The 72,089-nt window shown below is 37.3% G+C and overlaps 1 protein-coding gene across 1 annotated transcript; it reads right to left on the reverse strand.

The window, feature by feature from the left end:
- Window positions 1-31,146: 31,146 nt before the first annotated feature.
- On the reverse strand, window positions 31,147-32,380 carry LOC133758462 (neuropilin and tolloid-like protein 2). The gene is given in 2 exon segments (XM_062189614.1): window positions 31,147-31,772; window positions 31,775-32,380. Coding segments are annotated over 2 exon segments (1,188 nt in total). The 3' UTR covers window positions 31,147-31,190.
- Window positions 32,381-72,089: the final 39,709 nt, after the last annotated feature.

Raw genomic sequence — 72,089 nt, forward strand, 5'->3', positions numbered from 1 at the left:
TGTAGAGCTGGTGTCTCCATGTGGAAACAATTAGTGTTTCCAAGCGCAAAATTAAATGTTCCCTGATAAAAAACATTCAAAACAATAAAGTCCTTCGATAATATTCGGAAAACACAAACACAGAGGCTGTAGAAATATCTGGAATTGAGTTAGACAAAAAACAACCCGATATTTCTGATTTCATCCAGTCATATCCGGACAAAGCTTTTTGGAATTCGTTTGCTTTAGACTGAGAAAATCACAGTAAAAATGGTATTGGAGAAAAGGAAAATCTTTTCGTTAGGCAAGAGCATAAAATGTCACATATACAAACAAAAATATGTTTCTGTGCCGCAGTTCCTCTAGCTTTCTCCCTAGAAAATATGAATGTGTAGACCTGGTGTCTCCATGTGGAACCAATTAGTGTTTCCAAGCACAAAATTAAAGGTTCCCTGAAAAAAAAACATTCAAAAAACAAAGTCTGTCGATAATATCCGGGAAACACAAACACAGAGGATGTGGCAATATCTGGCATTGAGTTAGCCAAAACACAAGCGGATATTTCTGGTTTCCTCCAGTCATATCTGGACAAAGTTTTGTGGAATTCGTATGAAATGGAACGAGAAAATCACAGTAAAAATGGTTTTGGAGAAAAGCAAAGTCTTTACATTAGGCATGCATAAAATGTCACATATACAAACAGAAATATCATCTTTCTTTGCCGCAGTTCCTCTAGCTTTCTCCCTAGAAAATAAGAATGTGTAGAGCTGGTGTCTCCATGTGGAACCAATTCATGTTTCCAAGCACAAAATTGAATGTTCCCTGAAAAAAAACATTCAAAATAATAAAGTTCATCGATAATATCCAAAAAAAAAAAAAAAAACAAAACAAAACACAGAGGCTGTAGCAATATCTGTGATTGAGTTAGCCAAAACACAACCGGATATTTCTGGTTTCATCCAGTCATATCTGGACAAAGTTATTTGGAATTCGTAAGCAATAGACTGAGAAAATCACAGTAAAAATGGTTTTAGAGTAAAGCAACGTCTTTTCGTTAGGCAATGCATAAAATGTCACATATACAAACAGAAATATCATGTTTGTTTGCCGCAGTTCCTATAGCTTTCTCCCTAGAAAATACTAATGTGTAGAGCGGGTGTCTCCATGTGGAACCAATCAGTGTTTCCAAGCACAAAATTAAATGTTCCCTGAAAAAAAAATTCAAAACAATCAAGTACATCGATAATATCTGGAAAACACAAACACAGAGGCTGTAACAATATCCAGGATTGAGTGAGCAAAAACACAACCGGATATTTCTGGTTTCCTTCAGTCATATCCGGAAAAAGTATTGTGGAATTCATATGCAATGGACCGAGAAAATCACAGTAACAATGTTTTTGCTAAAAGGAAAGTCTTTACGATAGGCAAGTGCATAAAATGTCATCTATCCAAACAGAAATATCATGTTTGTTTGATGCAGTTCCTCCAGCTTTCTACCTAGAAAATACGAATGTGTAGAGCTGGTGTCTCCATGTGGAAGCAATTATTGTTTCCAAGCACAAAATTAAATGTTCCCTGATAAAAAACATTCAAACAATAAAGTCCGTCGATAATATTCGGAAAACACAAACACAGAGGCTGTAGCAATATCTCAATTCAGTTAGCCAAAACACAACCTGATATTTCTGGTTTCATGCAGTTTCATCCGGAAAAAGTTGTGTGGAATTCGTATGCAATGGACTGAGTAAGTCACAGTAAAAATGGTTTTGGAGAAAAGCAACGTCTTTTCGTTAGGCAATGCATAAAATGTCACATATACAAATAGAAATATCATGTTTGTTTGCCACAGTTCCTCTAGCTTTCTCCCTAGAAAATAAGAATGTGTAGAGCTGGTGTCTCCATGGGGAAACAATTAGTGTTTCCAAGCACAAAATTGAATGTTCCCTGAAAAAAACATTCAAAACAATAAAGTCCATCGATAATATCCAGAAAACAAACACAGAGGCTGTAGCAATATCTGTGATTGAGTTTGCCAGAACACAACGCGATATTTCTGGTTTCATCCAGTCATATCCGGACAAAGCTTTTTGGAATTCGTATGCTTTAGACTGAGAAAATCACAGTAAAAATGGTTTTGCTAAAAGGAAAGTCTTTACGTTAGGCAAGTGCATAAAATGTCATCTATCCAAACAGAAATATCATGTTTGTTTGACGCAGTTCCTCCAGCTTTCTCCCTAGAAAATACGAATGTGTAGAGCTGGTGTCTCCATGTGGAAGCAATTATTGTTTCCAAGCACAAAATTAAATGTTTCCTGATAAAAAGCATTCAAACAATAAAGTCTGTCGATAATATTCGGAAAACACAAACACAGAGGCTGTAGCAATATCTCAATTCAGTTAGCCAAAACACAACCTGATATTTCTGGTTTCATGCAGTTTCATCCGGAAAAAGTTGTGTGGAATTCGTATACAATGGACTGAGTAAGTCACAGTAAAAATGGTTTTGGAGAAAAGCAACGTCTTTTCGTTAGGCAATGCATAAAATGTCACATATACAAACAGAAATATCATGTTTGTTTGCCACAGTTCCTCTAGCTTTCTCCCTAGAAAATAAGAATGTGTAGAGCTGGTGTCTCCATGGGGAAACAATTAGTGTTTCCAAGCACAAAATTGAATGTTCCCTGAAAAAAACATTCAAAACAATAAAGTCCATCGATAATATCCAGAAAACAAACACAGAGGCTGTAGCAATATCTGTGATTGAGTTTGCCAAAACACAACGCGATATTTCTGGTTTCATCCAGTCATATCCGGACAAAGCTTTTTGGAATTCGTATGCTTTAGACTGAGAAAATCACAGTAAAAATGGTTTTGCTAAAAGGAAAGTCTTTACGTTAGGCAAGTGCATAAAATGTCATCTATCCAAACAGAAATATCATGTTTGTTTGACGCAGTTCCTCCAGCTTTCTCCCTAGAAAATACGAATGTGTAGAGCTGGTGTCTCCATGTGGAAGCAATTATTGTTTCCAAGCACAAAATTAAATGTTTCCTGATAAAAAGCATTCAAACAATAAAGTCTGTCGATAATATTCGGAAAACACAAACACAGAGGCTGTAGCAATATCTCAATTCAGTTAGCCAAAACACAACCTGATATTTCTGGTTTCATGCAGTTTCATCTGGAAAAAGTTGTGTGGAATTCGTATACAATGGACTGAGTAAGTCACAGTAAAAATGGTTTTGGAGAAAAGCAACGTCTTTTCGTTAGGCAATGCATAAAATGTCACATATACAAACAGAAATATCATGTTTGTTTGCCACAGTTCCTCTAGCTTTCTCCCTAGAAAATAAGAATGTGTAGAGCTGGTGTCTCCATGGGGAAACAATTAGTGTTTCCAAGCACAAAATTGAATGTTCCCTGAAAAAAACATTCAAAACAATAAAGTCCATCGATAATATCCAGAAAACAAACACAGAGGCTGTAGCAATATCTGTGATTGAGTTTGCCAAAACACAACGCGATATTTCTGGTTTCATCCAGTCATATCCGGACAAAGCTTTTTGGAATTCGTATGCTTTAGACTGAGAAAATCACAGTAAAAATGGTTTTGCTAAAAGGAAAGTCTTTACGTTAGGCAAGTGCATAAAATGTCATCTATCCAAACAGAAATATCATGTTTGTTTGACGCAGTTCCTCCAGCTTTCTCCCTAGAAAATACGAATGTGTAGAGCTGGTGTCTCCATGTGGAAGCAATTATTGTTTCCAAGCACAAAATTAAATGTTTCCTGATAAAAAGCATTCAAACAATAAAGTCTGTCGATAATATTCGGAAAACACAAACACAGAGGCTGTAGCAATATCTCAATTCAGTTAGCCAAAACACAACCTGATATTTCTGGTTTCATGCAGTTTCATCCGGAAAAAGTTGTGTGGAATTCGTATACAATGGACTGAGTAAGTCACAGTAAAAATGGTTTTGGAGAAAAGCAACGTCTTTTCGTTAGGCAATGCATAAAATGTCACATATACAAACAGAAATATCATGTTTGTTTGCCACAGTTCCTCTAGCTTTCTCCCTAGAAAATAAGAATGTGTAGAGCTGGTGTCTCCATGGGGAAACAATTAGTGTTTCCAAGCACAAAATTGAATGTTCCCTGAAAAAAACATTCAAAACAATAAAGTCCATCGATAATATCCAGAAAACAAACACAGAGGCTGTAGCAATATCTGTGATTGAGTTTGCCAGAACACAACGCGATATTTCTGGTTTCATCCAGTCATATCCGGACAAAGCTTTTTGGAATTCGTATGCTTTAGACTGAGAAAATCACAGTAAAAATGGTTTTGCTAAAAGGAAAGTCTTTACGTTAGGCAAGTGCATAAAATGTCATCTATCCAAACAGAAATATCATGTTTGTTTGACGCAGTTCCTCCAGCTTTCTCCCTAGAAAATACGAATGTGTAGAGCTGGTGTCTCCATGTGGAAGCAATTATTGTTTCCAAGCACAAAATTAAATGTTTCCTGATAAAAAGCATTCAAACAATAAAGTCTGTCGATAATATTCGGAAAACACAAACACAGAGGCTGTAGCAATATCTCAATTCAGTTAGCCAAAACACAACCTGATATTTCTGGTTTCATGCAGTTTCATCTGGAAAAAGTTGTGTGGAATTCGTATACAATGGACTGAGTAAGTCACAGTAAAAATGGTTTTGGAGAAAAGCAACGTCTTTTCGTTAGGCAATGCATAAAATGTCACATATACAAACAGAAATATCATGTTTGTTTGCCACAGTTCCTCTAGCTTTCTCCCTAGAAAATAAGAATGTGTAGAGCTGGTGTCTCCATGGGGAAACAATTAGTGTTTCCAAGCACAAAATTGAATGTTCCCTGAAAAAAACATTCAAAACAATAAAGTCCATCGATAATATCCAGAAAACAAACACAGAGGCTGTAGCAATATCTGTGATTGAGTTTGCCAAAACACAACGCGATATTTCTGGTTTCATCCAGTCATATCCGGACAAAGCTTTTTGGAATTCGTATGCTTTAGACTGAGAAAATCACAGTAAAAATGGTATTGGAGAAAAGGAAAATCTTTTCGTTAGGCAAGAACATAAAATGTCATGTATACAAACAGAAATATGTTTCTTTGCCGCAGTTCCTCTAGCTTTCTCCCTAGAAAATACGATTGTGTAGACCTGGTGTCTCCATGTGGAACCAATTAGTGTTTCCAAGCAGAAAATTAAATGTTCCCTGATAAAAAACATTCAAAAAACAAAGTCTGTCGATAATATCCGGGAAACACAAACACAGAGGCTGCAGCAATATCTGGGATTGAGTTAGCCAAAACACAAGCAGATATTTCTGGTTTCCTCCAGTCATATCTGGAAAAAGTTATGTGGAATTCGTATGAAATGGAACGAGAAAATCACAGTAAAAATGGTTTTGGACATAAGCAAAGTCCTTTCGTTAGGCAAGTGCATAAATGTCATCTATACAAACAGAGAAATCCTGTTTGTTTGCCTCAGTTCCTCTAGCATTCTCCCTAGAAAATAGGAATGTGTAGAACTTGTGTCTCCATGTGGAAGCAATTAGGGATCCCAAGCACAAAATTAAATGTTCCTTGATTAAAAACATTCAAAATAATAAAATCAGTCAATAATATCCGGAAAACACAAACACTGAAGCTGTAGCAATATCTGGGAATTAGTTAGCCAAAACACAACCGGATATTTCTGGTTTCATCCAGCCATATCTGGACAAAGTTGGGTGGAATTCGTATGCAACGCACAAAGAAAATCACAATAAAAATTGTTTTGGTGAAAAGAAACGTCTTTTCTTTAGGCAATGCATAAATGTCATATATACAAACAGAAATATCATGTTTGTTTGGGGCAGTTCCTCTAGCAATCTACTTAGAAAATATGAATGTGTAGAGCTGGTGTCTCCATGTGGAACCAATTAGTGTTTCCAAGCACAAAATTAATGTTTTCTGAAAAAAACATTCAAAACAATAAAGTCCATTGATAATATCCAGAAAAAATACACAGAAGCTGTAGCAATATATGGGATTGAGTTAGGAAAAACACAAGCGGATATTTCTGCTTTCCTCCAGTAATATCCAGGCAAAGTTTTGTGGAATTTGTATGAAATAGAACGAGAAAATCAGAGGAAAAATGGTTCTGGAGAAAAGCAAAGTCCTTTCGTTAGGCAATGCATAAAATGTCACATATACAAACAGAAATATCATGTGTGTTTGCCGCAGTTACTCTAGCTTTCTCCCTAGAAAATATGAATGTGTAGAGTTGGTGTCTCCATCTGGAACCAATTAGAATTTCGAAGAAGAAAATTAAATGTTCCCTGATAAAAAACATTCAAAACAATAAAGTCCGTTGATAATATCCAGAAAACAGAAACACAGAGGCTGTTGCAAAATCTGGGAATCAGTTAGCCAAACACATCCAGATATCTCCGGTTTCATCCAGTCATATCCGGACAAAGTTTTGTGGCATTCGTATACAATGGACCAAGAAAATCACAGCAAAAATGGTTATGGAGAAAAGCAAAATCTTTTTGTTAGGCAAGTGCATAAAATGTCATCTATAGAAACAGATATATCATGTTTGTTTGCCGCACTACCTCTAGCTTTCTCCCTAGAAAATACGAATGTGTAGAGCTGGTGTCTACATATGGAACCAACTCGTGTTTCCAAGCACAAAATTAAATGTTCCTTGAAAAGACACATTCAAAACAATAAAGTCCATCGATAATATCCGGAAAACACAAACACAGAGGCTGCGGCAATATCTGGGGTTGAGTTAGCCAAAACACAACTGGATATTTATGATTCTATCTAGTCATATCTGGACAAAGATTTGTGGAATTCGTAATCAATGGACTGAGAACATCACAGCAAAAATTCTTTTGGAGAAAAGAAAGTCTTTTCATTAGGCAAGTGCATAAAATGTCATCTATACAAACAGAAATGTCATGTTTGTTTGCCGCAGTTCCTCTAGCTTTCTTCCTAGAAAACACGAATGTGTAGAGCTGTGTCTCCATGTGGAACCAATTAGCCTTTCCAAGCACAACACTAAATATTCCCTGATAAAAAAAATCATTCAAAACAATAAAGTCCGTCAATAATATCCAGAAAACACAAACACAGAGCTATAGCTATATCTGCGATTGAGTTAGCCAAAACACAACTGCATATTTCTGGCTTTCTACAATCATATCTGGACAAAGTTGTGTGGAATTCGTATGCAATGGACCGAGAAAATCACAGTAAAAATTCTTTTGAAAAAGCAAAATCTTTCGTTAGGCTAGTGCATAAAATGTCATGTAAACAAACAGAAATATCATGTTTGTTTGCCACAGTTCTTCTAGCTTTTTCCCTGGAAAATATGATGTGTAAAGATGGTGTCTGCATGTGGTACCAGTTAGTGTTTCCAAGCACAAAATTAAAAGTTCCCTGATAAAAAACATTCAAAACAATAAAGTCCATCGATAATATCCAGAAAATACAAACACAGAGGCTATAGCAATATCTGGGATTGAGTTAGCCAAAACACAACCGGATATTTCTGGTTCCATCCAGTCATATCCGGACAAAGTGATTTGGAAATAGTATGCAACGAACCGAGAAAATCACATTAAAAATTCTTTTGGAGAAAAGCAAAGTCTTTTCGTTAGGCAAGTGCATAAAATGTCATCTAAACAAACAGAAATATCATGTTTGTTTGCCGCAGTTCCTCTAGCTTTTTCGTAGAATACAGGAATGTGTGGAGCTGGTGCCTCCATGTGGAACCAATTAGCATTTCCAAGCACAAAATGAAATGTTCCCTGATAAAACATTCAAAACAATAAAGTCCGTCAACAATATCCGGAAAACACAAACATAGAGGCTGTAGCAATATCTGGGATTGAGTTATCCAAAACACAACCGGAGATTTCTGCTTTCATCCAGTCATATCCGGACAAAATGGTGTTGCATTTGTACGCAATGGACCGAGATAATCACAGTAAAATTTCTTTTGGAGAAAAGCAAAATCTTTTCGTTACGCAAGCGCATAAAATGTCATGTATACAAACAGAAATATCATGTTTGTTTGCTGCAATTCCTCTAGCTTTCTCCCTTTAAAATATGAATGTGTAGAGCTGGTGTCCCCATGTGCAACCAATTAGTGTTCCCAAGCACAAAATTAAATGTTCCCTGATAAAAAACATTCAAAACAATAAAGTCCATCGATATTATCCAGAAAACACAATCACAGAGGTTGCAGCAATATCTGGGATTGAGTTAGGCAAAACACAACCGGATATTTCTGGTTTCAGCCAGTCATATCCGGAAAAAGTGGTGTGAAATTCGTATGCAATGTACCGAGAAAATCACAGTAAAAAATCTTTTGGAGAAAAGCAAAGTCTTTTCGTTAGGCAAGTGCATAAAATATCATGTATACAGAGAGAAATATCATGTTTGTTTGCCACGGTTCCTCTAGCTTTCTCCCAAGAAAATATGAATGTGCAGAGCTCGTGTCTCCATGTGGAACCTATTAGTATTTCCTAACACAAAATTAAATGTAAATTGATAAAAAACATTCAAAACAATAAAGTCCACGATAATATCCAAAAAACACAAACACAGTTGCTGTCGTAATATTTGGGATTGAGTTAGCCTAAACACACCCGGATATTTCTGGTGTCATGCACTCATATCTGGAAAGTGGTGTGGCATTTGTATGCAATGGACGGAGAAAATCACAGTAAAAATGATTTTGGAGAAAAGCAAAGTCTTTTCGTTAGGCAAGTGCATAAAATGTCATCTATGAAAGAGAAATATCATGTTTGTTTGCCGCACTTCCTCTAGCTTTCTCCCTAGAAAAAAAGAATGTGTAGGGCTGCTGTCTCCATGTGGAACCAATTAGTGTTTCCTAACACACAATAAATGTTGCCTGATAAAAAACATTCAAAACAATAGAGTCCGTCTATAATATCCGGAAAACACAAACACAGAGGCTGTTGCAATATCTGGAAATGAGTTAGCCAAACACATCCAGATATCTCCGGTTTCATCCAGTCATATCCGGACAAAGTTTTGTGGCATTTGTATACAATGGACCAAGGAAATCACAGCAAAAATGGTTATGGAGAAAAGCAAAATCTTTTTGTTAGGCAAGTGCATAAAATGTCATCTATAGAAACAGATATATCATGTTTCTTTGCCGCACTACCTCTAGCTTTCTCCCTAGAAAATACGAATGTGTAGAGCTGGTGTCTACATGTGGAACCAACTCGTGTTTCCAAGCACAAAATTAAATGTTCCTTGAAAAGACACAGTCAAAACAATACAGTCCATCGATAATATCCGGAAAACACAAACACAGAGGCGGCGGCAATATCTGGGGTTGAGTTAGCCAAAACACAACTGGATATTTATGGTTCTATCTAGTCATATCCGGACAAAGTTTTGTGGAATTCGTAATCAATGGACTGAGAACATCACAGCAAAAATTCTTTTGGAGAAAAGAGTCTTTTCATTAGGCAAGTGCATAAAATGTCATCTATACAAACAGAAATGTCATGATTGTTTGCCACAGTTCCTATAGCTTTCTCCCTAGAAAATACGAATGTGTAGAGCTGGTGTCTCCATGTGGAACCTATTAGTATTTCCTAACACAAAATTAAATGTAAATTGATAAAAAACATTCAAAACAATAAAGTCCCTCGATAATATCCAGAAAACACAAACACAGAGGCTGTCGTAATATTTGGGATTGAGTTAGCCTAAACACACCAGGATATTTCTGGTGTCATGCACTCATATCCGAACAAAGTGATGTGGCATTTGTATGCAATAGACCGAGAAAATCACAGTAAAAATGATTTTGGAGAAAAGCAAAGTCTTTTCGTTAGGCAAGTGCATAAAATGTCATCTATGAAAGAGAAATATCATGTTTGTTTGCTGCAGTTCCTCTAGCTTTCTCCCTAGAAAATAAGAATGTGTAGGGCTGCTGTCTCCATGTGGAACCAATTAGTGTTTCCTAACACACAATAAATGTTCCCTGATAAAAACCATTCAAAACAATAGAGTCCATCTTTAATATCCGGAAAACACAAACACAGAGGCTGTCGCAATATCTGGGAATGAGTTAGGCAAACACATCCAGATATCTCCGGTTTCATCCAGTCATATCCGGACAAAGTTTTGTGGCATTTGTATGCAATGGACCAAGAAAATCACAGCAAAAATGGTTATGGAGAAAAACAAAATCTTTTTGTTAGGCAAGTGCATAAAATATATGTATACCAACAGAAATGTCATGTTTGTTTGCCGCAGTTACTCTAGCTTTCTCCCTAGAAAATACGAATATGTAGGGCTGCTGTCTCCATGTGGAACCAATTAGTGTTCCAAGCACAAAATTAAATGTTCCTTGAAAAGACACATTCAAAACAATAAAGTCCATCGATAATATCCGGAAAACACAAACACAGAGGCTGCGGCAATATCTGGGGTTGAGTTAGCCAAAACACAACTGGATATTTCTGGTTCCATCTAGTCATATCCGGACAAAGTTTCGTGGAATTCGTAATCAATGGACTGAGAACATCACAGCAAAAATTCTTTTGGAGAAAAGAAAGTCTTTTCATTAGGCAAGTGCATAAAATGTCATCTATACAAACAGAAATGTCATGTTTGTTTGCCGCAGTTCCTCTAGCTTTCTTCCTAGAAAACACGAATGTGTAGAGCTGTGTCTCCATGTGGAACCAATTAGCATTTGCAAGCACAATATTAAATATTCCCTGATAAAAAAAAATCATTCAAAACAATAAAGTCCGTCAATAATATCCAGAAAACACAAACACAGAGCTATAGCTATATCTGGGATTGAGTTAGCCAAAACACAACTGGATATTTCTGGATTAATCCACTCATATCCGGACAAAGTTGTGTGGAATTCATATGCAATGGACCGAGAAAATCACAGTAAAAATTCTTTTGAAAAAGCAAAATCTTTCGTTAGGCTAGTGCATAAAATGTCATGTAAACAAACAGAAATATCATGTTTGTTTGCCGCAGTTCTTCTAGCTTTTTCCCTGGAAAATATGATGTGTAAAGATGGTGTCTGCATGTGGTACCAGTTAGTGTTTCCAAGCACAAAATTAAAAGTTCCCTGATAAAAAACATTCAAAACAATAAAGTCCATCGATAATATCCAGAAAATACAAACACAGAGGCTGTAGCAATATCTGGGATGAGTTAGCCAAAACACAACCAGATATTTCTGGTTCCATCCAGTCATATCCGGACAAAGTGATTTGGAAATAGTATGCAATGAACCGAGAAAATCACATTAAAAATTCTTTTGGAGAAAAGCAAAGTCTTTTCGTTAGGCAAGTGCGTAAAATGTCATCTAAACAAACAGAAATATCATGTTTGTTTGCCGCAGTTCCTCTAGCTTTTTCGTAGAATACAGGAATGTGTGGAGCTGGTGTCTCCATGTGGAACCAATTAGCATTTCCAAGCACAAAATGAAATGTTCCCTGATAAAACATTCAAAAGAATAAAGTCCGTCAACAATATCGCAAAACACAAACACATTGGCTGTAGCAACATCTGGGATTGAGTTATCCAAAACACAACCGGAGATTTCTGGTTCCATCCAGTCATATCCGGACAAAATGCTGTTGCATTTGTACGCAAAGAACCGAGATAATCACAGTAAAAATTCTTTTGGAGAAAAGCAAAATGTTTTCGTTACGCAAGCACATAAAATGTCATGTATACAAACAGAAATATCATGTTTGTTTGCTGCAATTCCTCTAGCTTTCTCCCTTTAAAATACGAATGTGTAGAGCTGGTGTCCCCATGTGCAACCATAGTGTTCCCAAGCACAAAATTAAATGTTCCCTGATAAAAAACATTCAAAACAATAAAGTCCATCGATAATATCCAGAAAACACAATCACAGAGGTTGCAGCAATATCTGGGATTGAGTTAGGCAAAACACAACCGGATATTTCTGGTTTCAGCCAGTCATATCCGGAAAAAGTGGTGTGAAATTCATATGCAATGTACCGAGAAAATCACAGTAAAAAATCTTTTGGAGAAAAGCAAAGTCTTTTCGTTAGGCAAGTGCATAAAATATCATGTATACAGAGAGAAATATCATGTTTGTTTGCCGCGGTTCCTCTAGCTTTCTCCCTAGAAAATATGAATGTGCAGAGCTCGTGTCTCCATGTGGAACCTATTAGTATTTCCTAACACAAAATTAAATGTAAATTGATAAAAAACATTCAAAACAATAAAGTCCACGATAATATCCAGAAAACACAAACACAGTTGCTGTCGTAATATTTGGGATTGAGTTAGCCTAAACACACCAGGATATTTCTGGTGTCATACACTCATATCCGGACAAAGTGGTGTGGCATTTGTATGCAATGGACCGAGAAAATCACAGTAAAAAATGATTTTGGAGAAAAGCAAAGTCTTTTCATTAGGCAAGTGCATAAAATGTCATCTATGAAAGAGAAATATCATGTTTGTTTGCCGCAGTTCCTCTAGCTTTCTCCCTAGAAAATAAGAATGTGTAGGGCTGCTGTCTCCATGTGGAACCAATTAGTGTTTCCTAACACACAATAAATGTTGCCTGATAAAAAACATTCAAAACAATAGAGTCCGTCTATAATATCCAGAAAACGCAAACACAGAGGCTGTCGCAATATCTGGGAATGAGTTAGCCAAACACATCTAGATATCTCCGGTTTCATCCAGTCATATCCGGACAAAGTTTTGTGGCATTCGTATACAATGGACCAAGAAAATCACAGCAAAAATGTTTATGGAGAAAAGCAAAATCTTTTTGTTAGGCAAGTGCATAAAATGTCATCTATAGAAACAGATATATCATGTTTGTTTGCCGCACTTCCTCTAGCTTTCTCCCTAGAAAATACGAATGTGTAGAGCTGGTGTCTACATGTGGAACCAACTCGTGTTTCCAAGCACAAAATTAAATGTTCCTTGAAAAGACACATTCAAAACAATAAAGTCCATCGATAATATCCGGAAAACACAAACACAGAGGCTGCGGCAATATCTGGGGTTGAGTTAGCCAAAACACAACTGGATATTTCTGGTTCCATCTAGTCATATCCGGACAAAGTTTTGTGGAATTCGTAATCAATGGACTGAGAACATCACAGCAAAAATTCTTTTGGAGAAAAGAGTCTTTTCATTAGGCAAGTGCATAAAATGTCATCTATACAAACAGAAATGTCATGTTTGTTTGCCGCAGTTCCTATAGTTTTCTCCCTAGAAAATACGAATGTGTAGAGCTGGTGTCTCCATGTGGAACCTATTAGTATTTCCTAACACAAAATTAAATGCAAATTGATAAAAAACATTCAAAACAATAAAGTCCCTCGATAATATCCAGAAAACACAAACACAGAGGCTGTCGTAATATTTGGGATTGAGTTAGCCTAAACACACCAGGATATTTCTGGTGTCATGCACTCATATCCGGACAAAGTGATGTGGCATTTGTATGCAATGGACCAAGAAAATCACAGTAAAAATGATTTTGGAGAAAAGCAAAGTCTTTTCGTTAGGCAAGTGCATAAAATGTCATCTATGAAAGAGAAATATCATGTTTGTTTGCCGCAGTTCCTCTAGCTTTCTCCCTAGAAAATAAGAATGTGTAGGGCTGCTGTCTCCATGTGGAACCAATTAGTGTTTCCTAACACACAATAAATGTTCCCTGATAAAAACCATTCAAAACAATAAAGTCTGTCTATAATATCCGGAAAACACAAACACAGAGGCTGCGGCAATATCTGGGGTTGAGTTAGCCAAAACACAACTGGATATTTCTGATTCCATCTAGTAATATCCGGACAAAGTTTCGTGGAATTCGTAATCAATGGACTGAGAACATCACAGCAAAAATTCTTTTGGAGAAAAGAAAGTCTTTTCATTAGGCAAGTGCATAAAATGTCATCTATACAAACAGAAATGTCATGTTTGTTTGCCGCAGTTCCTCTAGCTTTCTTCCTAGAAAACACGAATTTGTAGCGCTGGTGTCTCCATGTGGAACCAATTAGCATTTGCAAGCACAACATTAAATATTCCCTGATAAAAAAAATCATTCAAAACAATAAAGTCCGTCAATAATATCCAGAAAACACAAACACAGAGCTATAGCTATATCTGGGATTGAGTTAGCCAAAACACAACTGGATATTTCTGGATTAATCCACTCATATCCGGACAAAGTTTTGTGGAATTCATATGCAATGGACCGAGAAAATCACAGTAAAAATTCTTTTGAAAAAGCAAAATCTTTCGTTAGGCTAGTGCATAAAATGTCATGTAAACAAACAGAAATATCATGTTGGTTTGCTGCAGTTCTTCTAGCTTTTTCCCTGGAAAATATGATGTGTAAAGATGGTGTCTGCATGTGGTACCAGTTAGTGTTTCAAAGCACAAAATTAAATGTTCCCTGATAAAAAACATTCAAAACAATAAAGTCCATCGATAATATCCAGAAAATACAAACACAGAGGCTGTAGCAATATCTGGGATGAGTTAGCCAAAACACAACCGGATATTTCTGGTTCCATCCAGTCATATCCGGACAAAGTGATTTGGAAATAGTATGCAATGAACCGAGAAAATCACATTAAAAATTCTTTTGGAGAAAAGCAAAGTCTTTTCGTTAGGCAAGTGCGTAAAATGTCATCTAAACAAACAGAAATATCATGTTTGTTTGCCGCAGTTCCTCTAGCTTTTTCGTAGAATACAGGAATGTGTTGAGCTGGTGTCTCCATGTGGAACCAATTAGCATTTCCAAGCACAAAATGAAATGTTCCCTGATAAAACATTCAAAAGAATAAAGTCCGTCAACAAAATCGCAAAACACAAACACATTGGCTGTAGCAACATCTGGGATTGAGTTATCCAAAACACAACCGGAGATTTCTGGTTCCATCCAGTCATATCCGGACAAAATGGTGTTGCATTTGTACGCAATGGACCAAGATAATCACAGTAAAAATTCTTTTGGAGAAAAGCAAAATCTTTTCGTTAGGCAAGTGCATAAAATGTCATGTATACAAACAGAAATATCATGTTGGTTTGCTGCAATTCCTCTAGCTTTCTCCCTTTAAAATACGAATGTGTAGAGCTGGTGTCCCCATGTGCAACCAATTAGTGTTCCCAAGCACAAAATTAAATGTTCCCTGATAAAAAATATTCAAAACAATAAAGTCCATCGATAATATCCAGAAAACACAATCACAGAGGTTGCAGCAATATCTGGGATTGAGTTAGCCAAAACACAACCGGATATTTCTGGTTTCCACCAGTCATATCCGGAAAAAGTGGTGTGAAATTTGTATGCAATGTACCAAGAAAATCACAGTAAAAATGTTTATGGAGAAAAGCAAAATCTTTTTGTTAGGCAAGTGCATAAAAAGATATGTATACCAACAGAAATATCATGTTTGTTTGCCGCAGTTCTTCTAGCTTTTTCCCTCGAAAATATGATGTGTAAAGATGGTGTCTGCATGTGGTACCAGTTAGTGTTTCCAAGCACAAAATTAAATGTTCCCTGATAACAAACATTCAAAACAATAGAGTCCGTCTATAATATCCGGAAAACACAAACACAGAGGTTGTCGCAATATCTGGGGATGAGTTAGCCAAACACATCCAGATATCTCCGGTTTCATCCAGTCATATCCGGACAAAGTTTTGTGGCATTCGTATACAATGGACCAAGGAAATCACAGCAAAAATGGTTATGGAGAAAAGCAAAATCTTTTTGTTAGGCAAGTGCATAAAAAGATATGTATACCAACAGAAATATCATGTTTGTTTGCCGCAGTTCCTCTAGCTTTCTCCCTAGAAAATAAGAATGTGTAGAGCTGCTGTCTCCATGTGGAACCAATTAGTATTTCCTAACACAAAATAAATGTTCCCTGATAAAAAACATTCAAAACTATAGAGTCCATCGATAATATCCGGAAAACACAAACACAGAGGCTGTCGCAATATCTGGGGATGAGTTAGCCAAACACATCCAGATATCTCCGGTTTCATCCAGTCATATCCGGACAAAGTTTTGTGGCATTCGTATGCAATGGACCAAGAAAATCACAGCAAAAATGGTTATGGAGAAAAGCAAAATCTTTTTGTTAGGCAAGTGCATAAAATGTCATCTATAGAAACAGATATATCATGTTTGTTTGCCGCACTTCCTCTAGCTTTCTCCCTAGAAAATACGAATGTGTAGAGCTGGTGTCTACATGTGGAACCAACTCGCGTTTCCAAGCACAAAAATAAATGTTCCTTGAAAAGACACATTCAAAACAATAAAGTCCATCGATAATATCCAGAAAACACAAACACAGAGGCTGCGGCAATATCTGGGGTTGAGTTAGCCAAAACACAACTGGATATTTCTGGTTCCATCTAGTCATATCCGCACAAAGTTTTGTGGAATTCATAATCAATGGACTGAGAACATCACAGCAAAAATTCTTTTGGAGAAAAGCAAAGTCTTTTCAATAGGCAAGTGCATAAAATGTCATCTCTACAAACAGAAATGCCATGTATGTTTGCCGCAGTTCAACTAGCTTACTTCCTAGAAAACATGAATGTGCAGAGCTGGTGTCTCCATGTGGAACTAATTAGCCTTTCCAAGCACAACATTAAATGTTCCCTGATAAAAAAAATCATTCAAAACAATAAAGTCCGTCAATAATATCCAGAAAACACAAACACAGAGGCTGTAGCGATATCTGGGATTGAGTTAGCCAAAACACAACCGGATATTTCTGGATTAATCCACTCATATCCGGACAAAGTTTTGTGGAAATCGTATGCAATGGCCCGAGAAAATCACAGTAAAAATTCTTTTGAAAAAACAAAATCTTTCGTTAGGCTAGTGCATAAAATGTCATATAAACAAACAGAAATATCATGTTGGTTTGCCGCAGTTCTTCTAGCTTTTTCCCTGGAAAATATGATGTGTAAAGATGGTGTCTGCATGTGGTACCAGTTAGTGTTTCCAAGCACAAAATTAAGTGTTCCCTGATAAAAAACATACCAAACAATAAAGTCCATCGATAATATCCAGAAAATACAAACACAGAGGCTGTAGCAATATCTGGGATGAGTTAGCCAAAACACAACCGGATATTTCTGGTTCCATCCAGTCATATCCGGACAAAGTGATTTGGAAATAGTATGCAATGAACCGAGAAAATCATATTAAAAATTCTTTTGGAGAAAAGCAAAGTCTTTTCGTTAGGCAAGTGCATAAAATGTCATCTAAACAAACAGAAATATCATGTTTGTTTGCCGCAGTTCCTCTAGCTTTTTCGTAGAATACACGAATGTGTTGAGCTGGTGTCTCCATGTGGAACCAATTAGCATTTCCAAGCACAAAATGAAATGTTCCCTGATAAAACATTCAAAAGAATAAAGTCCGTCAACAATATCGCAAAACACAAACACATTGGCTGTAGCAACATCTGGGATTGAGTTATCCAAAACACAACCGGAGATTTCTGGTTCCATCCAGTCATATCCGGACAAAATGGTGTTGCATTTGTACGCAATGGACCAAGATAATCACAGTAAAAATTCTTTTGGAGAAAAGCAAAATCTTTTCGTTAGGCAAGTGCATAAAATGTCATGTTTACAAACAGAAATATCATGTTGGTTTGCTGCAATTCCTCTAGCTTTCTCCCTTTAAAATACGAATGTGTAGAGCTGGTGTCCCCATGTGCAACCAATTAGTGTTCCCAAGCACAAAATTAAATGTTCCCTGATAAAAAAACATTCAAAACAATAAAGTCCATCGATAATATCCAGAAAACACAATCACAGAGGTTGCAGCAATATCTGGGATTGAGTTAGGCAAAACACAACCGGATATTTCTGGTTTCAGCCAGTCATATCCGGAAAAAGTGGTGTGAAATTCGTATGCAATGTACCGAGAAAATCACAGTAAAAATGTTTATGGAGAAAAGCAAAATCTTTTTGTTAGGCAAGTGCATAAAAAGATATGTATACCAACAGAAATATCATGTTTGTTTGCCGCAGTTCCTCTAGCTTTCTCCCTAGAAAATAAGAATGTGTAGGGCTGCTGTCTCCATGTGGAACCAATTAGTGTTTCCTAACACACAATAAATGTTCCCTGATAAAAAACATTCAAAACTATAGAGTCCATCGATAATATCCGGAAAACACAAACACAGAGGCTGTAGCAATATCTGGGATTGAGTTAGCCAAAACACAACCGGATATTTCTGGTTCCATCCAGTCATATCCGGACAAAATGCTGTTGCATTTGTACGCAATGGACCGAGATAATCACAGTAAAAATTCTTTTGGAGAAAAGCAAAGTCTTTTTGTTAGGCAAGTGCGTAAAATGTCATCTAAACAAACAGAAATATCATGTTTGTTTGCCGCAGTTCCTCTAGCTTTTTCGTAGAATACAGGAATGTGTGGAGCTGGTGTCTCCATGTGGAACCAATTAGCATTTCCAAGCACAAAATGAAATGTTCCCTGATAAAACATTCAAAACAATAAAGTCTGTCAACAATATCGCAAAACACAAACACATTGGCTGTAGCAACATCTGGGATTGAGTTATCCAAAACACAACCGGATATTTCTGGTTCCATCCAGTCATATCCGGACAAAATGCTGTTGCATTTGTACGCAATGGACCGAGATAATCACAGTAAAAATTCTTTTGGAGAAAAGCAAAATCTTTTCGTTAGGCAAGTGCATAAAATGTCATGTATACAAACAGAAATATCATGTTGGTTTGCTGCAATTCCTCTAGCTTTCTCCCTTTAAAATAAGAATGTGTAGAGCTGGTGTCCCCATGTGCAACCAATTAGTGTTCCCAAGCACAAAATTAAATGTTCCCTGATAAAAAACATTCAAAACAATAAAGTCCATCGATAATATCCAGAAAACACAATCACAGAGGTTGCAGCAATATCTGGGATTGAGTTAGGCAAAACACAACCGGATATTTCTGGTTTCCACCAGTCATATCCGGAAAAATGGTGTGAAATGCGTATGCAATATACCGAGAAAATCACAGTAAAAATGTTTATGGAGAAAAGCAAAATCTTTTTGTTAGGCAAGTGCATAAAAAGATATGTATACCAACAGAAATATCATGTTTGTTTGCCGCAGTTCTTCTAGCTTTTTCCCTCGAAAATATGATGTGTAAAGATGGTGTCTGCATGTGGTACCAGTTAGTGTTTCCAAGCACAAAATTAAATGTTCCCTGATAACAAACATTCAAAACAATAGAGTCCGTCTATAATATCTGGAAAACACAAACACAGAGGCTGTCGCAATATCTGGGGATGAGTTAGCCAAACACATCCAGATATCTCCGGTTTCATCCAGTCATATCCGGACAAAGTTTTGTGGCATTCGTATGCAATGGACCAAGAAAATCACAGCAAAAATGGTTATGGAGAAAAGCAAAATCTTTTTGTTAGGCAAGTGCATAAAAAGATATGTATACCAACAGAAATATCATGTTTGTTTGCCGCAGTTCCTCTAACTTTCTCCCTAGAAAATACGAATGTTTAGGGCTGCTGTCTCCATGTGGAACCAATTAGTATTTCCTAACACAAAATAAATGTTCCCTGATAACAAACATTCAAAACAATAATATCCGGAAAACACAAACACAGAGAATGTCGCAATATCTGGGGATGAGTTAGCCAAACACATCCAGATATCTCCGGTTTCATCCAGTCATATCCGGACAAAGTTTTGTGGCATTCGTATGCAATGGACCAAGAAAATCACAGCAAAAATGGTTATGGAGAAAAGCAAAATCTTTTTGTTAGGCAAGTGCATAAAATGTCATCTATAGAAACAGATATATCATGTTTGTTTGCCGCACTACCTCTAGCTTTCTCCCTAGAAAATAAGAATGTGTAGAGCTGGTGTCTACATGTGGAACCAACTCGCGTTTCCAAGCACAAAATTAAATGTTCCTTGAAAAGACACATTCAAAACAATAAAGTCCATCGATAATATCCAGAAAACACAAACACAGAGGCTGCGGCAATATCTGGGGTTGAGTTAGCCAAAACACAACTGGATATTTCTGGTTCCATCTAGTCATATCCGCACAAAGTTTTGTGGAATTCATAATCAATGGACTGAGAACATCACAGCAAAAATTCTTTTGGAGAAAAGCAAAGTCTTTTCAATAGGCAAGTGCATAAAATGTCATCTCTACAAACAGAAATGCCATGTATGTTTGCCGCAGTTCAACTAGCTTTCTTCCTAGAAAACATGAATGTGCAGAGCTGGTGTCTCCATGTGGAACTAATTAGCCTTTCCAAGCACAACATTAAATGTTCCCTGATAAAAAAAATCATTCAAAACAATAAAGTCCGTCAATAATATCCAGAAAACACAAACACAGAGGCTGTAGCGATATCTGGGATTGAGTTAGCCAAAACACAACCGGATATTTCTGGATTAATCCACTCATATCCGGACAAAGTTGTGTGGAAATCGTATGCAATGGCCCGAGAAAATCACAGTAAAAATTCTTTTGAAAAAACAAAATCTTTCGTTAGGCTAGTGCATAAAATGTCATATAAACAAACAGAAATATCATGTTTGTTTGCCGCAGTTCTTCTAGCTTTTTCCCTGGAAAATATGATGTGTAAAGATGGTGTCTGCATGTGGTACCAGTTAGTGTTTCCAAGCACAAAATTAAGTGTTCCCTGATAAAAAACATACCAAACAATAAAGTCCATCGATAATATCCAGAAAATACAAACACAGAGGCTGTAGCAATATCTGGGATGAGTTAGCCAAAACACAACCGGATATTTCTGGTTCTATCCAGTCATATCCGGACAAAGTGATTTGGAAATAGTATGCAACGAACCGAGAAAATCACATTAAAAATTCTTTTGGAGAAAAGCAAAGTCTTTTCGTTAGGCAAGTGCATAAAATGTCATCTAAACAAACAGAAATATCATGTTTGTTTGCCGCAGTTCCTCTAGCTTTTTCGTAGAATACAGGAATGTGTTGAGCTGGTGTCTCCATGTGGAACCAATTAGCATTTCCAAGCACAAAATGAAATGTTCCCTGATAAAACATTCAAAAGAATAAAGTCCGTCAACAATATCGCAAAACACAAACACATTGGCTGTAGCAACATCTGGGATTGAGTTATCCAAAACACAACCGGAGATTTCTGGTTTCAGCCAGTCATATCCGGAAAAAGTGGTGTGAAATTCGTATGCAATGTACCGAGAAAATCACAGTAAAAATGTTTTTGGAGAAAAGCAAAATCTTTTTGTTAGGCAAGTGCATAAAAAGATATGTATACCAACAGAAATATCATGTTTGTTTGCCGCAGTTCCTCTAGCTTTCTCCCTAGAAAATAAGAATGTGTAGGGCTGCTGTCTCCATGTGGAACCAATTAGTGTTTCCTAACACACAATAAATGTTCCCTGATAAAAAACATTCAAAACAATAGAGTCTTTCGATAATATCCGGAAAACACAAACACAGAGGCTGTTGCAATATCTGGGGATGAGTTAGCCAAACACATCCAGATATCTCCGGTTTCATCCAGTCATATCCGGACAAAGTTTTGTGGCATTTGTATGCAATGGACCAAGAAAATCACAGCAAAAATGGTTATGGAGAAAAGCAAAATCTTTTTGTTAGGCAAGTGCATAAAATGTCATCTATAGAAACAGATATATCATGTTTGTTTGCCGCAATATCTCTAGCTTTCTCCCTAGAAAATACGAATGTGTAGAGCTGGCGTCTACATGTGGAACCAACTCGTGTTTCCAAGCACAAAATTAAATGTTCTTTGAAAAGACACATTCAAAACAATAAAGTCCATCGATAATATCCGGAAAACACAAACACAGAGGCTGCAGCAATATCTGGGGTTGAGTTAGCCAAAACACAACCGGACATTTCCGGATTAATCCACTCATATCCGGACAAAGTTTTGTGGAAATCGTATGCAATGGCCCGAGAAAATCACAGTAAAAATTCTTTTGAAAAAGCAAAATCTTTCGTTAGGCTAGTGCATAAAATGTCATGTAAACAAACAGAAATATCATGTTTGTTTGCCGCAGTTCTTCTAGCTTTTTCCCTGGAAAATATGATGTGTAAAGATGGTGTCTGCATGTGGTACCAGTTAGTGTTTCCAAGCACAAAATTAAATGTTCCCTGATAAAAAACATTCAAAACAATAAAGTCCATCGATAATATCCGGAAAATACAAACACAGAGGCTGTAGCAATATCTGGGATGAGTTAGCCAAAACACAACCGGATATTTCTGGTTCCATCCAGTCATATCCGGACAAAGGGATTTGGAAATAGTATGCAACGAACCGAGAAAATCATATTAAAAATTCTTTTGGAGAAAAGCAAAGTCTTTTCGTTAGGCAAGTGCGTAAAATGTCATCTAAACAAACAGAAATATCATGTTTGTTTGCCGCAGTTCCTCTAGCTTTTTCGTAGAATACAGGAATGTGTGGAGCTGGTGTCTCCATGTGGAACCAATTAGCATTTCCAAGCACAAAATGAAATGTTCCCTGATAAAACATTCAAAAGAATAAAGTCCGTCAACAATATCGCAAAACACAAACACATTGGCTGTAGCAACATCTGGGATTGAGTTATCCAAAACACAACCGGAGATTTCTGGTTCCATCCAGTCATATCCGGACAAAATGGTGTTGCATTTGTACGCAATGGACCAAGATAATCACAGTAAAAATTCTTTTGGAGAAAAGCAAAATCTTTTCGTTAGGCAAGTGCATAAAATGTCATGTATACAAACAGAAATATCATGTTGGTTTGCTGCAATTCCTCTAGCTTTCTCCCTTTAAAATACGAATGTGTAGAGCTGGTGTCCAAATGTGCAACCAATTAGTGTTCCAAAGCACAAAATTAAATGTTCCCTGATAAAAAAACATTCAAAACAATAAAGTCCATCGATAATATCCAGAAAACACAATCACAGAGGTTGCAGCAATATCTGGGATTCAGTTAGGCAAAACACAACCGGATATTTCTGGTTTCAGCCAGTCATATCCGGAAAAAGTGGTGTGAAATGCGTATGCAATGTACCGAGAAAATCACAGTAAAAATGTTTATGGAGAAAAGCAAAATCTTTTTGTTAGGCAAGTGCATAAAAAGATATGTATACCAACAGAAATATCATGTTTGTTTGCCGCAGTTCTTCTAGCTTTTCCCTCGAAAATATGATGTGTTAAGTGGTGTCTGCATGTGGTACCAGTTAGTGTTTCCAAGCACAAAATTAAATGTTCCCTGATAACAAACATTCAAAACAATAGAGTCCGTCTATAATATCCGGAAAACACAAACAAAGAGAATGTCGCAATATCTGGGGATGAGTTAGCCAAACACATCCAGATATCTCCGGTTTCATCCAGTCATATCCGGACAAAGTTTTGTGGCATTCGTATGCAATGGACCAAGAAAATCACAGCAAAAATGGTTATGGAGAAAAGCAAAATCTTTTTGTTAGGCAAGTGCATAAAAAGATATGTATACCAACAGAAATATCATGTTTGTTTGCCGCAGTTCCTCTAGCTTTCTCCCTAGAAAATAAGAATGTGTAGAGCTGCTGTCTCCATGTGGAACCAATTAGTATTTCCTAACACAAAATAAATGTTCCCTGATAACAAACATTCAAAACAATAGAGTCCGTCTATAATATCCGGAAAACACAAACACAGAGAATGTCGCAATATCTGGGGATGAGTTAGCCAAACACATCCAGATATATCCGGTTTCATCCAGTCATATCCGGACAAAGTTTTGTGGCATTTGTATGCAATGGACCAAGAAAATCACAGCAAAAATGGTTATGGAGAAAAGCAAAATCTTTTTGTTAGGCAAGTGCATAAAATGTCATCTATAGAAACAGATATATCATGTTTGTTTGCCGCACTACCTCTAGCTTTCTCCCTAGAAAATACGAATGTGTAGAGCTGGTGTCTACATGTGGAACCAACTCGCGTTTCCAAGCACAAAATTAAATGTTCCTTGAAAAGACACATTCAAAACAATAAAGTCCATCGATAATATCCGGAAAACACAAACACAGAGGCTGCGGCAATATCTGGGGTTGAGTTAGCCAAAACACAACTGGATATTTCTGGTTCCATCTAGTCATATCCGCACAAAGTTTTGTGGAATTCATAATCAATGGACTGAGAACATCACAGCAAAAATTCTTTTGGAGAAAAGCAAAGTCTTTTCAATAGGCAAGTGCATAAAATGTCATCTCTACAAACAGAAATGCCATGTATGTTTGCCGCAGTTCAACTAGCTTTCTTCCTAGAAAACATGAATGTGCAGAGCTGGTGTCTCCATGTGGAACTAATTAGCCTTTCCAAGCACAACATTAAATGTTCCCTGATAAAAAAAATCATTCAAAACAATAAAGTCCGTCAATAATATCCAGAAAACACAAACACAGAGGCTGTAGCGATATCTGGGATTGAGTTAGCCAAAACACAACCGGATATTTCTGGATTAATCCACTCATATCCGGACAAAGTTTTGTGGAAATCGTATGCAATGGCCCGAGAAAATCACAGTAAAAATTCTTTTGAAAAAACAAAATCTTTCGTTAGGCTAGTGCATAAAATGTCATATAAACAAACAGAAATATCATGTTTGTTTGCCGCAGTTCTTCTAGCTTTTTCCCTGGAAAATATGATGTGTAAAGATGGTGTCTGCATGTGGTACCAGTTAGTGTTTCCAAGCACAAAATTAAGTGTTCCCTGATAAAAAACACACCAAACAATAAAGTCCATCGATAATATCCAGAAAATACAAACACAGAGGCTGTAGCAATATCTGGGATGAGTTAGCCAAAACACAACCGGATATTTCTGGTTCCATCCAGTCATATCCGGACAAAGTGATTTGGAAATAGTATGCAACAAACCGAGAAAATCATATTAAAAATTCTTTTGGAGAAAAGCAAAGTCTTTTCGTTAGGCAAGTGCGTAAAATGTCATCTAAACAAACAGAAATATCATGTTTGTTTGCCGCAGTTCCTCTAGCTTTTTCGTAGAATACAGGAATGTGTTGAGCTGGTGTCTCCATGTGGAACCAATTAGCATTTCCAAGCACAAAATGAAATGTTCCCTGATAAAACATTCAAAAGAATAAAGTCCGTCAACAATATCGCAAAACACAAACACATTGGCTGTAGCAACATCTGGGATTGAGTTATCCAAAACACAACCGGAGATTTCTGGTTCCATCCAGTCATATCCGGACAAAATGGTGTTGCATTTGTACGCAATGGACCAAGATAATCACAGTAAAAATTCTTTTGGAGAAAAGCAAAATCTTTTCGTTAGGCAAGTGCATAAAATGTCATGTATACAAACAGAAATATCATGTTGGTTTGCCACAGTTCCTCTAGCTTTTTCGTAGAATACACGAATATGTTGAGCTGGTGTCTCCAAGTGGAACCAATTAGCATTTCCAAGCACAAAATGAAATTTTCCCTGATAAAACATTCAAAACAATAAAGTCCGTCAACAATATCCGGGAAACACAAATACAGTGGCTGTAGAAATATCTGCGATTGAGTTATCCAAAACACAACCGGAGATTTCTGCTTTCATCCAGTCATATCCGGACAAAATGGTGTTGCATTTGTACGCAATCGACCGAGATAATCACAGTAAAAATTCTTTTGGAGAAAAGCGAAGTCTTTTCGTTAGGCAAGTGCGTAAAATGTCATGTACACAAACAGAAATATCATGTTTGTTTGCCGCAGTTCCTCTAGATTTCTTCCAAGAAAGAACGATTGTGTCGAGCTGGTGTCTCCACGTGGAACCAATTAGCATTTCCAAGCAGAAAATAAAATGTTCGCTGATAAAACATTCAAAACAATAAAGTCCGTTGATAATATCCAGAAAACACAAACACAGAGGCTGTAGCAATATCTGGGATTGAGTTATTCAAAACACAACTGGATATTTCTGCTTTCATGCAGTCATATCCGGACAAAATGGTGTTGCATTCGTATGCAATGGACCGAGATAATCACAGTAAAAATTCTTTTGGAGAAAAGCAAAATCTTTTCGTTAGGCAAGTGCATAAAATGTCATGTATACAAACAGAAATATCATGTTGGTTTGCTGCAATTCCTCTAGCTTTCTCCCTTTAAAATACGAATGTGTAGAGCTGGTGTCTCCTTGTGCAACCAATTGGTATTCCCAAGCATAAAATTAAATGTTCCCTGATAAAAAAAATATTAAAAACAATAAAGTGCATCGATAATATGCTGAAAACACAAACACAGTGGCTGTCGCAATATCTGGGATTGAGTTAGCCAAAACAAAGGCGGGTAGTTCTCGTTTCATCCACTCATATCCGGACAAAGTGTTGTGGCATGTATGCAATGGACCGAGAAAATCACAGTAAAAATGGTTTTGGAGAAAAGCAAAGTCTTTTCGTTACGCAAGTGCATAAAGTGTCATCTATGAAAGAGAAATATCATGTTTGTTTGCCGCAGTTCCTCTAGCTTTCTGCCTAGAAAATAAGAATGTGTAGGGCTGCTGTCTCCATGTGGAACCAATTAGTGTTTCCTAACACACAATAAATGTTCCCTGATAAAAAACATTCAAAACAATAGAGTCCGTCTATAATATCCAGAAAACACAAACACAGAGGCTGTCGCAATATCTGGGATTGAGTTAGCCAAAACACAAGCGGATATTTCTGGATTCATCCAGTCATATCCGGACAAAGTGGTGTGGCATTCGTGTGCAATGGCCCGAGAAAATCACAGTAAAAATGGTTTTGGAGAAAAGCAAAATCTTTTCGTTAGGCAAGTGCATAAAATGTCATCTGAAGGAGAAATGTCATGTTTGTTTGCCGCAATTCCTCTAGCTCTCTGCCTAGAAAATATGCATGTGTAGAGCTGGTGTCTCCATGTGGAACCAATTAGTGTTTCTTTTTTTTAATTGTTAACAAACATTGTTTATTAAGAATTCACAATAATTGTCTTACAGAACTTGCATGTGCCAAGGAATCATGGCAACAAACTATAGAATAACATGGTTTTACATATATAAACAAAAAGGGTGAAATATAATGCTCTGGGGAAAAAAACCCATTATAGAATTAATTACATTTTAAATCAGAATGACAAGCTTAAATGCAACATCTGGATTGTTGAGAGCTACTTGACTTTTAAAACTTACATCTGCAAAAGCAGGGTGACAGCCTAAAACCAAGGAAAAAGCACTCGGACAGGACTTCTGAGACATGGTACTCACTTGGATTCTTTGGGTTCCAATCTTCTCAACCCTTTTAAAGTTGCACCAGATTATCTTTCTTGGATCTTTAGAAACACTCAAAAGTTGAACTTTCTTCTGGGTCTCGAGTGTGAGTCAAGGCGTATTTTTACTACGTTCAACAGAACAGATACCAATTTGCACTGACAGCATTGTCTCCTTTGAGAATGACTCCTGGAACTGCAGTGAGGCTTTCTCCAGCCTGTCTCACCAGTTGACACAATCCTGAAGCAAACATGCATCCTCCTCATCAGACACAAAAATGTTCAGAGGCATGTAAGGGAGTTCTTTTAATGCTGAATAATTATATGAAATGACACTGACAGATGAGCTGTTAAATCAAAGGAGCCTTTTAAATCTGTGAAAAACTTTGTTGAAATTTTATTCTACCTCCTTCCATGAATAAAGGATTATCTCAGTATATCCCCACATACTTCAGATGTTGCAAAATGTTAAATTTTGAGTTAAATTTGGGATGGAAGATGATGACAATGTCATGGAAGTGAAGTTAACCCTGTCGCTGAATTGAAATTATTTACCTCTTCCAGATTTGCATTTTGTTAATGAGTCTTCAGAAAGTTCATGAAAAATGTGTTATAAAAAAACTGTGCATGGGTTTAAAAACTTTCTGCACCAAAATACACTTGTCTTTGGATTTCATTTTGCCACAAACTTTCTGAAGTATCCTTGTGCTTACCACTGGGGTCGTGTAGGAGGTTGTAACTTCAACAAGATGGCTACATTTCATGTCTTCCATTACTAAAATTTATGGCTTTCTCTTTAAACAATCTGTAAAGTAGTCCCACTAAACTCAGAGATGCAAGATTATATCTGCAGCAGTCAGATTCTGGCAGTAACTCCTGAAATCTGATAGTTCTGTTCTCTTTCCCTAGACCCCACAGCAAGTGTGGCTAAGAAACAACGGAGACCTAACACCCATCCGTGGCTCCATGGAGTCAAAACCCATGGCAGTCTAGGGCTGGCTTAGCTGGTCATCGTCTAGTCCTTTACTTCTTTTCCTGCAAACAGATGTATCAGAAACCAACACACCCAAACTAAGCTGTGCCTTCACTGGGTTAAGATTTACCTTTATGTCCGAATTCTGCTTCTTTTTAAAATTCTGAGGCCATGCTGTCCTGTATAAAGAGCATTATGCCTTAGAGAAAAGTAGCCTTTGCTGCCAAGTTTGGGTTTTCTATGGTAAAAAGCAGAAACTGACAGAAAATTTAGAACCAAATTTACTATCCAAATTTCCCTTGGGAAACCATGTATTTCTGTGCTATCTGAATGTTAAAGTGTCTTCTTTAAAGGCTCCGTGTTTTTGTAGGCTTTTTCAAGCCCTTTTAAAGAAAGCAGAATACAAACTGAGAAATAAAAATATGGTGACAAGTGACTATAGATAATGTAGTTAAGCATACTGCATTATTTTCTACTATAACCTATAGGTTATGATGGGTCTAACAGCTTTTATGGATATAATTTACATACAAAATAAGCTAATTTCTCTTTCATTACTTTGAGGAATGAGACCACAGTTGCATTATTTACTATGCAGTTCCAATGCTGCCTCATATAAGTAATCTATAAAAGTGTCTATTCAGCATAGTTACTGAAAAAAAACTCAACTATCCAATGTCTCTTGTATTAGTTCTTTGAAAAATATTACTTTGCCTTTCCAAATTGTATTTTTAAAACAGGAAATTAAATCATAAATGCACCATGTGTAGATTCCTCATCTCCTGGATATTTACTTTTTTAAAAATAAAACATGTGACAAAAGAAACACATTCTGAGGCAGTATTTGTGTATATATTTAAGGTCACAGTTTTCACTAATCTAAGAGAACATATCTATATAATATTTAAAATGAAATCTAGTGAAACCCCGACTTCTCATTTGAGAATTTACTATAAAAATATTAAAATGATAATTTCTCTTTTAAATGGTACTTGTATCTGTTATAATTTGGCAAATGGATTCCTTTCCATACACATTTTTTAGATCCAAAATATACATGACTGAAGGACCATGTAACAATGTATGTGATCTGTGTAGTGACATGAAGCAATAAATATCACACACTAAAGAATTTATCACAAACTAAATATAGTAACAAAAGAAAAAGCTTATGTACACATTACCAAGTTCTTTACAACAAATTATAGTGCATGGTTCTATCGCAGCATATTTGTACACAAAGTTTCTAATGGGAACACTGAACAAAATCTGTAGTGTAGATCTTTAATTTTGATTTAATAAAGTTTGTCCAGTATCAAATAATATCAAAAGTCTAAAAAAACAATGAGTTTTTATATCATGTTTATAAAGTATTGCTTTATATACCATAAAAAACATAAGGTCAAAAGTGCAGTTTAAAAAAAAGGGGAAGTTGTTATTTTTTTTTAACACTTTTTTTTTTGACAGGCAGAGTGGACAGTGAGAGAGAGAGAGAGACAGAGAGAAAGGTCTTCCTTTTGCCGTTGGTTCACCCTCCAATGGCCGCCGCGGTAGCGCGCTGCGGCCGGCGCACCGCGCTGTTCCGATGGCAGGAGCCAGGTGCTACTCCTGGTCTCCCATGGGGTGCAGAGCCCAAACACTTGGGCTATCCTCCACTGCACTCCCTGGCCACAGCAGAGAGCTGGCCTGGAAGAGGGGCAACCGGGACAGGATCGGTGCCCCGACCGGGACTAGAACCCGGTGTGCCGGCGCCGCAAGGCGGAGGATTAGCCTGTTGAGCCACGGCGCCGGCCTGGGAAGTTGTTATTTTTGCTAAAAGCTAGAAAAATGTACTGTCCCATGTAAGAGGTGATGTAAAAGCTTACAGTTGCTTAGGAATTTCCCTGTAACTCATAAAACTTGGTTCTCATTTGTTATAAGATAAACCAACACAGAGCATTAAGTAATCTTTCATAAAAATAAGAATCAATGCATATGTAACTACAGGCCTCCCCCAAAGTGAATTCACTCTGTGTATTAGAATGAATGGGCCATCAATCAATGTGACCAAATTTGGGAAACTCCAAAGGCTAACCAGAAGTTATCTTCCTCAAATTCTTAGTCATAACTGGTAATGGTAATGGCATATACCCAGGGTTATGAAATCTTCTGGTGTAACTAACACAAAATATGATTTAAAGGTGATAAATCACATCATCTACTGCTTCTCACAGAAAATAAGGACTAAGCATCCAGTAACAAAAAGGCAGAAGTAGAGAAATTAGTCAAGAAACAGATGGATGAAACACAACTCTGGGTCTTAATTGGTAACTAGCTGTTTTCGACACATTTACAGAACAGAGGCCTATGCTGAAGTATGTGGTACATGAACCACTTATTTTTATATAAGAAACTCAAAGGGTAAAATTGTAGGTTCATAAAACAATCAAGGTTAGAGAAAAAATATGTAAAAGAAATCTTATTTTTAAGTTTATTGCGGGACCAAAATATTGACAGAGTGGTTATCAGTCAAGAGCAGTATGTCTTTTGCTAAAACTAGGAGGCAGCCTGAGCCTGGCTCAACACAACCACTCCCCCCTTCAAGTGCCATCTCACCAGTGGTGCTTGGTTTATATGACACCAAGCATCAGCATATTACTTTTTCCACTGCATACAATAAGCTCCTTTGTTGATTTAACATGTATAGACTGCCTGAGGTAATAAAGATGTCATCATTACAACAGGTTAATAGCAGATGAAGGTCATCCTTAGTTTTGACAGGGGAAGGGGTTGGCTGCCAGGAATAGCATGGGTATTGTATAGGCTGTATACTCATGTAGTTAGTAACCCACGTGTCACCTTGAGTGGAATATTAAAAGTCGATGGATATGGATGCTTGTGCAGAATCTTCTCGTCCCCTGACATAAATTTCACAGGGAATCTCCTCCATCACTCTATCTTCTAGGGCCTGTTCAGGGCACTCATGTGCCTGATTGAAAGTATAGCTACTTTTTTTGAAGGTGCTATTAAATGTTTTCATTGGCTGTGGTTGTGCAAAATCATTTCGGAAAGGAAGTTCCATGGAGCTGAGGTTGGTCCTGCTTTGTTTGACACTGGATGCCTGCGATCCACAGTGATGGTCGTGGATGCAGCGGGAGGCAGTGGAGGAGCGCCGCATCTTCTGGTAGCTGTCTAGCTCTTCTGACAAGTCTGCCAGGTCTGCAGAAATTTCTTTGTCCCTTAGTGAGAACAGTTCATAATGGGGAGGATCAAACACTTCCTGGAACCCTGTTTTATTAAAAGCAGTTTTGCAAGTCATGACCTTTTTTCGAGGCTGCTTCACTTGTACTAAAATAGAAATAATGAGAAGGACCAAGACAATCCCTGATGTAATGCCAATAATTGTTCCATGGGTTTTAGTGATTTGTTCAAATACTCCTGCTTTTTTCTTTTCTTAGCTTTTGGAGTAGCCTTAATTGTCCATATGCAATCAACTGCTTGGACAGGTTTTGTTTTTTCTTCTTGTTCTACCTGACTAGAACGTACTATTCCATCAGCTCCCGAGAGCTCAAACTGGCAATCTGGAATAAATGAATATTTTGCTCGAAATCCAAGTCCTTCAAGTTCTTCATCAGAACTAAACTTAATCCACATGAATCTCCCTGTTGATCTAATTAATGGAGGGCTTTTCATGCCACAGTAACGATCTATAAGAGGAGAGAAACCAAACGGCCCATCTCGAATTTCCAAGTGATCAAATCGACACTCAAATGATGGTTCTATATAATAACGTTCATCAAAGGTTAATTCTATTCTTTGACGTGGAGCAGCTTCCAAAATGTAGATACACTCCTTGTTTGGTGGGTATGAATCAGGATAATTTGGTGAAGCAAAATGACCTCCATTGCTGGTTCGAACCCAAATGCCACATTGGGTTGCAGGAACGTGCTTGATTCCAATATTTTGTCCATCTGGGGTCTTTTGGGCCACAGCAATCCCTTCCACTACAAGTATTGTTATTAAGAACACTTTGAGGACCGAGCAGAGCTGCTCCAGGGCCATGTTCCCCAGTGGCCCGGAGCTTCGAAAAGGGACTGAGGCGGCGGCGCTCACGGCCCTGCGCGGCAGCAGCAGCAGCCCCGCTCCGTGCCCATCCCCGGCCAGAAGGCTGCCTCCCTTCCTGGCGGGGCAGCGCTCAGATGCGGCGGCCTGCCATGCCCCAGCCCCTCGGCGGGGTCCCGTGTCATCCCCGTTCCACGCCTCCGACTGCACAGCATCCCATCCCATCCACCACCCCGGAGCAGAGGCACAAGGAAGCAATAGCACGGGACAAGGCGCAAGCAGCTATGCCCGCAGCGGTGGCGCAGTATCCGCTGCCAATTAGTGTTTCTTAGCACAAAATTAAATGTTCCTTGATAAAACACATACAAAACAATAAAGTCCGTCTATAATATCCGGAAAACACAAACAGAGAGGCTGTCACAATATCTGCGATTGAGTTAGCCAAAACACAAGGGGATATTTCTGGTTTCATCCAGTCATATCCGGACAAAATTGTGTGGAAATTGTATGCAATAGACCGAGAAAATCACATTAAAAATAGTTTTGGACATAAGCAAACTATTTTCATTAGGCAAGTGCATAAAATGTCATGTATACAAAAAGAAATATCAAGTTTGTTTGCCGCAGTTCCTCTAGCTTTCTCCCTAGAAAATACGAATGTGTAGAACTGGTGTCTCCTTGTGGAACCAATTAGTATTTCCAAGCACAAAATTAAATGTTCCCTGAAAAAAAAGATTCAAAACAATAAAGTACGTCAATAATATCCGGAAAACACAAACACAGAGGCTGTCACAATATCTGGGATTGAGTTAGCCAAAGCACAACTGGATATTTCTGGATTCATCAAGTCATATCCGGACAAAGTTCTGTGGAATTCCTATGCAATGGACCGAGAAAATCACAGTAAAAATTCTTTTGTAGAAAAGCAAAATCATTCGTTAGGGTAGTGCATAAAATGTCATGTATACAAACAGAAATATCATGTTTGTTTGCTGCAGTTCTTCTAGATTTCTCCCTAGAAAATACGAATGTGTAGTGATGGTGTCACCATGTGGTGCCAATTAGCATTTCCAAGCACAAAATGAAATGTTCCCAAACAAAAAACAATCAAAATAATAAATCGTTTGATAATATCCAGAAAACACAAACACAGAGGCTGTCTCATTATCTGGGATTGAGTTAGCCAGAACACCCAAATATTTCTGGTTTCCTGCAGTCATATCCGGATAGAGTTTTGTGGAATTCGTATGAAATGGACCTAGAAAATCACAGTAAAAATACTTTTGGAGAAAAGCAAAATCTTTCGTTAGGCAAGTGCAGAAAATGTCATGTATAGAAGCAGAAATATCATGTTTGTTTCCTCCAGTTCCTCTAGCTTCCTCTCTAAAAATATGAATATGTAGAGCTGGTTTTTCCATGTGGAAGAAATTAGTGTTTCCAAGCACAAAATTCAATGTTCCCTGATAAAAAACATTCAAAACAATAAAGTCCGTTGATAATATCCTGAAAACAAACACAGAGGATGTCACAATATTTGGGATCAAGTTAGGCAAAACACAGCTGTATATTTCTGGTTTCCTCCAGTCATATCCGGACAAAGTTTTGTGGAATTCGTATCAAATGGACCGAGAAAATCACAGTAAAAATGGTTTTGGAGAAATGCAAAGTCTTTTCGTTAGTCAAGTGCGTAAAATGCCATCTATACAAACAGAAATATCATGTTTGTTTGCCACAGTTCCTCTAGCTTTCTCCCTAGAAAATACGAATGTGTAGAACTGGTGTCTCCATGTGAACCAATTAGTGTTTCCAAGCACAAAATTAAATGTTCCCTGACAAAAAACATTCAAAACAATAAAGTCCATCGATAATATCCAGAAAAAACAAACACAGAGGCTGTTGCAATATCTGCGATTGAGTTAGGAAAAACACAACTGTATATTTCTGGTTTCAGCCAGTCATATCCGGAAAAAGTTATGTGGAATTCGTATGCAGTGGACCGACAAAATCACAGTAAATATTCCTTTGGAGAAAAGCAAAGTCTTTTCGTTGGGCAAGCACATAAAATGCCATGTATACAAAGAGAAATATCATGTTTGTTTGCCGTAGTTCCTCTAGCTTTCTCCCTAGAAAATACGAATGTGTCGAGTTGGTTTCTCCATGTGGAAGCAGTTAGCATTTCCAAGCCCAAAATTAAATGTTCCCTGATAAAAAACATAAAAACAATAAAGTCCATTGATAATATCCAGAAAACACAAAAACAGAGGCTGTCGCAATATCTGGGATCGAGTAGGCCAAAACACAAAATGATATTTGTGGTTTCATCCAGTCATATCCAGACAATGTGGTGTGGAATTTGTATGCAACGGACCGAGAAAATCACAGTAAAAATGGTTTTTAAGAAAAGCAAAGTGTTTTCCTTAGGCAAGTGCATAAAATGTCATCTATAGAAACAGATATATCATGTTTGTTTGCCGCTTTTCCTCTAGCTTTCTCCCTAGAAAATACGAATGCGTAGAGCTGGTGTCTCCATATGGAACCAATTAGTGTTTCCAAGCACAAACTTTAATGTTCCCTGATAAAAAACATTCAAAACAATAAAGTCCATCGGTAATATCCAGAAAACTCAAACACGGAGTCTGTCGCAATATCTGTGATTGAGTTAGGCAAAACACAAGCGGATATTTCTGCTTTCCTCCAGTCATATCTGGAAAAAAGTTTTGTGGAATTCATATGAAATGGACTGAGAAAATCAGAGTAAAAAATGGTTTAGGACATAAGCAAATTGTTTTCATAAGGCAAGTGCATAAAAGGTCATTGCTGCAGTTCCTCTAGTTGTCTCCCTAGAAAATACGAATGTGTAGAGCTGGTGTCTCCATGTGGAACCAATTAGTGTTTCCAAGAACTAAATTAAATGTTCTGAGATAAAAAACATTCAAAGCAATGAAGTCCATTGATAATACCTGGAAAACACAAACAAAGTAGCTATCGCAATATTTGGGATTGAGTAAGCCGAAACAAAAGCAGATATTTCTGGTTACATCCAGTCATATCCGGACAAATTTGTGTGGAATTCGTATGCAGTGGACAGAGAAAATCACAGTAAAAATTCCTTTGGAGAAAAGCAAAGTCTTTTCGTTGGGCAAGCGCATAAAATGCCATGTATACAAAGAGAAATATATTTGTTTGCCTCAGTTCCTCTAGCTTTCTCCCTAGAAAATACGAATGTGTAGCTGCTGTCTCCATGTGGAACAAATTAGTGTTTCCAAGCAAAAATTAAATGTTCCTTGATAAAAAAACATTCAAAAAACTAAAGTCCATCGATAATATCCGGAAAAAAACAAACACAGAGGCTGTCGCAATCTCTGGGATTGCGTTAGATAAAACACAACCGGATATCTCTGGTTTCATCCAGTCATATCCGGACAAAGTGATGAGGCATTCGTATGCAATGGACCGAGAAAATCACAGTAAAAATGCTTTTGGAGAAAAGCAAAGTCTTTTCGTTAGGCAAGTGCATAAAATGTCATCTATACAAACAGAAATATCATGTTTGTTTGCCGCAGTTCCTATAGCTTTCTCCTAAAATACGAATGTGTAGAGCTAATATCTCTAAGTGGAACCAATTAGTGTTTCCTAGCACAAAAGTAATTGTTTCCTGAAAAAAAACCTTCAAAACAATAAAGTCCATCGATAATATCCAGAAAACACAAACACAGAGGCTTTAGCAATATCTGGGATGGAGTTAGCCAAAACACAACCGGATATTTCTGGTTTCATCCAGTCATATCCGGACAACGTGCTCTGGCATTCATACAAACTGGACCGAAAAATCACAGTAAAAATTATTTTGGACATAAGCAAAGGCTTTTCGTTAGGCAATTGTATAAAATGTCATCTATACAAACAGAAATATCATATTTGTTTGCCACAGTTCCTCTAGCTTTCTCCCTAGAAAATACAAATATGCAGAGCTGGTGTCTCCATGTAGAACCAATTAGTGTTTCCAAGCACAAAATTAAATGTTCCCTGATAAAAAACATTCAAAACAATAAAGACCATTGATAATATCCAGAAAAGAAACACAGAGGCTATAGCAATATTTGGGATTGAGTTAGGCAAAACACAGCTGGTTATTTCTGGCTTCCTCCAGTCATATCCGGACAACATTGTGTGGAATTAGTATGAAATGGAATGAGAAAATCACAGTAAAATGGTTTTGAGCATAAGCAAAGTCTTTTCGTTTGGCTAGTGCATAAAATGTCATCTATACAAACAGAAATATCATGTGTGTTTGCCACAGTTCCTCTAGCTTTCTCCCTCGAAAATACGAATGTGTAGAGCTGGTGTCTCCATGTGGAACTAATTAGTGTTTCCAAACACAAAATGAAATGGTCCCTGATTAAAAACATTCAAAACAATAAGTCCACTGATAATATCCAGAAAACACAAACACAGAGGCTGTAGCAATATCTGGGATAGAGTTAGCCAAAACACAACCGGATATTTCTGGATTCATCCAGTCATATCCGGACAAAATTGTATGGAATTCAGAGCAATGGACCGAGAAAATCAAAGTAAAATTCTTTTGGAGAAAAGTAAACTCTTATTGTTAGGCAAGTGCATAAAATGTCACTTATACAAACAGAAATATCATATTTGTTTGCCGCAGTTCCTCTACCTTTCTCCCAGGAAAATACGAATGTGTAGAGCTGGTTTCTCCATGGGGAACCAATTAGCGTTTCCAAGCACAAAATTAAATTTTACCTGATAAAAAACATTCAAAACAATAAAGTCTGTCGATAAAATTCCGAAAAAACAAACACAGAGGCTGTAGCAATATCTGGGATTGAGTTAGCCAAAACAAAACCGGATATTTCTGGTTTCATCCAGTCATCGGTACTAAGTAGTTTTTCATTCGCATGTAATGGACTGAGAAAATCACAGTAAAAATGGTATTGGAGAAAAGCAACGTCTTTTCATAAGAAAAGAGCATATAACGTCATCTATAAAAACAAAAATATCATGTTTGTTTGCCGCAGTTCTGCTAGCTTTCTCCCTGCAAAATACGAATGTGTAGAGGTGGTTTCTCCATGTGGAAGAAATTAGTGTTTCGAAGTGCAAAATTAAATGTTCCCTGATAAAAAACATTCAAAACAATAAAGTCCGTATTATATTCCGAAAACACAAAAACAGAGGCTGTAGCAAACTCTGGGATTCAGTTACCCAAAACACAAGCAGATATATCTGGTTTCATCCAGTCATATCCGGACAAAGTTGTGTGGAATTTGTATGCAATGAACCGAGAAAATCACAGTAAAAATTCTTTTGGAGAAAATCAAAGTCTTTCTTTAGGTAAGTGCATAAAATGTCATGTATAGAAACAGAAATATCATGTTTGTTTGCCACAGTTCCGCAGGCTTTCTCCCTAGAAAATAAGAATGTGTAGAGCTGGTGTCTCCATGTGGAACCAACTAGTGTTCCCAAGCACAAAATTCAAAGTTCCTTGATAAAAAACATTCAAAGCAATAAAGTCCGTCGATGATATCCGGAATTCACAAACACAGAGGCTGTGGCAATATCTGGGATGAGTTAGCCAAAATACAACTGGATATTCCTGGTCTCATCCAGCGATAACCGGACAAAGTTGTGTGGCATTCGTATACAAAGGAATATGAAAATCACAGAAAAATGGTTTTGGAGAAAAGCAAAGTCTTTTCGTTAGGCAAGTGAATAAAATGTCATCTATACAAACAGAAATATAATGTTTGTTTGCCGCAGTTCCTATAGCTTTCTCCTTAAAATACGAATGTGTAGAGCTCATATCTCTAAGTGGAACCAATTAGTGTTTCCTAGCACAAACGTAAATGTTCCCTGAAAAAAAAATTTCAAAACAATAAAGTCCATCGATAATATCCGGAAAACACAAACACAGAGGCTGTAGTAATATCTGAGATGGAGTTAGCCAAAACACAACTGGATATTTCTGGTTTCATCCAGTCATATCCGGACAAAGTGCTGTGGCATTCATACAAACTGGACCGAAAAATCACAGTAAAAATTATTTTGGACATAAGCAAAGTCTTTTTGTTAGGCTATTGTACAAAATGTCATCTATACAAACAGAAATATCATATTTGTTTGCCGCAGTTCCTCTAGCTTTCTCCCTAGATAACACGAATGTGCAAAGCTGGTATCTCTATGTAGAACCAATTAGTGTTTCCAACCACAAAATTAAATATTCCTTGATAAAAATATTCAAAACAATAAACTCCATCGATAGTATCCGGAACACAAAAACACAGAGGCTGTCGCAATATCTGGGATTGAGTTAGGCAAAACACAACCGGATATTTCTGGTTGCCTCCAGTCATATCCAGACAAAGTTGTGTGGCATTCGAATGCAATTAACTGAGAAAATCACAGTAAAAATGGTTTTGCAGAAAAGCAGTCTTTTCGTTGGCAAGTGCATAAAAATTCATCTATACAAAGAAAAATATCATTTTTGTTTACCACAGTTCCTCTAGCTTTCTCCCTAGAAAATACGAATGTGTCAAGCTGGTGTCTCCATGTGGAACCAATTAGCATTTCCAAGCCCAAAATTAAATGTTCCCTGATAAAAAACATTGAAAACAATAATGTCCATCAATAATATCCGGAAAACACAAACACAGAGGCTGTCGCAATATCTAGGACTGCATTAGATAAAACACAACTGGATATCTCCGGTTTCATCCAGTCATATCTGGACAAAGTGGTGTGGCATTCGTATGCAATGGACCGAGAAAATCACAGTAAAAATGCGTTGGGAGCAAAGCAAAGTCTTTTTGTTAGGCAAGTGAATAAAATGTCATCTATACAAACAGAAATATCATGTTTGTTTGCCGCAGTTCCTATAGCTTTCTCCCTAAAATACGAATGTGTAGAGCTAGTATCTCTATGTGGAGCCAATTAGTTTTTCCTAGCACAAACGTAAATGTTCCCTGATAAAAAAAACATTCAAAACAATAAAGTCCATCGATAATATCCGGAAAACACAAAGACAGAAGCTGTCGCAATATCTGGGATTGAGTTAGGCAAATCAAAACTGTATATTTCTGGTTACCTACAGTCATATCCGGATAAAGCGCTGGGAACGCGTATGCGATGGACTGAGAAATTAACAGTAAAAATGGTTTTGGAGAAAAGTAAAGTCTTTTCGTTAGGCAAGTGCATAAAATGTCATCTATACAGAGAAAAATATCATGTTTGTTTGCCGCAGTTCCTCTAGTTGTCTCCCTAGAAAATGAGAATGTGCATAGCTGGTATCTGCATGTGGAACCTAAGAGCCTTTCCAAGCACAACATTAAATGTTTCCTGATAAAAAACATTTGAAACAATAAAGTATATCGATAATATCCGGAAAACACAAACACTGAGGCTGTCGAAATATCTGGGATTGAGTTAGCCAAAACACAAGCGGATATGTCTGGTTTCATCCAGCCATATCCAGATAAAGTGGTGTGGAATTCATATGAAATGGACCGAGAAAATCACAGTAAATATGGTAGTGGAGAAAATTAACGTCTGTTCATAAGGAAAGTGCATAAAATGTCATCCATACAAAAAGAAATATCATGTTTGTTTAGCTCAGTTCCTCTAGCTTTATCCCTAGAAAATACAAATATGTAGAGATGGTCTCTCCATCTGGAAGAAATTAGAGTTTCCAAGAACATACTTAAATGTTCCCTGATAAAAAACATTTAATACAATAATGTCCGTCGATAATATCCAGAAAACACAAACACAGGGGCTGTAGCAATATCTGGGATTGAGTTAGCCAAAACACAACCGGATATTTCTGGATACAACCAGTCATATCCGGACAAAGTTGTGTGGAATTCATATGCAATGGACCGAGAAAATCACAGTAAAAATGGTTTTGGTGAAAAACAAAGTCTTTTCATTAGGCAAGTGCATAAAATGTCATCTATACAAACAGAAATATCATGTTTGTTTGCCACAGTTCCTCTAGCTTTCTCCCTAGAAAACACGAATGTGTAGAGCTGGTGTCTCCATGTAGAACAAATTACTGTTTCCAAAAACAAAATTAAATGTTCCCTGATAAAAAACATTCAAAACAATAAAGTCTATCGATAATATCCGAAAAACACAAACAAAGAGGTTGTCACAATATCTGGATTTGAGTTAACCAAAACACAAGCGGATATTTCTGGTTTCTTCCAGTCATATCCTGACAAAGTGGTATGCCATTCGTATGCAAGGGACCGAGAATATCACTGTTAAAATGGTTTTGGAAAAAAGCAAAGTCTTTAAGTTAGGCAACTGCATAAAATGTCATCTATACAAACAGAAATATTATGTTTGTTTGCCGCAGTTCCTCTAGCTTTCTCCCTAGAAAATACGAATGTGTAGAGCTGGGGTCTTCCTGTGGAACGAATTAGTGTTTCCTAGCACAAAATTAAATGTTCCCTGATATAAAACATTCAAATCAAAAGTCCATTGATAATATCCAGAAAACGCAAACACAGAGACTGTAGCAATATTTGGGATTGAGTTAGCCAAAACACAACCGGATATTTCTGGTTCCATCCAGTCATATCTGGACAAAGTGGTGTGGCATTGGTATGCAATGGACCGAGAAAATCACAGTTAAAATTCTTTTGGAGAAAAGCAAAGTCGTTTCGTGAGGGGAGTGCATAATATGTCATCTATCCAAACAGAAATATCATGTTTGTTTTCCGCAGTTCCTCTACTTTTCTCCCTAGAAAATACGAATGTGTAGAGCTGGTGTCTCCATGTGGAACCAATTAGTGTTTCCAAGCACACACTTAAATGTTCCCTGATAAAAAATATTCAAAACAATAAAGATCATCGATAATATCCAGAAAACAAGCACAGAGGCTGTCGCAATATCTGGGATTGAGTTAGGCAAAACACAACCGCATATTTCTGGTTTCATCCAGTCATATCCGGACAAAGTTGTGTGTAGTTCATATCCAATGGACCAAGAAAATCACAGTAAAAATTATTTTGGAGAAAAGCCAAGTCTTTTGTTAGGCAAGTGCATAAAATGTCATCTATACAAATAGAAATATCATGTTTGTTTGCCACAGTTGCTCAAATTTTCTCCCTAGAAAATACGAATGTGTGGAGCTGGTGTCTCCAAGTGGAACCAATTGTGTTTCCAAGCACACACTTAAATGTTCCCTGATAAAAAATCATTCAAAACAATAAAGCCCATCGATAATATCCAGAAAACACAAACACAGAGGCTGTCACAATATCTTGGATTCAGTTAGCAAAAATCACAACCAGATATTTCTGGTTTCATCCATTCATATCCAGAGTAAGTGGTGTGGTATTCGTATGCAATGGACCAAGAAAATCAAAGTAAAAATTGTATTGGAGAATAGCAATGTCTTTTCGTAAGACAAGTGCATAAAATGTCATCTATAGAAACAGAAATATGACATTTGTTTGCCGCAGTTACTTTAGCTTTTTCCCTAGAAAATACGAATATGTAGAGCTGGTGTCTCCATGTGGAACCAATTAGTGTTTCCAAGCACAAAATTAAATGTTCTGGGATTGAGATAGCAAAAAAAACAAGCAGATATCTGTGGTTTCATCCAGTCATATACAGACAAAGTTTTGTCAAATTCATATAAAAGGTCCAAGAAATTACAGTAAATATGACTTTGGTGAAAAGCAATATCTTTTCGTTAGGCAAGTGCATAAAATGTCATCTATACAAACAGAAATATCATGTTTGTTTTCTGAAGTTTCTCTAGCTTCCTCCCTAGAAAATAGAATGTGTAGAGCTGGAGTCTCCATGTGGAACCAATTAGTGTTTACAAGCACAAAATTAAATGTTCCATGATAAAAAACATTCAAAACAATAAAGTCCATCAATAATATCCAGAAAACACAAACACAGAGGCTGTCGCAATATTTGGGATTGAGTTAGCCAAAACACAACCGACTATCTCTGGTTTCATCCAGTCTTATCTGGACAAAGTGGAGTGGCATTCATATGCAATGAACCGAGAAAATCACAGTTCAAATTCTTTTGGAAAAAAGCAAAGTCTTTTGTTAGGCAAGTGCATAAAATGTCATGTATACAAACAGAAATATCATATTTGTTTGCCGCATTTCCTTTACCTTCCTCGCTAGAAAATACGAATGTGTAGAGCTGATGTCTCCATGTGGAACCAATTAGTGTTTCCTAGCACAAATTTAAATGTTCCCTGATAAAAAACATTCAAAACAATAAAGTCCTTCAATAATATCCAGAAACACAAACACAGAGGCTGTCGCAATATTTCGGATTTAGTTAGCCAAAACACAACACGATACTTCTGGTTTCATCCAATCATATCCAGACAAAATCCCGAGGCATTCTTATGCATGGACCGACAAAATCACAGCAAAAATGGTTATGGAGAAAAGCAAAGTCTTTTTGTTTGGCAAGTGCATAAAATGTCATCTATACAAACAGAAATATCATTTTGGTTGCAGCTGTTCCTCTTGTTTCCTCCCTAGAAAATACGAATGTGTAGAGCTGGTGTCTCCATGTGGAACCAATTAGTGTTTCCTAACACAAAATTAAATGTTCCCTGATAACAAACATTCAAAACAATAACGTCCATCGATAATATCCAGAAAACACAAACACTGTGGCTGTCACAATATCTGGGATTGAGATATCCAAAACACAAGCGGATATTTCTGGTTTCATCCAGTCATATCCGGACAAAGTGGTGTGGCATTCATATGCAATGGACTGAGAAAATGACAGCAAAAGTGGTTTTGCTGAAAAGCAAAGTCTTTTTGTTCGGTAAGTGCATAAAATGTCATCTATACAAACAGAAATATCATGTTTGTTTGCAATTGTTCCCCTAGCTTCCTCCCTAGAAAATACAAGTGTGTAGTTCCGGTGTCTCCATGTGGAATCAATTAGTGTTACCAAGCACAAAATTAAATGTTCCCTGATAAAAAACATTGAAAACAATAAAACCATCAATAATATTCAAAAAAAAACAAACTCAGATGCTGCCGAAATCTCTGAGATTGAGTTAGCCAAAACACAACCCGATATTTCAGGTTTCATCCAGAAATACCCGGACAAAGTGGTGTGGCCTTCATATGCAACAGACCGAGAAAATCACAGTAAAAATGGTTTTGGAGAAAGCAAAGTCTTTTCGTTAGGCAAGTGCATAAAATGTCATCTACACAAACAGAAATATCATGTTTGCCGCAATTCCTCTGGCTTTCTCCCTAGAAAATATGAATGTGTAGAGCTGGTGTCTCCATGTGGAACCAATTAGTGTTTCCTAGCACAAAATTAAATGTTCCCTAATAGAAAACATTCAAAACAATAAAGATCGTAGATAATATCCAGAAAACACAAACAGAGAGTCAGTCCCATTATTTGGGATTGAGTTAGCCACAACACAACCCAATGTTTCTGGTTTCATCCAGTCATATCCAGACAAAGTGGTGTGGCATTCGTATGCAACAGACGGAGAAAATCACAGTAAAAATGGTTTTGGAGAAAAGCAAAGTCTTTTAGTTAGGCAAGTGCATAAAATGTCATGTATACAAACAGAAATATCATGTTGGTTTGCTGCAATTCCTCTAGCTTTCTCCCTTTAAAATACGAATGTGTAGAGCTGGTGTCTCCATGTGGAACCAATTAGTGTTCCCAAGCACAAAAATAATGTCTGTCGATAATATCCGAAAAAACAAACACAGAGGCTGTAGCAATAACTGGGAATGAGTTAGCCAAAACACAACTGGATATTTCTGGATTCATCCATTCATTTCCGGACAAAGTTTTGTGGAATTCGTATGCAATGGACCGAGAAAATCACAGTAAAAATTCTTTTGGAGTGAAGCAAAATCCTTTCGTTAGGCAAGTGCATAAAATGCCATCTATCCAAACAGAAATATCATGTTTGTTTGTAGCAGTACCTCTAGCTTTCTCCCTAGAAAACACGTATGTGTAGAGCTGGTGTCTCCATGTGGAACCAATTAGCCTTTCCAAGCACAACATTAAATGTTCCCCAATAGAATTCGGGCAAGATGGCGGAATAGGCAGGGAGCACACTATTAGTCTGGGGGTGAGAAAGTTTAATATAAGTGGAGATACTGCAGGGTCAAGGAAGAGTAGGGGATGAAACAGCAGAGGAAACTCTTCCGGAACTAATGATTCACAGTGGACCTGCGTGGAGAGCGTGGGAGCCCACGTTCGGGACACCAGCGGCAGACTCAACACACCAGTGCAGGAACGCGAGGTGAGCCGAACCTCAATAGCCCGAGATACCAGCGGGCAAGCGGAAAGAGGAGGCTAGAGGGAACGAGGCTTGAAACTCCGTGGGGAAAAGTTCACCAGGCTAACTAGAAGAGAGATAGGAAAAAAATTTAAAAAGTGACCGATACAGACACAAGTTTCTCTCTCTCCGCTCACCTCTCAAAGGCGAGCAAGACAGAGCAGGCGCCATTTTGGACATACGTCATAAGCAGGGCGACCTCAGGTCTGCACCAGCCCTGAGCCTAGCAGAAAAACCTGACTCTGGGGGGAGGGGTGAAATAACAGGAGATTAGCATCTAACTTGGCAACCCAGTGGGAGACTGCAGGAGAATTGGAGCCCACACTGAGGGCAGCAGAGATTCCCTGTGTGGTCCTTGGGAAAGAGCTTCCAATCTCTGGCTCCTGTGGGTATATCATTTGCCTGCTAACTACCTCCAATTACGTTCAGCTGTGCGGAATTACTTCCCTTTGAAATCAAAAAAAGAAAGAGAGATTTACCACACCTAACCTGGGAGTGTCATCTTTGACACACCCTCAGCCCTGAGGAACCAAACACAGCTCTCAGTCCACACTCATCTCAAGCCTCTAAGGCTCCACCGAAAGCAGACAGTCCACTTAATATAGAGCCATAGTGTAACAAGAAAAAACAAAACAGTGAAGAAACCAAATATCTCCAACATGCCAAACAACAAACGCAAAAACCAAGCTAACAAGAACAAGGAAGACACTATGACGCCCCGAAATGAAAAAGACATGCCAATTCAAGATTATGAAGATGATGAGATCGAAGAAATGCAAGAAGCGGATCTCAAAAAACTGATAAGAACATTAAGAAGTTCTCAAAAACAAATTCTTGAACTACAGAAATCCTTAATGGACAAGATAGAAAATCTCTCTCGTGAAAGTGAAATATTAAGGAGGAATCAAAATGAAATGAAACAACTAGTGGAACAAAAAACTGGGATAGTGATGAGAAATCATAATGAAATGAAGAATTCAATAGATCAAATGACAAACACATTAGAGAGCCTTAAAAACAGAATGGGCGAAGCAGAAGAGGGAATATCAGACTTAGAAGACAGAGAACAGGAAAGGAAACAGGCAAACCAAAGAAAAGAAGAAGAAATTAGAAATCTAAAAAATATTGTCAGGAATCTACAGGATACTATTAAAAAACCCAACATTCGGGTTCTAGGAGTTCCTGAAGGCATGGAGAGGGAGAAAGGATTAGAAGGCATTTTCAGTGAGATACTAGCAGAAAATGTCCCAGGTTTGGAGAAGGACAGAGGCATCTTAGTACAGGAAGCTTATAGAACCCCTAATAAACATGACCAAAAGAGATCCTCACCACGACACGTCATAATCAAACTCACCACAGTGAAACACAAAGAAAAGATCCTAAAAGGTGCAAGAGAGAAACGTCAGATCACTCTTAGAGGATCTCCAATTAGACTCACAGCAGACTTCTCATCAGAAACCCTACAAGCTAGAAGGGAATGGCGAGATATAGCCCAGGTACTAAGAGAGAAAAACTGCCAGCCCAGAATATTATGTCCTGCAAAGCTCTAATTTGGAATGAAGGTGAAATTAAGACTTTTCATAGCAAACAGAAACTGTAAGAATTTATTGCCACTCATCCTGCCCTGCAAAAGATGCTTAAAGATGTGTTACACACAGAATCACAGAAACATGGTCACCAATATGAAAGAAGGTAAAGGAAGGAAACCTCACAGCAAAAGATCACAGGAAGCTCACTTTCTCTTTGACATAGAATTAAACTCTGATGCTCTGTTAAAGCAATGTGTTAAAGTAATCTATTATGTTCTCTTGATGTCTGTTAAATTCTAATTGTTCAAAAACAGCTGCATTTTTATTAAGAGCTATGGGTTATTTAAATATGTGCTTTTTTCAAAAATTTGAATAATCACCTTGTAACAATGATCAAATTTGGTCTATGTTATGTCATGATTTTAAGAAATCTTATTTCAACCAGATATTTTGGATTTTGAGCCTTCTTGGCATTCTTGACAGGCATTCAAAAAATCAAAGTTTCAAACAATCTGGTCTCTAAAATTTCCAGTAAATCCTGGACTTTGGTTTTTCCAGTTTGGGCCCAACTGAAAAAATCGAAGAACCTATGTTTCTCATCTTATAGAGACACCAACTAATCAGTCTATTTGGAGTATATTAGAAGGACTGTCAAGATGTGATGTGGTACCAGACTTTAAGTTTCTATAATGGAAAATGCTATCAATACAAATGTTTGAGAATTAAAAAGTCTAATGATCTTGTGTTACTAGACATGATAGTTATCTTAATGAGAGAGTCCCAGAGGCCTAAAGGGTTAAATACTTGTAAAATCCTACAGGTGCTTTCAAAAATACTGTGAAGTAAGCAAGTGCCTCTTGTTGGTTGATGAGTTTATAATTTTAAACATGGCGACTTAAAGTCTTTTGTCATCCACAGTTATATATGATGTGCTGCTCATAAAACTAAAGCGTTGTTGGTTCTGTGTTTAGCAGTCCTCCTATAGGTTCCTATGGACTTTTTCCAGCCACTTCTATTGTATTCAGTACTTTGGAATGGCTCTGTAAACAGATGAAGCCAATAATGTATTAACAGTACCAACTGAGAGAAAGTATGGTTAACTGAGGTTACTAAAAACAAAAAGCAATTCAAATCAATTGGCAATCTACAAAAAGAGTTAAAGATTTTAAAAGCTATTATTAAAATTGCTATATTGGTCTATTATGCTATATTATATGTGTGTACATATTGTATGTCCACATGGGGAAATTTTCTTAAGTGTTTTATTTTAAATGGCTTATAGATAAGATTGTCCATAAATTTAAGCTGCTAAAATCAATCAAAGATACATTTTAATTTGTGGGACCTGAATCTGTGTATTATATGTTTTAAACTTGTTGGTAGAAAGAAACTAAAAACATTTTATATGGTTGTGCTTAAGTTTACTGGCTAAACAAACTATACCATGTTAGATATTTAAGAGGTGTTTTCAAATACATGATTCTTAAAATTTATAGAAGGCATTGGACCTTCTGGTAAATGTTTTCTTAAGTTGTTATCTAATGGTTGAAACGGTTTGTTAAGTATTCATGTGATATTGCTATTGTCAGCAAGCGATCTAGGACTTGCTCCCTCACTTCTCTATTCTAAGCCCAACTTGTTCTTTCATTTCTCTATTCTCTTCAAGGTAGGAAACTAATTCTATTATGAAGGAATCTGTAGGATGCACAATTTAATCTTTAGACCTTATAAAAGAGATGGCTAACACTTTTCTGCAATAGATAGCCAAAATAAGAACTTAAATAATAATCTCATAGCTAGATTCACTTCGCCATCAGCAAAGTATACAGTAAGTAGAAAAAACCTCCCTTTCAGACCAAAGGGAAAGAAAGTTTTGAAGTGAGAATATAATTTTCCTCATGGGCATTGTCTACCTTAGAAAAACTACTACAGAACATGCCTGTGACTATAGACTTGTAGCTCAGGCCACAGAAGATTAGAGATGGGACACGGGCACTCCCTTGACTTGCATCCTCTGGTCTGCTTTAACACAAACCAGGAGGAAAAGAAAGCTCGGCATTAGAAGCAATGGGTGGCAGGCCTATTAATGGCTGATCTGCACAGTGATCTGCCCTCAAGGAGACCCAACAGGCCAGTCCACTGCAGTGGCTTTCAATGTGGTAAGCCTGGGCTTCAGCAGAAGTCAGCTTGCGAAGAGCCCTGGCAGCTCTGCCAAGAGTTGGATCACTGGAAATGGACCTGCCCTGGAGTCGAAGGATGCCCAGGTCAAAGCCACAGATCTTATTGGCTCTAAGCTGAAAAGCCTTTCACTCAGCCCAACTTCCAAAGTGACCACTGCAGCTGAGGGTATGGTCAAGTAGGGTCAGCAACATTGCAGGCAGAACTGTAAATTTCTTGTTAGAGATGCCCCCTGCCTTTACCTGGCCAGCTCTCCTCCCAGGACAGCCAAGTAATGAAAGTGGACAGAGTGCCTTCCCCTAGGCGGTTCACACCTCCCTTAGGATATACCCCATGTGAAGAGATAGATAGGTCTGGGCCTCTGAATTTACAAGGCCTAAAGCCCACCAGATTATTAACAAGCCCCTTCTATCAGGTTCTATTTGACTCTCCATCAGAAAACTTAATTGTAGCTTAGACAGCACCTTTCTTAGCTCCTCTAATAGTGACTCTGTCCTTTGTTCTAGGCCCTGTCTAGTGCACTTGGGCCTCATTCCTTTGTAACCATAACCTCTACTCTACCACCAATGGCTCTACTCCCAACCTGTGTGTACTGATGGTCCTCTTCCCCACTTAATGCTGTATAATTGTTCAAACCTGGTAAATGCCACTCTTAGGATCATTGGTTACTATCCTCACTCTGTCTTTTATGACCTTGTCTAAATATGATCAGGGTCGGCAAACTTGGAAGGCTTCCATAGCCTTGGCAACTCATGACGACAGCCTAGGATGGTTACTGGCACCATAAACTAGAGTGTCCATTTGTTGGGTCAACAACAGGAGCCACTGTGCAGTTGCTCCTCATGTGGGATCTCTGTCCTTAATGGGCTGTACATTGTGATTTAATGCTATAACTAGTACTCAAACAGTATGTTTCACTTTGTGTTTCTATGTGGGTGCAAACTGTTGAAATCTTTATACTAAATTGATCTTCTGTATATAAAGAGAATTGAAAATGAATCTTGATGCAAATGGAAGGGGAGAGAGAGCAGGAGAGGGGAGGGTTGCGGGTGGGAGAGAAGTTATGGGAGGGGGAAGCCATTGTAATCCATAAGGTGTACACTGGAAATTTATATTCATTAAATAAAAGTTAAAAAAAATGTTCCCTGATAAAAAACATTCGAAACAATAAAGTCCATCGATAATATCCGGAATTCACAAACACTGAGGCTGTCGAAATATCTGGGATTGAGTTAGCCAAAACACAAGCGGATATTTCGGGTTTCATCCAGCCATATCCAAATAAAGTGGTGTGGAATTCGTATGCAATGAACGGAGAAAATCACAGTAAATACGGTTTTGGAGAAAAGCAAAGTATTTTCGTTAGACAAGTGCATAAAATGTCATCCATACAAACAGAAATATCATGTTTGTTTACCGTAGTTCCTCTAGCTTTCTCCCTAGAAAATCCGAATATGTACAGATGGTGTTTCCATCTGGAAGAAATTAGAGTTTCCAAGCACATAATTAAATGTTCCCTGATAAAAAACATTTAAAACAATAAGGTCCGTCGATAATATCCAGAAAATAGAAACACAGAGGCTGTAGCAATATCTGGGATTGAGTTAGCCAAAACACAACCAGATATTTCTGGATTCAACTAGTCATATCCGGACAAAGTTGTGTGGAAATCGGATGCAATGGACCAAAAAAAAAATCACAGTCAAAATGGTTTTGGTGAAAAGCATAGTCTTTTTATTAGGCAAGTGCATAAAATGTTATCCATACAAACAGAAACATCATGTTTGTTTGCCACAGTTCCTCTAGCTTTCTCCCTAGAAAATACGAATATGTAGAGCTGGTGTCTCCATGTAGAACAAATTACTGTTTCCAAACACAAAATTAAATGTTCCCTGATAAAATCATTCAAAACAATAAAGTCTATCGATAATATCCGAAAAACACAAACAAAGAGGTTGTCACAATATCTGGGATTCAGTTAGCCAAAACACAAGTGGGTATTTCTAATTTCTTCCAGTCATTTCTGGACAAAGTGTTGTGCCATTCTTATGCAAGGGACCGAGAATATCACTGTTAAAATGGTTTTGGAGAAAAGCAAAGTCTTTAATTTAGGCAAGTGCATAAAATGTCAGCTATACAAACAGAAAAATTTTGTTTGTTTGCCGCAGTTCCTCTAGCTTTCTCCCAAGAAAATAGGAACATGTAGAGTTGGGGTCTTCCTGTGGTACCAATTAGTGTTTCTAAACACAAAATTTAATTTTCCCTGATATAAAACATTCAACACAAAAGTCCGTCGATAATATCCAGAAAACGCAATCACAGAGACTGTAGCAATATTTGGGATTGAGTTAGCCAAAACACAACCGGATATTTCTGGTTCCATCCAGTCATATCTGGACAAAGTGGTGTGGCATTTGTATGCAATGGACTGAGAAAATCACAGTTAAAATTCTTTTGGAGAAAAGCAAAGTCTTTTCATGGGGGTAGTGCATAATATGTCATCTATCCAAACAGAAATATCATGTTTGTTTGCCACAGTTCCTCTACTTTTCTCCCTAGAAAATATGAATGTGTAGAGCTGGTGTCTCCATGTGGAAACAATTAGTGTTTCCAAGCACAAAATTAAATGTTCTCTGATAAAAAACATTCAAAACCATAAAGTCCGTCGATAATATCCAGAAAACAAACACAGAGGCTGTCGCTATATCTGGGACTGTGTTAGCCAAAACACAAGCGGATATTTGTGGTTTCATCCAGTCATATCCAGAAAAAGAGGTGTGGAATTCATATGCAATGATCCGAGAATATCACAGTAAAAATAGTTTTGAAGAAAACCAAAGTATTTTCGTAAGACGAGTGCATAAAATGTCATATATACAAACAGAAATATCATGTTTGTTTGCCGCAGTTCCTCTAGCTTTCTCCCTAGAAAATACGAATGTATAGAGCTGGTGACTCCATGTCGAACCAAATAGTGCTTCCAAGCACAAAATTAAATATTCCCTGATAAGAAACATTCAAAACAATAAAGTCCTTCGTTAATATCTGAAAACACAAACACAGAGGCAGTCGCAATATCTAGGATTGCGTTAGCCAAAACACAAGCGAATATTTCTGATTACATCCATTCATATCCAGAGTAAGTGGTGTGGCATTCGTATGCAGTGGACCGAGAAAATCACAGTAAAAATGGTATTGGAGAAAAGCAAGGTCTTTTCGTAAGGCAAGTGCATAAAATGTCATCTATACAAACAGAAACATAAAGTTTGTTTACCGCAGTTCCTCAAGCTTTCTCCCTAGTAAATACGAATGTGTAGAGCTGATGTCTCCATGTGGAACCAATTAGTGTCTCCAAGCACAAAATTAAATGCTCCCTGATAAAAATCATTCAAAACAATAAAGTCCATTGATAATATCCAGAAAACAAACACAGAGGCTGTCCCAATATCTGGGATTGAGTTAGCCAAAACACAAGTGGATGTTTCTGGATTCATCCAGTCATATCTGGACAAAGTTGTGTGGAATATGTATGCAATGGACCAAGAAAATCACAGTAAAAAGGATTTTGGAGGAAAGCCAAGTCTTTTCGTTAGGCAAGTGCATAAAAAGTCATCCATACAAACAGAAATATCATGTTTGATTGCCACAGTTGCTCAAACTTTCTGCCTAGAAAATACGAATGTGTAGAGCTGATGTCTCCAAGTGGAACCAATTAGTGTTTCCAAGCACAAAATTAAATGTTCCCTGATTAAAAAAAAAATTCAAAGCAATGAAGTCCATCGATAAATCCAGAAAACACAAACACAGAGGCTGTCACAATATCTGAAATTGATTTAGCCGAAACACAAGCGGATATTTCTGATAAAATCCTGTCATGTCCAGACAAAGTGGTGAGGCATTCGTATGCAATGGACCGAGAAAATCTCATTAAAAATGGTTTTGGAAATAAACAAAGACTTTTCGTAAGGCAAGTGCATAAAGTGTTATCTATACAAGGAGAAGTATCATGTTTGTTTGCCCCAGTTCTGTTACTTTTCTCCCTAGAAAATACGAATGTGTAGAGCTGGTGTCTCCATCTGGAACAAATTAGTGTTTCCAAGCACAAAATTAAATGTTCCCTGATAAAAAGCATTCAAAACAATAATGTCCATCGATAATATCCGGAAAACACAAACATAGAATCTGTAGCAATATCTGCGATTGAGTTAGAAAAAACACAACTGGATATTTGTTTTCATCCAGTCATATCCGGACAAAGTGCTGTGGATTTCGTATGCAATGGGCCAAGAAAATCACAGTAAAAATGGTTTTGGAAATAAACAAAGTCTTTTCATTAGGCAAGTGCATAAAATGTCAGCTATACAAATGAAATATCATGTTTGTTTGCAGCAGTTCCTCTAGCTTTCTCCCTAGAAAATACGAATGTGTTGAGCTGGTGTCTCTATGTCGAACCAGTTACTGTTTCCAAGCAAAAAATTAAATGTTCTCTGATAAAAAAAATTCCAAACAATGAAGCCCGTCGAAAATTTCCGGAAAACACAAACAGAGAGGCTGACGTAATATCTGGGATTGAGTTAGCCAAAATAAAACTAGATATTTGTGGTTTCATCCAGTCATATCTGGACAAAGTGGTGTGTCATTCGTATGCAATGGACCGAGAAAATCACAGTTCAAATTCTTTTGGAGTAAAGCAAAGTCTTTTCGTTAGGCAAGTGCATAAAATGTCATCTATACAAACAGAAATATCATGTTTGTTTGCCACAGTCTCTCTAGTTTTCTCCCTAGAAAGTACGAATGTGTAGAGCTGGTGTCTCCATGTGGAACCAATTAGTGTTCCCAAGCAAAAAATTTAATGTTCTCTAATAAAAAAATTTCCAAACAATAGGACAGTGAATAATATACTGAAAACACAAACACAGATGCTTTGGCTATATATGGGTTTGAGTTAGCCAAAACGGAACCTGATATTTCTGGTTTCATCCAGTCATATCCAGACAAAGTTGTGTGGCATTTGTATGCAATGCACTGAGAAAATCACAGTAAAAATGGTATTGGAGAAAAGCAATGTCTTTTCATAAGACAAGTGCATAAAATGTCATCTATACAAACAGAAATATAACGTTTGTTTGCCACAGTTCCTCAAGCTTTCTCCCTAGTGTATACAAATGTGTAGAGCTGGTGTCTCATGTGGAAGCAATTAGCATTTCCAAGCACAAAATTAAATGTTCCCTGATTAAAAAAAAATCCAAAACAATAAAGTCCGTTGATCATATCCTTAAAACACAAACACAGAGGCTATCGCAATAACTGGGATTGAGTTAGTGAAAATATAACCAGAGATTTCCAGTTTCATCCAGTCATATTCGGACGAAGTGTTCTGGCATTCGTATGAAATGGACCAAGAAAATCACAGTAAAAATGGTACTGGAGAATAGCAAAGTCTTTTCGTTAGGGAAGTGCATAAAATGTCATCTATGCAAACAGAAATATCATGTTTGTTTGCCGCAGATCCTCAGGCTTTCTCCCTAGAAAATATGAATTTTTAGAGCAGGTGTCTCCATGTGGAACCATTTAGTGTTTCCAAGCAAAAAATTAAATATTTCCTGATAAAAAATCATTCAAAACAATAAAGTCTGTCGATAATATCTGGAAAACACAAACACAGAGGCTGTAAAATATCTGGGATTGAGTTAGCCAAAACACAAGCGGATATTTCTGGTTTCATCCAGCCATATCCGGACAAAGTTCGGTGGCATTCGTATGCAATGGACCAAGAAAATCACAGTAAAAATGGTATTGGAGAAAAGCAATGTCTTTTCGTAAGGCAAGTGCATAAAATGTCATGTATAGAAAGAGAAATATCATGTTTGTTTTCCGCAGTTCCTCTAGCTTTCTCCCTATAAAATACGAATGTGTAGAGTTGGTCTCTTCATGTGGACACAATTAGTGTTTCCAAGCACAAAATTAAATGTTCCCTGATAAAAAACATTCAAAACAATAAATTCCATCGGTAATATCCTTAAAACACAAACACAGAGGCTGTCACATTATCTGGGATTGAGTTAGCCAAAACACAACCAGATATTTCTGGTTTCCTCCAGTTATATCGGGACAAAGTGGTGTAGAATTCATCTGCAATGTACCGAGAACATCGCAGTAAAAATGGTTTTGGAGAAAAGCAAAGTCTTTTCATTAGGCAAGTGCATAATGTCATGTGTACAAATAGAAATATCATGTTTGTTTGCCGCACTACCTCTAGCTTTCTCCCTAGAAAATACAAATGTGTAGAGCTGGTGTCTCCCTGTGGAACCATTTAGTGTTTCCAAGCACAAAATTAAATGTTCCCTGATAAAAAACATTCGAAACAATAAAGTCCATCGATAATATCCAGAAAACACAAACACAGAGGCTGTCACAATACCTGGATTGAGTTAGCAAAAATCACAAGGAGATATTTTGGGTTTCATTCATTCGTATCCAAACAAAGTGGTGTGGCATTCGCATGCAATGGACCAGGAAAACACAGTAAAAATGGTATAGGAGAAAAGCAATGTCTTTTCGTAATCAAGTGCATAAAACATCATCTATACAAACAGAAATATCATGTTTGTTTGCCGCAGTCCTCTACCTTCCTCCCTGGAAAATAGGAATGTGTAGAGCTGGTGTCTCCATGTGGAACCAATTAGTGTTTCCAAGCACAAAATTAATGTTCCCTGATAAAAAACATTCAAGCAATAAAGTCCATCGATAACATCCAGAAAACACAAACACAGAGGCTGTCGCAATATTTCGGATTGAGTTAGGCAAAACAAAACCGGATATTTCTGGTTTCCTCCAATCATATGCGGACAAAGTTGTGTCGAATTCATATGCAATGGACCGAGAAGAACACAGTAAAAATGGTTTTGGAGAAAAGCAAAGTTTTTCGTTAGACAAGTGCATAAAATTTCATCTATACAAACCAAAGTATGACGTTTGTTTGCCGCAGTTGCTCAAATTTTCTCCCTAGAAAATACGAATGTGTAGAGCTGGTGTCTCCAAGTGGAACCAATTTGTGTTTCCAAGCACACACTTAAATGTTCCCTGATAAAAAAACATTCAAAACAATAACGTCCATCGATAATATCCAGAAAACACAAACACAGAGGCTGTCACAATATCTGGGATTGAGTTACCAAAAATCACAACCAGATATTTCTGGTTTCATCCATTCATATCCAGACAAAGTGGTGTGGCATTCGTATGCAATGGACCAAGAAAATCACAGTAAAAATAATTTTGGTGAAAAGCAATATCTTTTAGTTATCAAGTGCATGAAATGTCATCTATACAAACAGAAATATCATGTTTGCCGCAGTTACTATAGCTTTCTCCCTCGAAAATACGAATGTGTAGAGCTGGTGTCTCCATGTGGAACCAGTTAGTGTTTCCTAGCACAAAATTAAATGTTCCCCTAATAAAAAACATTTAAAACAATAAAGATTGTTGATAATATCCAGAAAACACTAACACAGAGGCAGTCCCATTATCTGGGATTGAGTTAGCCAAAACACAACCCAATGTTTCTGGTTTCATCCAGTCATATCCAGACAAAGTGGTGTGGCATTCATATGCAACAGATCGAGAAAATCACAGTAAAAATGGTTTTGGAGAAAAGCATAGTCTTTTCGTTAGGCAAGTGGATAAAATGTCATCCATATAAACAGAAATATCATGTATATTTTGCGCAGTTTCTCTAGCTTTCTCCCTAGAAAATACGAATGTGTAGAGGTGGCGTCACCATGTGGAACCAATTATTGTTTCCAAGCACAAAATTAATGTTTCCAGATAAAAAATATTCAAAACAATAAAGTCCATCGATAATATCCAGAAAACACAAAAACAGAGCCTGTCACAATATCTGGAATTTAGTTAGCCAAAACACATCTGGATATCTCTGGTTTCATCCACTCATATCCGGACAAAGTGGTGTGGAATTCGTATGCAATGGACTGAGAAAATCACAGTAAAAATGGTTATGGAGACAAGCAAAGTCTTTTCGTTCGGCAAGTGTATAAAATGTCATCTATACAAACAGAAATATCATGTTTATTTTCTGCTGTTCCTTTGGCTTTCTCCCTAGAAAATACAAATGTGTAGAGCTGGTGTCTCCAAGTGGAACAAACTAGTGTTGCCAAGCACAAAATTAAATGTTCCCTGATAAAAAACATTCAAAACAAAGAATTCCGTCGAAATGTCCTGAAAACACAAACACAGAGTCTGTAGCAATATCTGGGATTGAGTTAGCCAAAACACAACCCAATGTTTCTGGTTTCATCCAGTCATATACGGACAAAGTGGTGTGCCATTCATATGCAATGGACCGAGAAAATCACAGGAAAAATGGTTTTGGAGGAAAGCATAGTCTTTTCGTTAGGCAAGTGCATAAAATGTCATCTATACAAACAGAAATATCATGTTTGTTTGCCGCAGTCCCTCTAGCTTTCTCCCTAGAAAATACGAATGTTCAGAGGTGGTGTCTCCATGTGGAACCAGTTAGTGTTTCCTGGCACAAAATTAAATGTTCCCCTAATAAAAAACATTTAAAACAATAAAGATCATTGATAATATCCAGAAAACATTAACACAGAGGCAGTCCCATTATCTGGGATTGAGTTAGCCAAAACACAACCCAATGTTTCTGGTTTCATCCAGTCATATCCAGACAAAGTGGTGTGGCATTCATATGCAACAGACCGAGAAAATCACAGTAAAAATGGTTTTGGAGAAAAGCATAGTCCTTTCATTAGGCAAGTGGATAAAATGTCTTCCATATAAACAGAAATATCATGTTTATTTTGCGCAGTTTCTCTAGCTTTCTCCCTAGAAAATACGAATGTGTAGAGGTGGTGTCTCCATGTGGAACCAATTATTGTTTCCAAGCACAAAATTAATGTTTCCAGATAAAAAATATTCAAAACAATAAAGTCCATCGATAATATCCAGAAAACACAAAAACAGAGCCTGTCACAATATCTGGAATTTAGTTAGCCAAAACACAACCGGATATCTCTGGTTTCATCCAGTCATATCTGGACAATGTTGTGTGGAATTTGTATGCAATGGACCAAGAAAATCACAGTAAAAATGGTTTTGGAGAAAAGCAAACTATTTTCGTTAGGCAAGTGCATAAAATGTCATCTATACAAACAGAAATATCATGTTTGTTTGCTAGAGTTCCTCTAGCTTTCTCCATAGAAAATACGAATGTGTAGGGCTGGTGTCTCCATGTGGAACCAATTAGTGTTTCCTAGCACAAAATTAAATGTTCCCCTAATAAAAAACATTTAAAACAATAAAGATCATTGATAATATTCAGAAAACACTAACACAGAGGCAGTCCCATTATCTGGGATTGAGTTAGCCAAAACACAACCCAATGTTTCTGGTTTCATCCAGTCATATCCAGACAAAGTGGTGTGGCATTCATATGCAACAGACCGAGAAAATCACAGTAAAAATGGTTTTGGAGAAAAGCATAGTCCTTTCATTAGGCAAGTGGATAAAATGTCTTCCATATAAACAGAAATACCATGTTTATTTTGCGCAGTTTCTCTAGCTTTCTCCCTAGAAAATACGAATGTGTAGAGGTGGTGTCTCCATGTGGAACCAATTATTGTTTCCAAGCACAAAATTAATGTTTCCAGATAAAAAATATTCAAAACAATAAAGTCCATCGATAATATCCAGAAAACACAAAAACAGAGCCTGTCACAATATCTGGAATTTAGTTAGCCAAAACACAACCGGATATCTCTGGTTTCATCCAGTCATATCTGGACAATGTTGTGTGGAATTTGTATGCAATGGACCAAGAACATCACGGTAAAAATGGTTTTGGAGAAAAGCAAGCTATTTTCGTTAGGCAAGTGCATAAAATGTCATCTATACAAACAGTAATATCATGTTTGTTTGCCAGAGTTCCTCTAGCTTTCTCCATAGAAAATACGAATGTGTAGGGCTGGTGTCTCCATGTGGAACCATTTAGTGTTTCCAAGCACAACATTAAATGTTCCCTGATAAAAAACATTCAAAACAATAAAGTCCATCGATAATATCCAGAAAATACAAACACAGAGGCTGTCGCAATATTTGGGATTGAGTTAGGCAAAACACAAGTGGATATTTCTGTTTTCATCCAGTCATATCCGGACAAAGTGGTGTCGCATTCGTATGCAATGGACCGAGAAAATCACTGTAAAAATGGTTTTGGTGAAAAGCAATATCTTTTCTTTAGTCAAGTGCGTAAAACGTCATGCATACAAACAGAAATATCATGTTTGTTTGCCACAGTTCCTCTACCTTCCTCCCTAGAAAATAAGAATGTGTAGAGCTGGTGACTGCATATGGAACCAGTTAGTGTTTCCAAGCACAAAATCAAATGTTCCCTGATAAAAAACATTCAAAACAATAAAGTCCTTCAATAATATCCAGAAAACACAAACACAGAGGCTGTCGCAATATTTCGGATTTAGTTAGCCAAAACACAACACGATACTTCTGGTTTCATCCATTCATATCCCGACAAAGTTTTGTGGCATTCGTATGCAATGGACCGAAAAAATCACAGTAAAAATGGTTTTGGAAAAAGCAAAGTCTTTTAGTTAGGTAGTGCATAAAATGTCATGTATACACACAGAAATATCATGTTTTTTTGCCACAGTTCCTCTAGCTTTCTCCCTAGAAAATAGGAATGTGTAGAGCTGCTGTCTCCATGTGGAACCAATTATCATATCCAAGCACAAAATTACATGTTCCCTGATAAAATACATTCAAAACGATAAAGTACATCAAGGATATCCAGAAAACACAAACACAGAGCATGCAGCAATATTAGGGATTGAGTTAGCCAAAACACAAGTGGATATTTCTGGTTTCATCCAGTCATATACGGACAAAGTTGGGTGGAATTCGTATGCAATGAATGGAGAAAATCACAGTAAATACGGTTTTGGAGGAAAGCAAAGTATTTTCGTTAGACAAGTGCATAAACGTCATGCATACAAACAGAAATATCATGTTTGTTTTCCGCAGTCCCTCTAGCGTTCTCCCTAGAAAATATGAATGTGTAGAGCTGGTGTCTCCATGTCGAACCAATTAGTGTTCCCAAGCACAAAATTAAATGTTCCCTGATAAAAAACATTCAAAACAATAAAGTCCATTGATAATATCTGGAAAACACAAACACAGAGGCTGTCGCAATATCTGGGATTGAGTTAGCCAAAACACATCTGGATATCTCTGGTTTCATCCACTCATATCCGGAAAAAGTGGTGTGGAATTCGTATGCAATGGACTGAGAAAATCACAGTAAAAATGGTTATGGAGACAAGCAAAGTCTTTTCGTTCGGCAAGTGTATAAAATGTCATCTATACAAACAGAAATATCATGTTTATTTTCTGCTGTTCCTTTGGCTTTCTCCCTAGAAAATACAAATGTGTAGAGCTGGTGTCTCCAAGTGGAACAAACTAGTGTTTCCAAGCACAAAATTAAATGTTCCCTGATAAAAAACATTCAAAACAAAGAATTCCGTCGAAATGTCCTGAAAACACAAACACAGAGTCTGTAGCAATATCTGGGATTGAGTTAGCCAAAACACAACCCAATGTTTCTGGTTTCATCCAGTCATATACGGACAAAGTGGTGTGCCATTCATATGCAATGGACCGAGAAAATCACAGGAAAAATGGTTTTGGAGGAAAGCATAGTCTTTTCGTTAGGCAAGTGCATAAAATGTCATCTATACAAACAGAAATATCATGTTTGTTTGCCGCAGTCCCTCTAGCTTTCTCCCTAGAAAATACGAATGTTTAGAGGTGGTGTCTCCATGTGGAACCAGTTAGTGTTTCCTAGCACAAAATTAAATGTTCCCCTAATAAAAAACATTTAAAACAATAAAGATCATTGATAATATCCAGAAAACACTAACACAGAGGCAGTCCCATTATCTGGGATTGAGTTAGCCAAAACACAACCCAATGTTTCTGGTTTCATCCAGTCATATCCAGACAAAGTGGTGTGGCATTCATATGCAACAGACCGTGAAAATCACAGTAAAAATGGTTTTGGAGAAAAGCATAGTCCTTTCATTAGGCAAGTGGATAAAATGTCTTCCATATAAACAGAAATATCATGTTTATTTTGCGCAGTTTCTCTAGCTTTCTCCCTAGAAAATACGAATGTGTAGAGGTGGTGTCTCCATGTGGAACCAATTATTGTTTCCAAGCACAAAATTAATGTTTCCAGATAAAAAATATTCAAAACAATAAAGTCCATCGATAATATCCAGAAAACACAAAAACAGAGCCTGTCACAATATCTGGAATTTAGTTAGCCAAAACACAACCGGATATCTCTGGTTTCATCCAGTCATATCTGGACAATGTTGTGTGGAATTTGTATGCAATGGACCAAGAAAATCACGGTAAAAATGGTTTTGGAGAAAAGCAAGCTATTTTCGTTAGGCAAGTGCATAAAATGTCATCTATACAAACAGTAATATCATGTTTGTTTGCCAGAGTTCCTCTAGCTTTCTCCCTAGAAAATAGGAATGTGTAGAGCTGCTGTCTCCATGTGGAACCAGTTAGTGTTTCCTAGCACAAAATTAAATGTTCCCCTAATAAAAAACATTTAAAACAATAAAGATCGTTGATAATATCCAGAAAACACTAACACAGAGGCAGTCCCATTATCTGGGATTGAGTTAGCCAAAACACAACCCAATGTTTCTGGTTTCATCCAGTCATATACGGACAAAGTTGGGTGGAATTCGTATGCAATGAACGGAGAAAATCACAGTAAATACGGTTTTGGAGAAAAGCAAAGTATTTTCGTTAGACAAGTGCATAAACGTCATGCATACAAACAGAAATATCATGTTTGTTTTCCGCAGTCCCTCTAGCGTTCTCCCTAGAAAATATGAATGTGTAGAGCTGGTGTCTCCATGTCGAACCAATTAGTGTTCCCAAGCACAAAATTAAATGTTCCCTGATAAAAAACATTCAAAACAATAAAGTCCGTTGATAATATCCGGAAAACACAAACACAGAGGCTGTCGCAATATCTGGGATTGAGTTAGCCAAAACACATCTGGATATCTCTGGTTTCATCCACATATCCGGACAAAGTGGTGTGGAATTCGTATGCAATGGACTGAGAAAATCACAGTAAAAATGGTTATGGAGACAAGCAAAGTCTTTTCGTTCGGCAAGTGTATAAAATGTCATCTATACAAACAGAAATATCATGTTTATTTGCTGCCGTTCCTTTGGCTTTCTCCCTAGAAAATACAAATGTGTAGAGCTGGTGTCTCCAAGTGGAACAAACTAGTGTTTCCAAGCACAAAATTAAATGTTCCCTGATAAAAAACATTCAAAACAAAGAATTCCGTCGAAATGTCCTGAAAACACAAACACAGAGTCTGTAGCAATATCTGGGATTGAGTTAGCCAAAACACAACCGGATATCTCTGGTTTCATCCAGTCATATACGGACAAAGTGGTGTGCCATTCATATGCAATGGACCGAGAAAATCACAGGAAAAATGGTTTTGGAGGAAAGCATAGTCTTTTCGTTAGGCAAGTGCATAAAATGTCATCTATACAAACAGAAATATCATGTTTGTTTGCGCAGTCCCTCTAGCTTTCTCCCTAGAAAATACGAATGTTTAGAGGTGGTGTCTCCATGTGGAACCAGTTAGTGTTTCCTGGCACAAAATTAAATGTTCCCCTAATAAAAAACATTTAAAACAATAAAGATCATTGATAATATCCAGAAAACACTAACACAGAGGCAGTCCCATTATCTGGGATTGAGTTAGCCAAAACACAACCCAATGTTTCTGGTTTCATCCAGTCATATCCAGACAAAGTGGTGTGGCATTCATATGCAACAGACCGAGAAAATCACAGTAAAAATGGTTTTGGAGAAAAGCATAGTCCTTTCATTAGGCAAGTGGATAAAATGTCTTCCATATAAACAGAAATATCATGTTTATTTTGCGCAGTTTCTCTAGCTTTCTCCCTAGAAAATACGAATGTGTAGAGGTGGTGTCTCCATGTGGAACCAATTATTGTTTCCAAGCACAAAATTAATGTTTCCAGATAAAAAATATTCAAAACAATAAAGTCCATCGATAATATCCAGAAAACACAAAAACAGAGCCTGTCACAATATCTGGAATTTAGTTAGCCAAAACACAACCGGATATCTCTGGTTTCATCCAGTCATATCTGGACAATGTTGTGTGGAATTTGTATGCAATGGACGAAGAAAATCACAGTAAAAATGGTTTTGGAGAAAAGCAAGCTATTTTCGTTAGGCAAGTGCATAAAATGTCATCTATACAAACAGAAATATCATGTTTGTTTGCCGCAGTCCTTCTAGCTTTCTCCCTAGAAAATACGAATGTGTAGAGCTGCTGTCTCCATGTGGAACCAGTTAGTGTTTCCTAGCACAAAATTAAATGTTCCCCTAATAAAAAACATTTAAAACAATAAAGATCGTTGATAATATCCAGAAAACACTAACACAGAGGCAGTCCCATTATCTGGGATTGAGTTAGCCAAAACACAACCCAATGTTTCTGGTTTCATCCAGTCATATACGGACAAAGTTGGGTGGAATTCGTATGCAATGAACGGAGAAAATCACAGTAAATACGGTTTTGGAGAAAAGCAAAGTATTTTCGTTAGACAAGTGCATAAACGTCATGCATACAAACAGAAATATCATGTTTGTTTTCCGCAGTCCCTCTAGCGTTCTCCCTAGAAAATATGAATGTGTAGAGCTGGTGTCTCCATGTCGAACCAATTAGTGTTCCCAAGCACAAAATTAAATGTTCCCTGATAAAAAACATTCAAAACAATAAAGTCCGTTGATAATATCCGGAAAACACAAACACAGAGGCTGTCGCAATATCTGGGATTGAGTTAGCCAAAACACATCTGGATATCTCTGGTTTCATCCACTCATATCCGGACAAAGTGGTGTGGAATTCGTATGCAATGGACTGAGAAAATCACAGTAAAAATGGTTATGGAGACAAGCAAAGTCTTTTCGTTCGGCAAGTGTATAAAATGTCATCTATACAAACAGAAATATCATGTTTATTTGCTGCCGTTCCTTTGGCTTTCTCCCTAGAAAATACAAATGTGTAGAGCTGGTGTCTCCAAGTGGAACAAACTAGTGTTTCCAAGCACAAAATTAAATGTTCCCTGATAAAAAACATTCAAAACAAAGAATTCCGTCGAAATGTCCTGAAAACACAAACACAGAGTCTGTAGCAATATCTGGGATTGAGTTAGCCAAAACACAACCGGATATCTCTGGTTTCATCCAGTCATATACGGACAAAGTGGTGTGCCATTCATATGCAATGGACCGAGAAAATCACAGGAAAAATGGTTTTGGAGGAAAGCATAGTCTTTTCGTTAGGCAAGTGCATAAAATGTCATCTATACAAACAGAAATATCATGTTTGTTTGCGCAGTCCCTCTAGCTTTCTCCCTAGAAAATACGAATGTTTAGAGGTGGTGTCTCCATGTGGAACCAGTTAGTGTTTCCTGGCACAAAATTAAATGTTCCCCTAATAAAAAACATTTAAAACAATAAAGATCATTGATAATATCCAGAAAACACTAACACAGAGGCAGTCCCATTATCTGGGATTGAGTTAGCCAAAACACAACCCAATGTTTCTGGTTTCATCCAGTCATATCCAGACAAAGTGGTGTGGCATTCATATGCAAGAGACCGAGAAAATCACAGTAAAAATGGTTTTGGAGAAAAGCATAGTCCTTTCATTAGGCAAGTGGATAAAATGTCTTCCATATAAACAGAAATATCATGTTTATTTTGCGCAGTTTCTCTAGCTTTCTCCCTAGAAAATACGAATGTGTAGAGGTGGTGTCTCCATGTGGAACCAATTATTGTTTCCAAGCACAAAATTAATGTTTCCAGATAAAAAATATTCAAAACAATAAAGTCCATCGATAATATCCAGAAAACACAAAAACAGAGCCTGTCACAATATCTGGAATTTAGTTAGCCAAAACACAACCGGATATCTCTGGTTTCATCCAGTCATATCTGGACAATGTTGTGTGGAATTTGTATGCAATGGACCAAGAAAATCACGGTAAAAATGGTTTTGGAGAAAAGCAAGCTATTTTCGTTAGGCAAGTGCATAAAATGTCATCTATACAAACAGTAATATCATGTTTGTTTGCCAGAGTTCCTCTAGCTTTCTCCATAGAAAATATGAATGTGTAGGGCTGGTGTCTCCATGTGGAACCATTTAGTGTTTCCAAGCACAACATTAAATGTTCCCTGATAAAAAACATTCAAAACAATAAAGTCCATCGATAATATCCAGAAAATACAAACACAGAGGCTGTCGCAATATTTGGGATTGAGTTAGGCAAAACACAAGTGGATATTTCTGTTTTCATCCAGTCATATCCGGACAAAGTGGTGTCGCATTCGTATGCAATGGACCGAGAAAATCACTGTAAAAATGGTTTTGGTGAAAAGCAATATCTTTTCGTTAGTCAAGTGCGTAAAACGTCATGCATACAAACAGAAATATCATGTTTGTTTGCCACAGTTCCTCTACCTTCCTCCCTAGAAAATAAGAATGTGTAGAGCTGGTGACTGCATATGGAACCAGTTAGTGTTTCCAAGCACAAAATCAAATGTTCCCTGATAAAAAACATTCAAAACAATAAAGTCCTTCAATAATATCCAGAAAACACAAACACAGAGGCTGTCGCAATATTTCGGATTTAGTTAGCCAAAACACAACACGATACTTCTGGTTTCATCCATTCATATCCCGACAAAGTTTTGTGGCATTCGTATGCAATGGACCGAAAAAATCACAGTAAAAATGGTTTTGGAAAAAAGCAAAGTCTTTTAGTTAGGTAGTGCATAAAATGTCATGTATACACACAGAAATATCATGTTTTTTTGCCACAGTTCCTCTAGCTTTCTCCCTAGAAAATAGGAATGTGTAGAGCTGCTGTCTCCATGTGGAACCAATTATCATATCCAAGCACAAAATTACATGTTCCCTGATAAAAAACATTCAAAACGATAAAGTACATCAAGGATATCCAGAAAACACAAACACAGAGCATGCAGCAATATTAGGGATTGAGTTAGCCAAAACACAAGTGGATATTTCTGGTTTCATCCAGTCATATACGGACAAAGTTGGGTGGAATTCGTATGCAATGAACGGAGAAAATCACAGTAAATACGGTTTTGGAGAAAAGCAAAGTATTTTCGTTAGACAAGTGCATAAACGTCATGCATACAAACAGAAATATCATGTTTGTTTTCCGCAGTCCCTCTAGCGTTCTCCCTAGAAAATATGAATGTGTAGAGCTGGTGTCTCCATGTCGAACCAATTAGTGTTCCCAAGCACAAAATTAAATGTTCCCTGATAAAAAACATTCAAAACAATAAAGTCCGTTGATAATATCCGGAAAACACAAACACAGAGGCTGTCGCAATATCTGGGATTGAGTTAGCCAAAACACATCTGGATATCTCTGGTTTCATCCACTCATATCCGGACAAAGTGGTGTGGAATTCGTATGCAATGGACTGAGAAAATCACAGTAAAAATGGTTATGGAGACAAGCAAAGTCTTTTCGTTCGGCAAGTGTATAAAATGTCATCTATACAAACAGAAATATCATGTTTATTTGCTGCCGTTCCTTTGGCTTTCTCCCTAGAAAATACAAATGTGTAGAGCTGGTGTCTCCAAGTGGAACAAACTAGTGTTTCCAAGCACAAAATTAAATGTTCCCTGATAAAAAACATTCAAAACAAAGAATTCCGTCGATAATGTCCTGAAAACACAAACACAGAGTCTGTAGCAATATCTGGGATTGAGTTAGCCAAAACACAACCGGATATCTCTGGTTTCATCCAGTCATATACGGACAAAGTGGTGTGCCATTCATATGCAATGGACCGAGAAAATCACAGGAAAAATGGTTTTGGAGGAAAGCATAGTCTTTTCGTTAGGCAAGTGCATAAAATGTCATCTATACAAACAGAAATATCATGTTTGTTTGCGCAGTCCCTCTAGCTTTCTCCCTAGAAAATACGAATGTTTAGAGGTGGTGTCTCCATGTGGAACCAGTTAGTGTTTCCTGGCACAAAATTAAATGTTCCCCTAATAAAAAACATTTAAAACAATAAAGATCATTGATAATATCCAGAAAACACTAACACAGAGGCAGTCCCATTATCTGGGATTGAGTTAGCCAAAACACAACCCAATGTTTCTGGTTTCATCCAGTCATGTCCAGACAAAGTGGTGTGGCATTCATATGCAAGAGACCGAGAAAATCACAGTAAAAATGGTTTTGGAGAAAAGCATAGTCCTTTCATTAGGCAAGTGGATAAAATGTCTTCCATATAAACAGAAATATCATGTTTATTTTGCGCAGTTTCTCTAGCGTTCTCCCTAGAAAATACGAATGTGTAGAGGTGGTGTCTCCATGTGGAACCAATTATTGTTTCCAAGCACAAAATTAATGTTTCCAGATAAAAAATATTCAAAACAATAAAGTCCATCGATAATATCCAGAAAACACAAAAACAGAGCCTGTCACAATATCTGGAATTTAGTTAGCCAAAACACAACCGGATATCTCTGGTTTCATCCAGTCATATCTGGACAATGTTGTGTGGAATTTGTATGCAATGGACCAAGAAAATCACGGTAAAAATGGTTTTGGAGAAAAGCAAGCTATTTTCGTTAGGCAAGTGCATAAAATGTCATCTATACAAACAGTAATATCATGTTTGTTTGCCAGAGTTCCTCTAGCTTTCTCCATAGAAAATACGAATGTGTAGGGCTGGTGTCTCCATGTGGAACCATTTAGTGTTTCCAAGCACAACATTAAATGTTCCCTGATAAAAAACATTCAAAACAATAAAGTCCATCGATAATATCCAGAAAATACAAACACAGAGGCTGTCGCAATATTTGGGATTGAGTTAGGCAAAACACAAGTGGATATTTCTGTTTTCATCCAGTCATATCCGGACAAAGTGGTGTCGCATTCGTATGCAATGGACCGAGAAAATCACTGTAAAAATGGTTTTGGTGAAAAGCAATATCTTTTCGTTAGTCAAGTGCGTAAAACGTCATGCATACAAACAGAAATATCATGTTTGTTTGCCACAGTTCCTCTACCTTCCTCCCTAGAAAATAAGAATGTGTAGAGCTGGTGACTGCATATGGAACCAGTTAGTGTTTCCAAGCACAAAATCAAATGTTCCCTGATAAAAAACATTCAAAACAATAAAGTCCTTCAATAATATCCAGAAAACACAAACACAGAGGCTGTCGCAATATTTTGGATTTAGTTAGCCAAAACACAACACGATACTTCTGGTTTCATCCATTCATATCCCGACAAAGTTTTGTGGCATTCGTATGCAATGGACCGAAAAAATCACAGTAAAAATGGTTTTGGAAAAAGCAAAGTCTTTTAGTTAGGTAGTGCATAAAATGTCATGTATACACACAGAAATATCATGTTTTTTTGCCACAGTTCCTCTAGCTTTCTCCCTAGAAAATAGGAATGTGTAGAGCTGCTGTCTCCATGTGGAACCAATTATCATATCCAAGCACAAAATTACATGTTCCCTGATAAAAAACATTCAAAACGATAAAGTACATCAAGGATATCCAGAAAACACAAACACAGAGCATGCAGCAATATTAGGGATTGAGTTAGCCAAAACACAAGTGGATATTTCTGGTTTCATCCAGTCATATACGGACAAAGTTGGGTGGAATTCGTATGCAATGAACGGAGAAAATCACAGTAAATACGGTTTTGGAGAAAAGCAAAGTATTTTCGTTAGACAAGTGCATAAACGTCATGCATACAAACAGAAATATCATGTTTGTTTTCCGCAGTCCCTCTAGCGTTCTCCCTAGAAAATATGAATGTGTAGAGCTGGTGTCTCCATGTCGAACCAATTAGTGTTCCCAAGCACAAAATTAAATGTTCCCTGATAAAAAACATTCAAAACAATAAAGTCCGTTGATAATATCCGGAAAACACAAACACAGAGGCTGTCGCAATATCTGGGATTGAGTTAGCCAAAACACATCTGGATATCTCTGGTTTCATCCACTCATATCCGGACAAAGTGGTGTGGAATTCGTATGCAATGGACTGAGAAAATCACAGTAAAAATGGTTATGGAGACAAGCAAAGTCTTTTCGTTCGGCAAGTGTATAAAATGTCATCTATACAAACAGAAATATCATGTTTATTTGCTGCCGTTCCTTTGGCTTTCTCCCTAGAAAATACAAATGTGTAGAGCTGGTGTCTCCAAGTGGAACAAACTAGTGTTTCCAAGCACAAAATTAAATGTTCCCTGATAAAAAACATTCAAAACAAAGAATTCCGTCGATAATGTCCTGAAAACACAAACACAGAGTCTGTAGCAATATCTGGGATTGAGTTAGCCAAAACACAACCGGATATCTCTGGTTTCATCCAGTCATATACGGACAAAGTGGTGTGCCATTCATATGCAATGGACCGAGAAAATCACAGGAAAAATGGTTTTGGAGGAAAGCATAGTCTTTTCGTTAGGCAAGTGCATAAAATGTCATCTATACAAACAGAAATATCATGTTTGTTTGCGCAGTCCCTCTAGCTTTCTCCCTAGAAAATACGAATGTTTAGAGGTGGTGTCTCCATGTGGAACCAGTTAGTGTTTCCTGGCACAAAATTAAATGTTCCCCTAATAAAAAACATTTAAAACAATAAAGATCATTGATAATATCCAGAAAACACTAACACAGAGGCAGTCCCATTATCTGGGATTGAGTTAGCCAAAACACAACCCAATGTTTCTGGTTTCATCCAGTCATATCCAGACAAAGTGGTGTGGCATTCATATGCAAGAGACCGAGAAAATCACAGTAAAAATGGTTTTGGAGAAAAGCATAGTCCTTTCATTAGGCAAGTGGATAAAATGTCTTCCATATAAACAGAAATATCATGTTTATTTTGCGCAGTTTCTCTAGCTTTCTCCCTAGAAAATACGAATGTGTAGAGGTGGTGTCTCCATGTGGAACCAATTATTGTTTCCAAGCACAAAATTAATGTTTCCAGATAAAAAATATTCAAAACAATAAAGTCCATCGATAATATCCAGAAAACACAAAAACAGAGCCTGTCACAATATCTGGAATTTAGTTAGCCAAAACACAACCGGATATCTCTGGTTTCATCCAGTCATATCTGGACAATGTTGTGTGGAATTTGTATGCAATGGACCAAGAAAATCACGGTAAAAATGGTTTTGGAGAAAAGCAAGCTATTTTCGTTAGGCAAGTGCATAAAATGTCATCTATACAAACAGTAATATCATGTTTGTTTGCCAGAGTTCCTCTAGCTTTCTCCATAGAAAATACGAATGTGTAGGGCTGGTGTCTCCATGTGGAACCATTTAGTGTTTCCAAGCACAACATTAAATGTTCCCTGATAAAAAACATTCAAAACAATAAAGTCCATCGATAATATCCAGAAAATACAAACACAGAGGCTGTCGCAATATTTGGGATTGAGTTAGGCAAAACACAAGTGGATATTTCTGTTTTCATCCAGTCATATCCGGACAAAGTGGTGTCGCATTCGTATGCAATGGACCGAGAAAATCACTGTAAAAATGGTTTTGGTGAAAAGCAATATCTTTTCGTTAGTCAAGTGCGTAAAACGTCATGCATACAAACAGAAATATCATGTTTGTTTGCCACAGTTCCTCCACCTTCCTCCCTAGAAAATAAGAATGTGTAGAGCTGGTGACTGCATATGGAACCAGTTAGTGTTTCCAAGCACAAAATCAAATGTTCCCTGATAAAAAACATTCAAAACAATAAAGTCCTTCAATAATATCCAGAAAACACAAACACAGAGGCTGTCGCAATATTTCGGATTTAGTTAGCCAAAACACAACACGATACTTCTGGTTTCATCCATTCATATCCCGACAAAGTTTTGTGGCATTCGTATGCAATGGACCGAAAAAATCACAGTAAAAATGGTTTTGGAAAAAAGCAAAGTCTTTTAGTTAGGTAGTGCATAAAATGTCATGTATACACACAGAAATATCATGTTTTTTTGCCACAGTTCCTCTAGCTTTCTCCCTAGAAAATAGGAATGTGTAGAGCTGCTGTCTCCATGTGGAACCAATTATCATATCCAAGCACAAAATTACATGTTCCCTGATAAAAAAACATTCAAAACGATAAAGTACATCAAGGATATCCAGAAAACACAAACACAGAGCATGCAGCAATATTAGGGATTGAGTTAGCCAAAACACAAGTGGATATTTCTGGTTTCATCCAGTCATATACGGACAAAGTTGGGTGGAATTCGTATGCAATGAACGGAGAAAATCACAGTAAATACGGTTTTGGAGAAAAGCAAAGTATTTTCGTTAGACAAGTGCATAAACGTCATGCATACAAACAGAAATATCATGTTTGTTTTCCGCAGTCCCTCTAGCGTTCTCCCTAGAAAATATGAATGTGTAGAGCTGGTGTCTCCATGTCGAACCAATTAGTGTTCCCAAGCACAAAATTAAATGTTCCCTGATAAAAAACATTCAAAACAATAAAGTCCGTTGATAATATCCGGAAAACACAAACACAGAGGCTGTCGCAATATCTGGGATTGAGTTAGCCAAAACACATCTGGATATCTCTGGTTTCATCCACTCATATCCGGACAAAGTGGTGTGGAATTCGTATGCAATGGACTGAGAAAATCACAGTAAAAATGGTTATGGAGACAAGCAAAGTCTTTTCGTTCGGCAAGTGTATAAAATGTCATCTATACAAACAGAAATATCATGTTTATTTGCTGCCGTTCCTTTGGCTTTCTCCCTAGAAAATACAAATGTGTAGAGCTGGTGTCTCCAAGTGGAACAAACTAGTGTTTCCAAGCACAAAATTAAATGTTCCCTGATAAAAAACATTCAAAACAAAGAATTCCGTCGATAATGTCCTGAAAACACAAACACAGAGTCTGTAGCAATATCTGGGATTGAGTTAGCCAAAACACAACCGGATATCTCTGGTTTCATCCAGTCATATACGGACAAAGTGGTGTGCCATTCATATGCAATGGACCGAGAAAATCACAGGAAAAATGGTTTTGGAGGAAAGCATAGTCTTTTCGTTAGGCAAGTGCATAAAATGTCATCTATACAAACAGAAATATCATGTTTGTTTGCGCAGTCCCTCTAGCTTTCTCCCTAGAAAATACGAATGTTTAGAGGTGGTGTCTCCATGTGGAACCAGTTAGTGTTTCCTGGCACAAAATTAAATGTTCCCCTAATAAAAAACATTTAAAACAATAAAGATCATTGATAATATCCAGAAAACACTAACACAGAGGCAGTCCCATTATCTGGGATTGAGTTAGCCAAAACACAACCCAATGTTTCTGGTTTCATCCAGTCATATCCAGACAAAGTGGTGTGGCATTCATATGCAAGAGACCGAGAAAATCACAGTAAAAATGGTTTTGGAGAAAAGCATAGTCCTTTCATTAGGCAAGTGGATAAAATGTCTTCCA

The sequence above is a fragment of the Lepus europaeus genome, chromosome 4, assembly GCF_033115175.1.
Source record: "Lepus europaeus isolate LE1 chromosome 4, mLepTim1.pri, whole genome shotgun sequence".
Taxonomy (NCBI): domain Eukaryota; kingdom Metazoa; phylum Chordata; class Mammalia; order Lagomorpha; family Leporidae; genus Lepus; species Lepus europaeus.